Raw genomic sequence first — 72,089 nt, forward strand, 5'->3', positions numbered from 1 at the left:
AAGAGCCTCTTCTGTTCTTTTTTTCTTCCCTCTGGTTCCTCTTTCTACAGAGATGACTCATGAAAAGAAGATGGGGCAAGATGTAGGGTGGAGGGAAAATGGAGACAGCGGCTGAGAGCAAGTCGAAAGCAGTATAGAATAGGACCAGGAGAACAGCATCGTGATTCCAGAACTCATGTGACCAGGAACCACTGGAAGAAGATGTTCAGATAATCCTTCCTTTCCCCAGACACTCGAAAATGCAACAGGGTTTTCTCCCAACCAACACCACCCCATCCCAAAGAAGGAAATCCAGTATTGATGTTTGGTAAGTGTGTTCCAGAGGTCAAGTTAGCTCAGTTCAGTCACTCAGTCTTGTCTGACTCTTTGCGACTCCATGAACTGCAGCATGTCAGGCCTCCCTGTCCATCACCGACTCCCAGAGTCCACCCAAATTCATGTGCATTGAGTCGGTGATGCCATCCAACCATCTCATCCTCTGTCATCCCCTTCTCCTCCAGCCTTCAATCTTTCCCAGCACCAGGGTCTTTTCAAATGAGTCAGCTCTTCGCATCAGGTGGCCAAAGTATTGGAGTTTCAGCCTCAGCATCAGTCCTTCCAATGAACACCCTTCATTGGAAGGACTGATGTTGGAGGTCAAGTTAAGGTGCAGTCTGGGGTCCTGTTTGTCCAGGCCTCTGACCCTTGGTACAGCTCCCACCAGGAAAAGGAAGGGAAGGTCACTCAGTCCTTGGACATTTGGGCTTAGATGAGCTCCCAAAGCTGCAATATTTCTCATAAAAGCTTTCAGAAAGTTGCAGGCCTCTCTGTATTGTTTTCCCTCCTTTTCTTTGTGGTGTCTGATTTTCCCTTTTCTTCTTTTTCTAATTTGAAAGAATGAGTGTGAAAACATAAGGGCAAATCCTTTTCAGGGTCAACTCAGCAATAGAGCAGGCCAAAGTCACTTCTCATGATGGAATTTAAGGAAATGAGAGACCCTGATGGACAAAGGGCTTTGAAGGTTTTTCAAATACACACCATATAACTATTAATAGCTCTTCACTGAATTAGTAGAGAATTCATCCTCACGTGTATATACCAATTGTATCTCTATTCACAACAGAGAGCTGGTACCTTGGCGTCTTAGACGATGAAACAAATAATCTACCCTCCTAGACACTGGTGAAATATGCACAGGATGGGGAAAAGGGAACATGATTTCCACGCTAAATCTTTTAAGAAGAGGAAGCCCAAGGCAGAGGCAAGTTTCTCATTTGGGCGAGGAGAGTGCATCCCAGGCTTTCTCAGGATACTGTGTACAGTTGCTCACTCTGTGCACTGAACAAAAGGACTGGCCAAGGCCAAGCAGGGCCAGAAGTTGGCACCCCTTGCTTGCCAAAATGAGAGCCAGGGGCCCATGTCTATCCAGAGGTGATGCCTTTTACTAATTCACGCAAAGGTGGTGTATTTTGATGTGGCCTTGTTTGACTAGCTGGGAAGAAAATATCCATGCTTCTGATTCACTGTTCACATGCAGTTGTGACAATCAGGTGTGGCCCAGAAGAAAAGAGAATCACTTCAATACAGCTCTTTTCTTAATTGGTGGATTAAATAAAATGCTGTATCATTGATTTCTGAGCACTAAACTATCCAGAGATGTTGCTGGTGTCTATTTGATAGAAGTGCCAAAAAACATTTAATTTTTTCATATAAAACACACCTAGAAAATTGAGCAAATTTCATCAAAATGTTTTAAGTGCCAGAAATGATTCCAATCTAATCAGACATTAAGGCCTTGCATCGTCTGTACTGCACATGCGACAGACCTCCATTAACGACACAGTTGGAACCTGGTTTCTAATTCTTTTGCACAAAATCACCAATTTAGGTTCCGCTGAGAAACCTTTAGAAAGGGTCTCTTTGTAAATAAAGCAACAAATCTCTTAGAGTAAAGTTGGCCCGGAGGGGCGGCTCCTTCAAGGTCTGAGAGGGATCTTGGCTGATCAAACGCCAAGGCGGGCCTGTCCCACCAAGCTGTTGTAACAGAATCTGTTGGTGTCTGAATGACAGCAGTGTGCAATCAAAGAGGAGACACAGATACACATCAGACGGCAGGAACCCAGAAATAAGCCGTGGAATGGGAGTATTTTGGAACCTAAATGGACCTTGGCACAAACCACTTTGAAACTGCCATTTTGCCGAGCCTGATCATTTTTGCTTGCTGCTTGTTGGAAAAACAAAAGGACGGAGGAACCGAAGAGGAGAAAGGTCAGTCCGTGGGGGGTGCACCCTAGGCTCCAGGCACAAAGAGCTCTGCATACATCGTGGGATCTGACCCTCAGGCTCACCATATGATGTAGGGTGGATTATACCTGTTACTGATGGGAACACTGTGTCTCCAGAAGTAAAATAACCTGGTCAAGGCCACACAGCTAATAAGCGACAGAGCCAGAACGGAAACCTACAGCCAGGTCTGTGAAGCCGAGAACCTCCCACTGCCTGTGTTTCCAGGCAGAAATCCGGGGTCCGCGTCTCCTTCCGTCGCGGCCCGGATGCCCTCCTTATCTGATGGTTTCTGAGGACGAGAGCGGAGCTGTCCTCGTGAGTGCCCTCCACCTGTCCACCTCCTCTCCCAAGGGGAGAATCCACCTTATCCAAAGCACACACTCCCATGAAAAGCTGGGCTGGGTTTAACTAGATGGTGAAGCAGCAGCTCATATTTCTAAGCAACTTTTGTGAAGCCGGGGAGCCGGAATACTGGGATAGGAAGTTCAGGCGCCTTGCTAGCCTCCCAAGGTGGGTGCTCTCCATCCACATTAGATGAGGGGCCAGGCTACGTGGAGGGCTTCCCTGGGGGCTCGGCGGCAAAGAATCTGCCCACCAATGCAGGCGATGCGGGTTCAGCTCCTGGGCTGGGAGGACCCCCTGGAGGAGGAAAGTGCTACCCACTCCAGGCTCCTCGCCTGGAGACTCCCATGGACAGGGGAACCTGGTGGGCTACAGTCCACGGGGTCACAGATGAACACGCCTTAGCGCCTGAGTAGGTAGAGCAGTGCAGGCGAGGTGGGGCCCGTGTAACACCTGCCGTCCCCAGACAGCATTCACCAGGGATGAAAGCCAGGCTCCCCCCCGAGCAAGGGAGCAGGTTTACAAGAAAGCGAGCGCTGTTCTCCGAGGGGAGTGAACCCGAAAGATCAGTTAGAGTTCCCAGAACTCACCCCCAGAGTCTGCCCCTGAAGGCAGCGAACGCAGGACTGTGAGAAACAGTGTCAACGGACTCAAAACAAAACAAGGCTCACCTGATTACGGGTTTCATTATGAACCTCGGGTTTTTTAGGGCTCGTGACATCACGTCGCTTTGAAACACGGGGAAGGGAGGAGGGGCTGGCGTCTTGATTTGATGCAATCGGGATCTTGGTGTGTTAGCAGACCTCCCACTGACATCACACAAGACCTCCCGAGGCCCTTTTACTCCAGGAGCCATCTCTGGCCCTCTCCCCCGCTCAGAGTGGTTCGCTACCACGCTGGATTTGTGTCATTTTCAAAGGCAGCCTTAGATCCTGCCTGAGAGCACACTCATCGTCAGAGAATGTCGGCCGGAAGCTGCCGGCAGTCCGAAAGTCAGCTCGGAGGTCGGTCCCAGCCTCCACCTACCATAGGCCCTTTGTGTTTGGGATCTGTAGGAGCCTTTCTGCTCAAAGTACGGCCCACGGATGAGGAGAACAGGCCTCAGCGGGGAGCTTGCAAAAACTGCAGAATCCTGGGACCTCCCTAGCAGTTCAGTAGTTAAGATTTGTTGCTTCCACTGCAGGGAGCATGGGTTTGATCCCTGGTGTGGGAACTAAGATCCCACATGCTGTGCATAGGGGAGCCAAAAATAAATAAGTAAATAAAAAAAATAGCAATTAAAAAAAAAAAAAAACCTATAGAATCACCAGTCCTCTCCTAGCCCTAGTGGATCAAATACTGCATTTTTTTTTTTTTAAAGCAAGATCTCCAGATGATTTGTACCCACATTAAAATGTGAAAGTGCCAAAACCAAAACAGAACAGCGGTTTTCCAGTGGTGTCTCCAGTTCAGTTCAGTTCAGTCGCTCAGTCGTGTCTGACTCTTTGCGACCCCATGGACTGCAGCCCACCGGGTCTCCCTGTCCATCACCAACTCCCAGAGTTTACCCAAACTCATGTCCATTGAGTCAGTGATGCCATCCAACCAGCTCATCCTCTGTCTTCCTCTTCTCCTCCCTCCTTCAGTCTTTTCTAGCATCAGGGGTTTTTCAGTGAGTCAGCTCTTTGCATCAGGTGGCCAAAGGATTGGTGTCTCCAGGACCAGTAACATTAGAATCACCAGCAATTTATCATAAATGCAGAGTCTCAGTTCTACCACATCCGAATTTCCATCTTAGTGAAACCTCAGGAAAAGTGGGAAGGCACTGCTCAGGGCCGGGCAGGCCTGGGTTTCCTTCTTGGCATCACCACTTACAAGGTGTTTGATTTTAGACCAAGTACATAACTCTTGAAGTTTCAGTTTCTTCAACACTAAAATTAGGCTAAAAGGTCCTTCCCTCAGGAAATCCAAAGGGATTAAATGAGGTCATTGTCAGAAGAGCTCTTTGCACAAGGCTGATGAATATTAAACACTTACTAAATACTTGTTTTTAGCTTTCGTTGTTCATTCCTCTACCTCTTGTCTGTCATTCTCTACCCTAGAGATATTTCCATGAGGACTTTCTGGGTCCTTCCAGCTTTAACACGCTCCAATTTAACAATTAGTTCATTTTTCTTAAAGTTGCTGAGTAGCCACTAAACCTAGCTCCGTAACTGTAATAGGAACAAGAGTGGATTAAGAATTGGTTCCTCATCAGGGTCCAACTTTTTTTCTTACTGGGTTGAATTTTGTCTCCAGTGTGAAACTGAAGCAGCAGGAGAGCAGAGACCAGAGCACATCCCCTCAGCGTTTTCCACGGGAAAAGTTCAGAGATGAACACAAAGCAAGACAGTCGTCATGGCCCCTGTCCTTGGGGAGTTTGCTTATTGAACCAAGGAGGGCAACAAATAGAGTTATCATTGCAATGGCCGTTGTAATAAGTATCGTGAAGTGTTGTGAATAGGACTGTAAGAGCAGGAATAGAAAGATAATCAAATCCTGGAGATGGTGAAAGTGCAGTTAGGGGTGCAAAAATTGCAGAGATGGCCTCTTGGAAAGAATGACATGCAAGCAAAGACTTGGAAGGAAGAACAGAAGTTGATCAAGGGAAAAAGGACCCAGGCACAAGCATTGGTAAATGCAACAGACCTGCTGCAGAAAGGGCGTGGGGATGAGACCCAGTCAGGCAGCGGGCGGGATCCTGTGGATGCTGGGAGGGCGGGGGTGTGTGGAGCCAGATCTGGGATCCCCAGCCATTGATTGTCGTATAATTTAGGGGGGACAAGACAAGATGCCATTGAATAAGCCCACAGACGGAGGTGACTAGTGCACATCTCACTACGAACCATTCACGCGTGAGCTCCGGGCACTGAGGAGGGCTCCTGTGATGTTTGCGGTTAAGCACACGTGCATCAGTGGATGAGACATGCACAGCAGAGGGACTGAGGATATAGTCGATGTGAAGGTTACAGCCCGGGAAAAGGACCTTGCCAAAGAATGCAGAGTATCGCTCCTCCAGATGCCCCTTCTCTCTCCTGCATTTAAAATTTTTCTGGAACTGCTGATTTTTTCTATCTATATATACATTTGCTGTAATATCTTTTGTCTTTACTGCCCATGTCTCTAGTACCATTTATAGCAAAACATTGAGCTGTCAGTTCTTGCTATATTCACTTCCTGTTTTCTCATTTTCCTCTCTTAAAAAAGTCAGAAATACTATTAATACAATAAAGAATATATATAATGTATACATAGATCGTACAGCTTAATGATTAAAGTGGATACCCCATGAGTGTTCCACTCAACTCAACTATTATTAGAATTGTTAGAACTTTATCAATTCCATTGAAGAGATTTGTGTTATTGTTTTTCATTCCACCCACCACCTCCATGAACTGAGGCAATAATAACTGAATTGTTTTGTTTATCATTTACTTTCCTTTGCACATGGTTTTGTCACAGAAGCTTATATCCCCAAACAGCATATATTTAATTTTACCTGACTTTTTATCCCTTATAAAAATGGAAAATCAACAAGTGCAAAATCAATTTCAAATGGAATTGCCAATGGCAAAATATCCAAACTTTTAGAAGAAAATACTGAGCAATATCTTTATGATTTCCAGTTAGGGAGAGATGTTTTAAATAAGACATAAAAGCATGCGTGATTAAAAGGGAAGAAGACTCCTTCCCTGTATATGTAAAACCACCTTTCTTTCACTCCTTTCCAGATGTCACACTGCCAAGCATTTGAAGCATCAGTGATTCTTCCTTTTGAGTTAAACATAACCCTAACACTATGGAATTCCTTTAAAACACAAGTATGCTTCAGAGATTGGTAATATATTAAGCCTCTGCTGTATGTAGGGACTCAGACTCTAAGACAAAAATTAGCATGCAGAAATTATATTAAGGAGGGTTCTTAATATCCACAACTGCAGGGGAAAGAGGAAGAAGCAGGGTTAGCACGGGGAGAAGGTGAGCTGTGGTGCAGTCTCAGGGGAGAACTCAGCCAGGGTCACAGGTTTTCAAAGCTGGGATGGGCTTCTAAGTTATTCTAAGCTGCAGCACAGAGGCTTTTATCACATCATCCACCAGTATTGAATGTAGTTGACCTGGGGCAAGATGGCTGTCTTCAGCCAAGGCCGTTTCTTTAGGAGACTGACATATAGGCGATCTTTGCCGGCAGGCCTTCCAATATCTGGGGATATACGCTCTCATCCCTGAAGGGAATTCTGGGTGGCATATCACAATATCCTCCAAAGTCCCCCACACCTTAGACAGACTGAGGATATCTGATGTCTTCTTGAGCCTGGGGAGACCTAATGACCAAAGAACATTAGGCTTGGGTATGCTAATAAAAGAGTATGAGAAGCAAATCTGCCCTGGAAGCAACTTGATATGGAGACAGTTGGGAATAGAGCCTTTGCTGGGTCATGGTTATTAAGTTAAGATTATGCAATGCACCAAATTTCTTTACAGCTTCAAAATACTTTCCAGAACCCACCGTGATCCTCGATTCTTATGAGGACTGAATCACCCAAGTAGCAGACTGAAGTGTGTTCTTAGAAAACCAGCCCCACAGGAGAAACCATCTTCCCACCCACCAGAAAAAGTTCACTTTGCAAACTTACCCAGAATTTTATAATCAGAAAATCTAGAAAGAAACTGTCTTTATTACAACGTGAACAAAAGTGTTGAATCATTTTGAAAAGCAGAATTTTATACTTCATATTACCAGGTGGGAGAGAGGCACTGAGCCAGGGAGGGTAACTTGACCTTTCTAAGACTCTGATTCCTTAATCTCTTAATTAGAGCCATGCCTCAAATGGAAACCCTGAACGCCAGGTAAGAGGCAGCAAAAGCAGCTCAATAAGGTAGAGGCAGGCTTACAGTGGCCATAATGGAACCCAGAGCCATCTGAACAAACAACACTGCAATTACCAACACTCCCAGAACTCTGCTTTGCAATTTTTCAGAGGTGAGAAGATTTTCAGAATTTTTTTAAAATGACCAAAAAGAGAGAAATAAAGCCATTAAGAAATAGCCAGTCCTCCCTTTATGCTGACTTGGTATTGCTTCACTCAGGCTGAGCAAGTAAAAACAATTGCAACGGAATGTGAACATGAAGAGGATGAAATGACTCAATGAAATGAATCTTAATTATTCTTAAGAATGACAGTGTTCAATAAGCAGCATTTCTGCACGATATTTATAGGTTTCTCACTTACAAAGGGGGATAGGGGAGCTCTTTCAAATGTTTTTGGGAAACTCATATTGTATCTCTCTCCCACATAGTCATAGTAGCTTATTGAGAGATCTGAGAAGTTCTGCAGCCAAGAAACCTTCTTGAGCTGGTTGAAGCACGCAGCCCTCAAGAGTGAACCCTGAAATACACATTCCTTGGAATACCCATTAACATACTGCCAAACTAGTATATGAAGAGCACAGTTAGGAAAATCTTGGTCTGACTCTACCTGTTCTGTTCACAGACAAGCAGTTTGAGGATAAGAAAGGAAAGAGGACCTTCCCAAGGACGTCACCTTTTTTAGAGGAAGACTCAGAGCAAGATCCCTACCTCCACAGGCTTCCAACCCGTATTCTCTTTCCAATTCAACTCAGAGAAGAGAGTCAAATTTGCTATTTAATAAATGATTTATGGGTTGAGAGTTGATCTAAGAGATGGCTATGGGATCCACCTTAAGTAGAAAGCTTTTTCCATTTTTTCCTTATTTTCAGGGTTATTATAAGATTTCTTATTTATAGAGTTGCACGGGATTTTTTTTTTTTTTTTAAATTCATAGAGTACTTCCAACCCTGCTCTGACACAGGGAGATGGAGCCAAAGAGGACCTAAATACATTCAGCTCAATGTGAAAGATTATCTACCTAGGCAGTTGAAGTCTGTGTGGGCTGCTTGAGGGATGTTGAGATTTCCTCTAGGAAGCTAGCTGATTAACTTGGAGGCGGGACACAGGAGCAGAGGAAGGAAGAATTTTGGGGGGGAAGAGAGTAGGACTCCAGCAACGTGGCTACAGAGCAGGCTCCAGGGGGAGAAGCCATGTTAGAGAGTTCTGTGTGATGGCCTCTTCTGAAGGAACTCTGGCTTCCTGATGTGAAAGAGCCTCCTGTTCCATGCTGGACTGCCCTTCTGTGTCACCCTCACCGCTCTGCACCCCACCTTCCCTCCCAAGGCCCTTTCATGAAGGGCAGAAAGAAATACCAGCCTTGGAGCAGCCTGCCTTGGTGAGTGAAGCAGGAGCTGGGTCTGCCTTTGGAAAGGCAGAGCACAACAGAAAAGGTTGGAACACTCAGGAAGGTGGTGCTGGGAAGCCAGAGAAGCTGAAAGGGAGCCCAGAGTCAGAATTGTGAGAGGGCAGAAAGCAAATCCCTCGGTAAGCATCTGCCCCTACACAGAAGTCTTCAAGTATATTAGAGAAGGGACTGAACTTCTCTATCCAATGCATGGTAGAGACTCAAATTAATTTATTTGGCTACTTAGATAAAAAGTGAACCAAAAAGCCAAACGGGGCATTTAAGGTACACAATGAGATGGCACAAGGAATACTGTGTGAAGGAAATCACTCAATATATCTCACTTTTCCAGCTGAATTGATCACAACTGGCTTTCCATCACCACCTACTCACAGGGCTCCAACCTTCCTTATTGTGCTGTGTGGGGCCCTTTGTGGACCCAGTCCCCTTCACCCACCAGAGTAATGGACTGCAAGATCAGTGCATACCACAAAATGGACCTGTCCTTCCTGCTGTCTGATGAGATACCCTTAGGACTGAAGAGCAAGACCAGTGGGAAATGGCCCAGAGAAGACTAAGAAAGTGAGCACATTCCATTTCAAGATTAAAATGCTAAGGAGAAGTCAAAATTAAAAGTTTTAAAACATTAAGCAGTCTAAAATAATCACATATATGTATAGAGATTACATACAAAAGAAAAAGAAAAAGGGAATCCAAACACAACATTAAAGGTAGTTATCAACTCATAAGAGAACAAAAGAAGACAAAAGGGAAAAATGATCTACAAAAACAACCCCAAAACAATTAACAAAATGGCAATGAGAATATTTATATCCATAATTACCTTAAATGTAAATGGACTAAATACTCTGACCAAAAGACAAAGAGCAGCTGAATGGATACAGAAATAAGACCTATCTATACTCTTTTCCCTGGACTACTGGATCTCCTCTTGAGATCAAAACCAGTCAATTCTAAAGGAAGTCAATCCTGAGTATTCATTGGAAGGGCTGATGCTGAAGCTGAAGTTCCAATACTTTGGCCACCTGATGCTAAGAGCTGACTCATTGGAAAAGACCCTGATGCTGGGAAAGGCTAGAGGCAGGAGGAGAAGGCAACAGCAAAGGATGAGATGGCTGGATGGCATCACCGACTCAATGGACATGAGTTTGAGCAAACTCTGGGAGATGGTGAAGGACAGGGAAGCCTGGCATGTTGCAGTCCATGGAGTCACAAAGCATCGGACACAACAAGGCAACTGAACAACAATACACTGTCTACAAGAGATCTGTAGATGCTGTCTATAGATACACTACTACTGCCTAATTCAGATCTAGAGACACCTACAGACTGAAAGTGAGGAAATGGAAAAAGTTATTTCATGCAAATGAAAATCAAAATAAAGCCAGTGTGACAACATTTGTGTCGGACAGACTGTAAGATAAAGGCTATCACAAGAAACAAAGGATACTCTAAAATGATCAAGGGATCAATTCAAGAAGAATATACAACATTTGTAAATATATATACACCCAATAGAAGCATCTATACATATATAAAGCAAATATTAACAGACAAAAAGAGATAAATTGACAACAACACAATAATAGCTGGGGATTTTAATACCCACTTACATCAGTGGACAGCCATCCTAATGGAAAAATCAATAAAGAAACACTAGGGGGGTCAGTGGTAAAGAATCCACCTGCAAATGCAGGAGACATAGGAGACACAGGTTCTATACCTGGGTTGGAAAGATCCCCTGGAGTAGGAAATGGCAACCCACTTCATTATTCTTGTCTGGAAAATTCCATGGATAGAGGAGTCTGGAGGACTACAGTCCATGGAACGGCAAACAGTCAAGACATGACTGAGTGACTAACACTTCACTTTACTTCACTTCAAGGAGGTAAAAGAGCAGTACTGGGAAAACTGCAAGATACCGATGAACTAAACTGAAGATGACACAAACGGATGGAAATAGACACCATATTCGTGAATCAAAAGAATCAATATTGTTAAAATGACAACACTACACCAAGGCAATCAACATATTCAATGCAATCCATATCAAATGCCAATGGCATTTTTCACAGGACTACAACAAATATTTTAAAATTTGTATGGAAACATACAAGACCCTGAATACTCAAAACAGTCTTAAGAAAGAAGAATGGAACTGGGCATACTTCTTGACTTCAGACTATACTACAAAACTACAGTAATCAAAACAGTATGGTACCAGCACAAAACAGACACATAGATCAATGAAACAGAATAGAGAGCCCCCAAGTAAACCCAGGGCTTCCCTGGTGGCTCAGCTGGTAAGAATCCTCCTTCAGTGGAGGAGACCTGGGTTCAGTTCCTGAGTTTGGAAGATCCCCTGGAGAAGGGAAAGGCTACCCACTCCAATATTCTGGCCTGGAGAATGCCATGGACTGTATAGTCCATGGGGTCACAAAGAGTTGGACACGACTGAGCAACTTTCACTTTCTTCACTTTCAAATAAACCCACAGAGCATGGTCAACTAAACTACAGTAAAGAAGGCAAGACTATACAATAGAAAAAAGGCATCTTCACTAACTGATGCTGGAAAAACTGAACACCTGCATGTAAAAAGAATCAAATTTGGATATTCTCTGCTACTATACCCAAAATGGATTAAAGATGTAAATGTAAGACTGAAAGCCATAATACTCCTAGAGAAAAGCACAAGCAGAATACTCTTTGACATTAATTGTAGCAGTATTTTTTGGATTCACCACCTAGAGTCATACAAATAAAAGCAAAAATAAACCAATAGGATCTAATTGAACCTGAAGCTTTTGCATAGCAAAGGGAACCACTGACAAAGCAAAAACACAGCCTACTAAATGGGAGAAAATATTTGCAAATTATATGACAAATAAGGGGTAATGTCAAAACTATATAAATGTCTCATATAACTGAACATCAAAACAACCAATCTAATTAATAAGTGAGCAGAAGAACTGAACAGAGATATTTCCATAGAAGACATGAAGATGGCCAGTAGGCATGTGAGAAGGTGCTCAACATCATTAATCATCTGGGAAATGTAAATCAAAACTACAGTGTTGATTTACAGTCACACCTGTTAGAATGACAATCATCAAAAAGAATACAAATACAAATAACAAGTGTTGGCAAGAATATAGATAGAATGGAACCCTTGTACACTGTGGTGTAGCCATGAGGAAAAGAGTATGGGGACCTCTTAAAAACTATATACAACTACTATATGACCCAGCAATTACACTTGAAGTTATATGTCCAAAAAAACACAAAAATACTAGTTTGAAAAGTTATGTGCACCCAATGTCCATAGCATTATTACTTACAATTGCTAAGATAGTAAAGACAATCTGTGTCCACCAATAAATGAATGAATAAAGAGTATGTCACACACACACACACACACACACACACACACACACACACAGGAATACTATTCAGCCATTAAAAAGACTTAAATTTTGCCATTTTCAGCAACATGGACAGACTTGGTATTATGCTAAATGAAATGAGTCAGACAGAGGCAGACAAATACTGTATAATATCAGGTATATGTAGAATTTAAAAAATACAACTAGTGAATATAATAAAAATAATAACAAACCAGAGTCACAGATACAGAAAACAAGCTAGTGGTTACCCTTGGGGAGAGGGAATGAAGATGGGTGATTTATGAGTAGGTGTTTAAGAGGTACAAACAGTTACGTATAACATAAGCTACAGGGATCTATTGTACAACACAAGGAATATAGTCAGTATTTTACAATAACTATAAATGAAATAGAACCTTTACAAATTGTGAATCACTGCATTGTACACCTGTAAGTTACATAATATTGTACATCAATCATACTTTAATTTTAGAAGCAAAAAATACACTAAAATTCTGAGGAGTCCATGTAACAACCTTCTAAATTGGCCTGACACCTCACAATGTGTAGCATGTTTGTTCTGGTTTAAATGTTAATTCCAAGTAGCTCTAGAATTGCTTAAATCCCTCCCTTTCTTTCTTCTGAATTTTGTTTTCAAACAAACCTAGTTAACTCAGGGTGGCAGTTTTAACTGGTTGCCTCCTGGTCATGGCTCACACAACTAGGAGCATTTAACTCCATTTCTGTTGATAGTGTGGGCTTAGTTCTCCTGTAGTGGGCAGAGCCAAGTTCCTCTTCCCCAGTGATACTCAACTTCCTTGAATACAACTTTGCTACAGCCCAATACTCATATTCATCCTTTTCTGAGCATTTTTTTTTTTTTCTGAATTATCACTCTTACTTTGTCAAATGGTTACACGAGTTAGTTATTTGGAACCCAACATGGGTGAGTAGATGATGTTTCCAAGGCATGGGCTGTGTCCTCCTCAGACTGCAAACGTTCCTTCCAGGAGTAACTGTGGTTTTTCCAGCCTGGCCCTTTCTAAGCAGTGAGGCTTAGAGCTCTTCTAAACACTGTTTGCCCAAGAAAACTGCTCATCAGTCCAAATGATAACTTCAAAGTCAGATCCCAGTGCCCCACGCATCCCAACAAGACAGCCAATCTGTGGTGGTTTCTGTGCTGCATTCCCTTCAGAAGCAAAGCTGTCACAGAGTTTATTCAGGAAACCAGATGCTTGGATCTGTACATCGTGGCCCAAGGGTCACTCACTGCCTCCCACCAGCAAGGCCAGGAGGACTTCATCCAAAAAATTACACTGCAGTACTCATTCAGTCATCCTTTATGGAAGAATCTCTGTCTCTTGTAGAAATAGTTCTACCACATCTCATATCACATACATTTTAAATGAGACATGTTAAAGCAGCTAATCAAAATTTGTTTAAATATGTGGACAAACATGCTCAAAATCCTGAAACTGAGAAGATGAAATAATTTAATGTTTTTAATTATTGCAAGATAGTGTGTGTAAATCTATTATTATTAAGGAAAGGAGTTGATTCAAGGAGCAGTTTTTAGACTGCATGGCTAAAGGGTGTGTCTGTGAAGAAGTTTTGCAATTTAGTCAAATTGGATGACATAACACATTATTTCTTCTTCCTAGTTAGAAAAGTAAGGACAAGGTATTAGGCTATATGTATGAAAGATAACCCAGGATTAAACATTGAGAACAATGAGGAAGAAATATGGATCCATCAGAAGCCATTTTACAACTTCTTGCAGTGGCAAAAAGAGAATGTTTCTCTCAGAAAGTGGTAAAAAAAAAAAAAAGTTGTGTTGGGTATAATGGAGGTTGTAAAGACTAAAAGTTGTCTACATTTTGAAGAAGTTTTTTTTTCTTGTTTTAACTAGCATTTTATAATTAAAGAAAACATTTCTAGACCAATAAATCATAAATCCACTGGATCAGGATTTGGAAAACTTTTCCCCAAAGAATCAGATAGTAAATGGTTTAGACTTTTGGGCTGTATAGTCTCTGCTCAACTCTCTCATTGCAGCAGGTAAAAACCACAGACACTATGCCTAACAAAGACAGGGGGCTGTGTTCCAATAAAATTTTATTAATAACAGCAAACAAAGAGATGGATTTGTCCAACAAATAGTAATCAGCTGAGCCCTGCCCCAGACTACAGATTTTATGAAGGCAAGGACCTGTATTCCCAAGGCCTAGTACGCTGTAGGCAGTCAATAAATATCTGTGAATGACATTCTGAAAAATTGGAATTATGGTCCTTGTTCTACCATTGTGTGACTTTGACCAAGTCATTTCATCTTCTAGAACCTTAGTATTTGAAAATATAAAACGGAAAAAATAATGTTGATCCTACCTGTTTATAGCAACAAAAATCACCAACATTTAGTGAACTCTTAAAAAGTACCATTTGAAGTTGTATTTTACATGTTTTTCTTCATTTAATCTCCCCAACAACTCTACATCATCTCCATTTTGACAGATAAAGAAACCATGGACACAGAGAGTTTAAATCATTCAAGGTCACGTAGTAAATGAAGAAACAGTTAGAACTCTATATGGAACAACTGATTGGTTCAAGATAGAGAAAGAAGTACAATGGGACTGTCTTCTGTCACCCCATTTGTTTAATCTATACCCTGAGTACATCATGAGAAATGGATGAGTTACAAGCTGAAATCAAGATAGGTGGGAGAAGCATCAACAACCACAGATATGTGGATGATACCACTCTAGCTGCAGAAAGAGAAGAGGAACTAAAGAGCCTCTTGATGAGGGTGAAGGAGGAGAGTGAAAGAGCTGGCTTAAAACTAAATATTAAATAAACTAAGATCATGGCATCTGGCCCCATTACTTCATGGCAAATAGGGGGGGAAAGGTAGAAGTAGTGACATTTCCTCTTCTTGGGCTCAAAAATCACTGCAGATGGTGACTGCAGCCATGAAATCAGAAGACATTTACTTTTTGGCAGAAAAATTATGACAAACCTAGACAGTGAGTTGAAAATCAGAGACACTATTCTGCCAACAAAGGTCCCTGTAGTCAAGGTTATGTTCTTCCAAGTGGTCACATATGGTTGTGAGAGCTGGGCCTAAAGAAAGCAGAGTGCCAAAGAATTGATGCTTTGAAACTATGGTGCTCGAGAAGACTCCTGAGAGTCCCCTAGACAGCAAGGAGATCAAACCAGTCAATCCTAAGGGAAATCAACCCTGAATACTCATTGGAAGGACTGATGCTAAAGTTGAAATTCTAATATTTTAGTCACCTGATGCGAACAGCTGACTCATTGGGAAAGTCCCTGATGCTGGGAAAGATTGAGGGCAGAAGGAGAAGAGGGCATCAGAGGATGAGATGCTGGATGGCATCACTGATGCAATGGACACAAACTTGGGCAGACATTGGGAGGTGGTGAGGGACAGGGAGGCCTGGTGTGCTGTGGTCCATGGGGTCACAGAGTCAGACACGATTGGACAACTGAACAACAGCAACAGTAAATGATAGAACAGAGTCTCAGTCTCCAGAACCTGCCTAGCTCATCACTTCCCATTGATTTATTTTCCCTAAGCTTAGGGATGAAAATGAGCTATTACAAAGAATTGGTTTTTGTTTTCTATTTCTATTTTGTCAATCATGGAGCTGGCTTGATCTACAGAACCAACAAACTTTTATACTTGGCTGTTTAATCCTCTCAAACTCATATGATTGTTCAGCTGCCATAACCAAGGGAGAGAAGGGAAGAGGGAATAAATCACAGAAGATCTTTTTTGGTGGCAAGCAAATGCTGCTGAACTAATGCAAAAGGCTGGCGGCTGGGGAGAGAATTATTAGAAAAATACTGGCTAGCTCATGAAATGGAGGGAGAGCTGAACAAGGCCTTGGGTGGAAAAGAACCATGCAACAAGAACCTGGGGATGATGAAAATGAAACAATAGCTCCAGACCCTCTCCTGTCCCTGTGTATCTCAGCTCATGTTTCAGATTCCTAGAAAATAGATTCTCCCTGTTCAACTACATCAAGCATTTCCTCCTTGTATTAATTGACTCTGGCCAAGGAACAAACAGGCAAGTTTGGCCTTGGGGTAGAAAATGAACCTGGGCAAAGGCTAATAGAGCTTTGTCAAGAGAACATGCTGGTCATAGCAAACACCCTTTTCCAACAATACAAGAGACAACTCTACACATGGACATCACCAGATGGTCAATATCAAAATCAGATTGATTATGTTCTTTGCACTGCAGACAGAGAAGCTCTACACTGTCATCAAAAACAATATCTACAGCTGACTGCGGCTTGGATCATGAGTTCCTTATTGCAAAATTCAAGCTTAAATTGAAAAAAGTAGGGAAAACCACTAGGTCATTCAAATATGATCTAAATCAACTCCTTTATGATTATACAGTGGAGGTGATGATAGACTCAAGGAATTAGATCTGGTAGGCAGAGTGCCAGAAGAACTATGGATGGAGGTTCATAACATTGTACATGAAGCAGTGATGAAAACCATCCCAAGGAAAAAGAAATGCAAAGTGGTTGTATGAGGAGCTTCTATAACTAGCACAGGAAATAAAAGAAGTGAAAGGCAAACGGAGAAAGGAAAAGATATAGTCAACTGAATGCAGAGTCCAGAGAAAGCAAGGAGAGATTTTTTTAAAAGCCTTCTTAAATGAACAATGCAAAGAAGTAGAGGAAAACAATAGAATGGGAAAGACTAGAGATTTCTTTAAAAAAAAAAACAACAAAAAAACTGGAGATCTTGAGGAACATTTCATGCAGGATGGGCACAATAAAGGACCGAAATGGTATGGACCTAACAGAAGTAGAAGAGATTAAGAAGAGGTGGCAAGAATACACAGAAGAACTGTACTAAAAAGGTCTTAATGACCTGGATAACCCTGATGGTGTGGTCACTCATCTAGAGCCAGACGTTCTGCAGTGTGAAGTCAAGTGGGCCTTAGGAAGCATCGCTACGAACAAAGCTAGTGGAGGTGATGGAATTCTACCTCAGCTATTTCAGATCCTAAAAGATGATGCTGTTAAAGTGCTACACTCAATATGTCAGCAAATTTGGAAAACTCAGCAGTGGCTACATGACTGGAAAAGATCCGTTTTCATTTCAATCCCAAAGAAAGGCAATGCCAAAGAATATTCAAACTGCCACACAATTGCCCTCATTTCACATGGCAGCAAGATTATGCTCAAAATCCTTCAAGTTAGAATTCAGCAGTACATGAAACGAGAACTTCCAGATGTTCAAGCTGGATTTAGAAAAAGCAGAGGAACCAGAGATCAAACTGCCAACATTTGTTGGATCTTGGAGAAAGCAAGGGAGTTCCAGAAAAACATCTATGTCGGTTTCATTCACTTTGCTAAAGCCTTTGACTGTGTGGATCCCAACAAATTGTGGAAAATTCTTAAAGAGGCCGGAGTACCAGACCACCTTTTCTGTCTCCTGAGAAACCCCTATGTGGGTCACAAAGCAACAGAATCAGATATGGAATAACAGACTGGTTCAAAACTGGGCAAGGAATGCCACAAAGTTGTATCACTGTGCTTATTTAACTTATATGCAGACTACCTCACATGAAATTCCAGGCTGGATGGATCACAAGTTGGAATCAAGATTGCCAGGAGAAATATCAACAACCTCAAATGTGCAGAAGATATCACTCTAATGGCAGAAAAGTGAGGCGATACTAATGAGCCTCTTGATGAGGGTGAAAGAGGAGAGTAAAAAGGCTGGTTTAAAACTCAACATTCAGAAAACCAAGATCATGGCATCTGGTCCCATCACTTCATGGCAAATAGAAGGGGGGGAAGTGAAAGCAGTGGCAGGTTTTATTTAGTTGGGCTCCAAAATCACTGTGGATGGTGACTGTAGTGGTGAAATTAAAATGTTTTCTCCTTGGAAGGAAAGCTATGACAAACCTAGACAGCGTATTAAAAAGCAGAGACATTACTCTGCTGACAAAGGTCTGTCTAGTCAAATTTATGACTTTTCCATTAGTCATGTATGGATGTGAGAGGTGAACCATAAAGAAGGCTAAGCATCAAAGAATTGATGCTTTTGAACTGTGGTGTTGGAGAAGACTCTTGAGAGTCCCTTGAATTATAAGAAGATTAAACCAGTCCATCCTAAAGGAAATTAACCCTGAATATTCATTAAAAGGACTATCGCTGAAGCTGAAACTTCAATGCTTTGACCTGATGCAAAGAGCCAACTCATTGGAAAAGACCCTGATTCTGGGAAAGATTGAGGGCAAAAAGGAGAAGCAAGTGGCAGGGGATGAGATGGCTAGATAGCATCACCAACTCAATGGACATGAAGTTGAGCAAACTCCAGGAGACAGTGGAGGATGCAGGAGCCTGGCAATCTATGGGGTCACAATGAGTCACACACGAGTTAGCAACTGAACAACAACATAAAAACTGGCAACCCTCTACCATGGGGCCAGGCCTTCTCAGATGGCCTACACTCTGTCTGTGGAGTGTGTTTCTTTCTAAATAAATCCGCTTCTTATCTGTTACTTCGTCTCTCATGAATTCTTTCTGCCATCAAGACATCAAGAGTGTGAGCTTCATTAAGTCTTGATACAAGGTGTGATCTCAGTTAAAAGACTGTAGGGTTAAGTCCCAGTCTATATTGCATGATTTCAGATCTGCTGCTTCTACATATCTCCTCCATGCACTGCCTTTTGCCACCATCACTAATCTTTTGCTCACATGTCCTGTTTACTGATACCAGTAATCTTTGACCATCCCTGCTCACCTCTCACATTATCACACACGCATTTGTTGATAGCAAAGCTATCATGCTTGATTCTTTGTAAATTGGCCACAGCAATAAAATCGATTTCTGACTCCAATTTTTTTTTCTATAAATCTCTGTATTTTACAATTTCTCTGGCTAGAAATATAGTTTTAGTGTCATGACTATATATTTGAAATCAAAATGGGATCATTATTCTTATTTGTTTTTGTGTTGCAAATGAATTCTTAACTTATTTCCGCTATAATCATTAGGTCTCGAGCGCACATTTCCAGTCCACACAGTAACAGAATGTCTGTTAGATGACTGCCCTTTTTGGGTAAAGGGTGATTTTGTCTCCACCACACTGGGAGTCTGAGTCTTTGGGGAAGTGTTTAGATGTGAACTAGGGGAAGGTTGGAAAATGTGTCTTATTATAACTGCCACTTTGCCTGAATTGGTAGCTGCATCTCTGCCCCTCTGTACTTCACTCCTCAGCCCAGAGCAACCTGTTCCTTTCCACAAGCCAGCAGCTTCCACATTCCAGCAGGAAACGGCCTGGAATCCAGATAGAGCCTAGAGCTTTGCACCACAGAATATCTGGAAGGAGTTTAAAGAGTCTGGGGACATTTCAATCCTTGGTGTTCTGTACAGTTCAGCTGTTGGTATTTTTTTCCTTCAGATCTTTCAATTATTATGCCAAAAGTGAAAATATTTCTAATAATGATCACTTCAGTGTATGATCTTAAACTAGGCACTGACAAACATTATCTCATTTGATTCTTACTAAAAGTCCTAGGCTTGGGTCATAGGTGAGGAAACCAAAGCTTATAGAGGTTAGGCAACTTGCTGTATCATACAGCTAATAAGAAGGAGACATGAGATTTGAATGCAAATGGTTGGACCCCAATGCCTGGGTTCCTGGGTTCCAAATCTTTTGCAGATTCTTCATTCTTATTTTGTGACTTGCTTTAACCATTACCATTATAAAATACCATTTCAAAAAATGACTTATAATAATTTTGTCCCTTTTCCACCATGAGATTCTTATGCTTGATTCTTATGCTTGATCCAGCCAAAATTTCATCATGGAAGTCAATGAATAAGTAGGATTAATTCTTTTATTTAATTCTCATTTATTGCTTTCTTATTATGTGCCAGGTCCTATGCTAGACTCTAAAACAAAGATAGGAATGAACCATCTCTTTCTTCATTTTGGAGGGTAAGGCACTAGAAAAGAGAGAGGAGAAGAGAGAGGGAAAAAATTAAAGAGAATAAGAATTGGTAAAAAGAAAAAATTGTTAGTTCTACTATTCAACAGATTTTAACGAAAGCTTACTCTACAGACAACTTTTCAAGGTTGATTTTAGTCTTTAAGTGTTGTCCTGTGAGTATATAAATACCTTATATTCCTACTGTACTAGCCTTTCTGCCACTGGTTTCTGCAAAGAAATGTAGGATTCTTTTCAACAAAATGTCTTTATTCATTCATCACTATTAACCAATTAAAAAGCATCCCATTGTTATAAAATTTTACAAATTTTGATGGACAAAGTAATGGAATTAACTTACAAATAAAGCAAGTGTACAGACTCTTAAATGCTAAAGAAAATGGGTTTTGAAAGAAATAATAAAATGAATGAAAAAGAAAATGCATTTTGCCTTCAAGATTGGGGTTAGTGTGGGAAATTACAGTAGTATTAATATAAGAAGAAATACCACTACTTTATACTTAGAAGACTAGATTTGCTTAACTGTAACAGAGAGTCAAATTTCATTACAACCAATATCACAGCAAAATTTTCAGAGCAACACCAAGAATTTGGATGTTTTTCTTTTTTCAAAAATAGGGATATAGTTAAATTCCATGAACAGAATCTTGGGTAGGAGTTAGCCCTCTGAATTAACATGAGTAACAGAACAGCAAAGTATTTAATATCCTCTTAATACTGAAGGAAATTTTTTAATTGTCCTTTTTTCTCTTATATTTATAATTGATCAAAATAATGAGGTAAAATGACCAAGTCTAAAATGGACTAGAATTTTTATGCTCTCTCGCAGAGTCCATTTTAGTTGAAATTATTTTTAGCTTCTAGATGGGGTCTTTTCTCCCTTGTTTGTTTGATTTTTGTTTTGTTTTCTTTAAATTTATGTTCCCTTTGTATATCCCATTTATGCCAGGTTTGGGAGGGGAAAGCATGGATAATTCGGCAAGATGGTAGATTGCTGTGTTTGGTAGATCAGAATGAGTTCCCAATAAAGCATCCAAAAATGTTAGGCGCCTCTCAGTTAAACCTTCAAACCCTTAGAGGTGTTCCTCATCACTAAAACAGCAGACCATAAAGTCTGCTTTATGCAAGCAGATTTATGTCTTTATTTGTACTCAAACACAACCATAAAGGTTTATCTTCTGATCAGAGGGAAAAAATAAACAAAGCAACAAAGGTCTTCACAAAAGAGAGTGTATGAGCCAAATTAACAAGGCCTTTGTTCTTTCCAGGTTAAGGAGAAATAGAAAGAAAGAAGTAGATTTAGGACGCAAGGAGGCTCCACGCTTTTCTAATGTGACTTTGATTCCTGACAAGCAAACTTCAGTGTGTGTTTAAAATCTTGAGGATTTATATTATTAACCAAACAAGAGTTTTTACAATCAGGGAACATTTGTTTGGTTTCCCCCTCGCCTCCTTCCTCCCCACCCATCCCCCCAAGCAGCACACACAATTTTTGTAGAATATTTTGTTGGCTATAATTAAACTATGTGTGTTAATTAGGATTAGATTTTAAATGCACTGCTTGGGAAGTTGAAAAATACAGGATCTGAATGAGCCCAAATTGAGATGACACTTGAATTTTCGCAGATGTTTCCATAATCCTAATTTCAAATTGATTGTACTTCCTGAACAGTGAGAAGCCATTTTCAGTTATTTATTCAGACGTGTGCACTACTTCTCCCCTCTGCCAGTGGGTAGAAAATATCTAGCACTTTCATTAACTCCTTCAAATAAACTGATTTCTGAGGCGCATTTTAATGGGAGGGATGCTACACCAGACCCTCATGCTCCTGGGGTCACCCCAGAGCCCACATACTGAGACCAACTAGAAATCTGGAGCCCAGCAAGTTCTCTCTTGCCTGTCCCCTCACGATGGATTCAGCTGGCTTTTGACTGTCATGGCCCAGTAGGCCAGGGAAAAGCAAAGTGAGAAAAAAAAGAACCCCCCCCCCCCCCCCAAATTGGCTACCAGCAGCTCATAATATGTGACACTTGATTCAGCCGCAGAGATGTGCAGCCTACGATGCTGCATAAGCCCATGGTTTGGACTCAGCGGCAGGGCCACCTGTAAAACACATTCCCAAATAAATGGCCTGTAAAAAAGATAAGCCCCCGCCAAATCTAAGTCTGTCAGTACCAAGTGGCATTTCAGCAAAAGCTGAAAACCCACCATCAGACTTGCAATATGAAGAAAATGCTGTCTTCTCTTTGTCCAAGTGGGTTTGTGGTAGAATCTCTCTACATTTTATTTTATGTTCAACCCAGAATCCAGGACAGCTTCAGAGATCCCGTCTTGGAAGCAACCCCGTTCTCCTGACAAGCCTCCTATTTGATTGTAATTCCTCACAGATTTCCTGTTAAGGGGCCTCTGCTGAATTAGAGGCATCGCGCCTTCTCCCACCTGTAACGACTTCCCACTCAACTGTAAGACAATGGCCATGATTGATCTAATGAGGGGCTGGGAAAGCCAGCTGATTACTATAAATAGTTGAAAGCAAAAACTTGTGCTTGGCTTCCCAACGCATTCCTCATCAACTCTGGTACCCTAACCTAAATAGGTAAGCGGCCTCCTGGCAAATTAGGTGAGACACTTAAGCTTTATCTTGGTGGGAGTTCGTCCAGAGGGCACAGCAGAATTCAAACAGAGAGAGATGACAGACAGGATGTTCACGTTTTAAAGCAACAATCACATGTCATCCTCTACGTCTCATGATGGCAGAATTGACTTTTTTAAACAGAAAACAGTTTGAATGAATGCAAGTGTGCATGAGACCAGAAAACTGTTTTTGTTTTTTTTTTCTAAATGGCTGTTGTGTTTTTATATATTTGAAGTCCAGTGGAAAGCCTTTGTGCATTTGTTAAGGAAAATAGCATGCTGCAAATGTACATAAAAGTAATTCACATAACGGCCCTGAAAATCATATAGTTTTTTCCCTCCTTCCATCTTTCAGGACTGTTTCTTAATCAAGGTGTTAGAATCACCTGATTTCCAGCCCATTCCCCCAGATCAAATACATGGAGGTGGAGGGCTTGGAATCAGAAATCACTCTTTTTTTTTTTTTTTTTTAACTCTCCACGTGATTATAACGGGCATCCAAGTTTGAGAACAGTTTCTGTGCTAGAGGGTCTCCAATAATAGCACAGAGAAATTTTTTCTTCTGGGCAATAGACAGAAGACAAAAAGAGTCAAGCGAAACTGTCACTACCTCCGTGTGTCTTGTCCGGGAATCATCTAGGGCTAACAGTTCATTGTTTGCATGCCTGGCCTCGCTCCTGATCGCTGGAGACCCCCTTCCTCTGGGGGGGGTCACTCTCACGCCTTGGATATGGCTGCAGAGAGTTTAATTAACTGGTCTCAGGACCACTAGCCAGTGAGTAGCACAACCAGATTTCAAATTAAGCCAATGTTAGCCCCAGAGTTTATTCCTAAAGCAGAGGTGGAATACTGGGGGCCTGTGAGCCATATCAGGGCTCCCCGCGTGGCTCAAAGGTAAAGAAGCCATCTGCATTGCAGGAGCCACAGGAGATGAGGGTTTAATCCCTGGGTCAGAAAGATCCCCCTGGAGGAAGGCATGGCAACCCACTCCAGTATTCTTGCCTGGGGAGTCCTACGTGTCCCTCAAGCCTGGCAGGTGCAGTCCAGAAGATTGCAAAGAGTCGGACATGCCTGGAGCGACTTAGCTAGCACGCACTCACATGAGCCATGCTCATCCAAGACATTTTATTTGGGTCACACAGAAGTCTAAAAATGTTTAAGTGTGCCTGTATGGTGGGTGTGAGATCTCCTGCGTGTCTTAATCCCATCCACTCCCAGCTACATTCACCCTGAGCACATTTTAATCACTTAGCAGCTTGGCCTGTTGTCATTTGAATTCACATTCCTGGGCTGAGGCAGGAGAGACCTTTAAAATTATGGTGAAGTCACAAAACCATGAATGTTGCCACATACTCCCCCTGAACGCATTGATTGGTAAAGGCTAGAGTCATCCATTCTACTTAAAACTGATGTTCTTTACCAAAGCATTCAGTTCTTCACTTGTTCATTCACTTACTGCAGTCCCACTAGGAAGAAGACATTTCCTAAGGAGGAGTAACCCAAAAGGACAGGAATTAACACGTAGGTTCTACTAAAGGCCTGGCATTCAGCTGGGCGTTTTGCAGACTTTTTTTCAGCTAACTTTTCAGCAACGCATCTAGTACTACTAGTATGAGTATTTTACTGATACAGCGAACTGACAGTGTGAGAAGCTGGGACAACCTTCATTTAACAAAGATGAGTGAGCAACCGCCCACACCACTACTGTAGATGATGGCGACTCAACTTTGAACACCACCATGCAGTTACCAATTCGGCAATTTGGAGCCTTTTTGTATCAGCTTGCAACAGCTGATTATTAGAATTTCAGGAATTTTGCAAGTCAGTTGTTAAACTACAGGTAACTTAAAATTTGTCTCATCAGGCATATTTGCACCATGGAAAGCAAGCAAAACCAGAAATCAGGACGTTTTTTTGAGAGAGAGAGAATTTACAATTTATGAACTCTGAGAATCTGAATCCAGAATGTAGGCCTGAATGCCTTTGCAACCAGGGCCATTTCTACTCTGTAGTTGAACAAGGAAGTCTCCATGTTCAGGAAGCCAGCAACAGGAAGGGGGGCATGTCAACCTCAGGAGCCAGACTCTGGTGCAGACACCTGGATTTGAATTCTAGCTGTTGTTGACGAGCTATGTGACCTTGGGGGAGCAAAGTTCATACCACTAGGCCTCAGTTTCCTTCCCTATTAAACAGGATAATAGCAGTCATCTCACAGGGTTGTATGAAGATTAGTCTTTAATATATACACTATATACACTGTAGTGTATAAATTAGTGTATATTTATACTTCATGTGTGTATGTGTGTGAGTATATATATATATATATATAATTTATGGGGCTTCTGTGATGGCTCAGATGGTAAAGAACCCACCTGCCAGTGCAGGAGACACAGGAGATACGGGTTTGACCCCTGGGTTGGGAAGATCCCCTGGCAAAGGGGACAGTTACCCACTCCAGTATTTTTGCCTGGAGAACTCCATGGGGTCACAAAGAGTCAGAAAGATAGCATGTATTTATAATATACATATGTTTATAAATACAGCATATATTTATATAATATTTATAAATATAGTATAAATTTATACCTTATATATTCCTTTATATAAAACATTGCCTATCACTTGGTAAGAATTGTATAAAGGTTCATTATTACTATAAAAACAATAAACACAGAAAATGAACATTTGTATTTGTACAAGTGTTCGTACCTGAAAGAGAAAAACAATATTTTGAGTGTGTATGAGAGAGAATTCTTCCTCTCATTCCCATCCATTTTGTTGAATTATATTAAAAGCTTTTGCAATTTTTCAAAACTTCCAGGAACCAACTGATTTGACTATAACTTTTCCATTGAAGTGGTAGAAGAGAAATTTGCTTTATCCAGCCTTATTCAAATTTAATTTATATTGTGTCCAATTTCCATTGCCACATCCAAGCATAGGCACACCAAGACTCCCACCAGCTGGAGGAACACAAGCCTGTGCCTTCTCTGTATCTACTGTCCTGACCATGCAAATTAGTCCATTTTTCATTATTTTTTGAAAGCAGATATGTTGAGTATTTAAAAGTGTTAAAAACTTATAATCTCATTAAAGACACTAATCACTGATAGCTTATGGTGAACGATGTCAGATTCATGATCTCCAAAGATTTAGCTTCGGGACCATGGACAAGAGCTAGTAGCAGGGTTTTAAAAAAGTGAGAAAGGACAGAGAAAGATTCTGACACAGACATCAGAAGGGGGATGGAGAGTGCCCCCCTGCTAGTCTTAGCAAAGTGAAGTTGCTCAGTCGTGTCTGACTCTTTGTAACCCGTTGCCATTTCCTTCTCCAGGAGATCTTCCCAAGCCAGGGATTGAACCCAGGTCTCCCGCATTGCAGGCAGACACTTTACCCTCTGAGCCACCAGGGAAGTCCCAGTCTTAGCAAGGCCTTATACAAACTTTTATCAGACCCACTCCCACAACATACATCTTAAGGTAACGGGATTAGTCAGAAGGTTCTTGTTAAGGAGAAACATATCCTTGAGCAAGAGTCATAGTTATATTGACTAAGACAAAGCAATGTAGACAAAAATGTTTTTCCTTTCCACCTTGGGGACCCTGGACTCCTTTCTCCTCCTTGGGCACCCTGGACTTCTTATCAACCTTCCTAGAAATTGACTCTCTCATGGGTGTCTGTGTCTCATTTATTTTTGTTATGGGATTTTTATAGGTTGATTTTATCAACCCACTGAAATATATAAATATTGCCATTCAAAACCTTTCATTTCATGGGATGGTTCTTATATAAAGAGAGTTTAGAAGGGGAGAGAGGATCCAAGGATAGGAGAGAGAGTCATCTCTCAAGATGTGAGTCCCTGAACACAACTGATATTGGGCATGTTTGTTTCAATAAAAATTCAACAAAAAATAAGCTTAATTTTAAAAATTAAATAGAGTTATGATAGATTAATAATAAGGAGGACTGGAGCAATCTTTCTAGCAGTGACCATGCAATTTGTCAAATGAAGATTGAAAGTCTTGTGGTTGTTTATAAAGTAACTCAATCTTACATTCACAAAGATCAGCAAAAATGGCAACTTTGACTGTCCCAGAATTTAAGTCCATAAAGGGCGAGTGTGTCACATTTAGTGTTGTTTATTTCCTTAGATGTCAGATTAAGCAGTCATTAGTTCAATCCATTTGCTTAATATTATTACTTCATATAAAATGCTCCATAGCCTCTGTATACATCAACGTGTATAATTTACACCAAAATCATTACTTGCCAATATTTGGGGACCTTGGTAGGAAATCAAGATGCCATCCAGTCTAGCCAACTAGAATGAAATTTCTTTTTTTTTCCATCCCGGGGAACTGCTTTCCCTCAGCCTTTGTCAAACATTTTGTCAAAATTTTAGGCTAAACAGATGTGCTGTATATACTAAAGATGTAGAATAAATTATTCCAAATGCTGTAATATCCCAACGTCCAATTCTGAAACTTTCTGCCCAGAATCTTAATGATATGATTCAACTCAGGTTCCAAAAGAAGGAGGAAAAAGTTAGTGAAAAAGGTACTAAAAAGATTTAAGCTAAAAGTTGGATAAAGCTACAGAGAATGAAATAAGTTTTTTTCATTGATGAGAAAATTAACAGTAACTTCTAAAGAAGCAGGCTGGGGTTTTCGCCCTCTTCTTTCTCATGATCTCTTCTCTGACTTTTGAAGCTTTGAGCCATTTGGGGGGAATTTTTGAAGACTGAAATTTTAAGAGTTTGTTTTTGTTGTTTTTGATCTTAGGAGTGACACAGTTTTGTGTGGTTCCCATCTCCACCAGTACAATACTGAACTCGTGGTTGTGTACCGCAGTAATTTTCTTTCTCTCACAATGGCCAAATGTTTCTGGGTCCAAATGTTCTCACAGGACAGTAGAAAACCAATGTTTATGGTCATCTCTTAAAGAATTGAGATGTTCATACAAAAACCTTACATAAATTGAAGGGATGGATACATTTACAGGCATAAATGCAAGCCATGTCCCAACTCAAGGTAAGTAACAGCCACTGGGGGTTCTGGTAGGAAATTACAGGGTAAGAAAGGAAAGTGGAAGCTAAGGAGTTCCCCAAACCGGGCAGACACCAAAGACAAATGGCAACTGGCTCATGACTGTTGCCAGGCTCTAGAGAAATCCTGAAATAAGCAGCTCTTGCACACAAGTAACCTGCACAGGTCAAGAAGCTCATGGGATCTCAAATTCTCATCAAGCCAATGGGTGTCTCTTCCACAAACATGATCTCACCTCCGTCAGGAAGTAACAGAGGTGCATATCTTAGGGGTTTGAAACACAGACGTGTACAAGGTATTAAACATAGACCAAAGGACTGATGTTGAAGCTGAAGCTCCAATACTTTGGCCACCTGATGTGAAGATATGACTCATTAGAAAAGACCCTGATACTGGGAAAGATTGAAGGCGGGAGGAGAAGGGGACGACAGAGGATGAGATGGTTGGATGGCATCACCGACTCAATGGACACAGGTTTGGGTGAACTCCGAGAGTTGGTGATGGACAGGGAGGCCTGGCGTGCTGCGGTCCATGGGGTTGCAAAGAGTCAGATACGACTGAGCAACTGAACTGAACTGAAAGGAACAGTTAACTTAAACAGAAGGTCAAAATCAGCAACAAGTTCTGCAATCCAGGGCTGATGTCAGATACAAACTTCAAGGACAAATTTTTTCAACTCCTTAACCACTGGGCCACCAGGGAAGTCTAAATTTACACTTATCAACCAACTCATGCAGCAAATTCTGCAAGTCTCCTCCTAGTCCATTTAGACATATTTGCAGTGGACGGTGGAGCTGCCTGACGAGTCACCCTCCTGCATGCTGATCCACGCAGGCTGACGGTGAGCAGGGAGACCAGGATGGAGCCCCGACCTGTGCCGAGTACATGCGTCCAGGAGGAGCTCTGATCTTGAGCTCGATCCTGGTCCTGCGGGCCACCAGAGTTCACGACCTCTCTCCACATCCTGCCGGCGACATGGGGTATGTGCCGGTCCCCCAGGCAGCGCCCTGTGGGCAAACAGTCCTTCTGGATGTGGATGTCACCCTCTGGGATGGAGTTGAAGGTGGGCGTGTGGCTGCCACAGAACTTCATACCCAGGAGGAGGGCTGGAAAACTGCCTCTGGACCCCAGAACCGTGAGCTGAGGATGCTGGTCACACAACGGTCTGCCAGCTCGCAGCTCTTCTCCAGGGAGGAAGAGGACACAGCAGTGGCCACCTCCTGCTCCAGTTCCAGGGGGCCTGGCAGAGTTGCTCCTTGATTCACACAGGATTCCCCACTGGGCAGTGATGGTGAAGCTGGGGCCTCACTAGGGGAACATCTTCACGAGGTGGTCGGTCAGGTCCCAGCCAGTGAGGTCCAGATGGATGATGGGTGGCAGGCAGGGGGGGCACAGTGTGGGTGAGCCCCTCCTCAGAGTCCAGAACAGTACCCGTGGCATGGCCAGAGGCTGCAGAGATGCATGGGGCTTCAGTCACACACGCACCAGAGGCTCCAGTTCAGTTCAGTTCAGTCGCTCAGTCGTGTCCAACTCTTTGTGACCCCATGAATCGCAGAACGCCAGGCCTCCCTGTCCATCACCAACTCCTGGAGTTTACTCAAACTCATGTCCATTGAATCAGTGATGCCATCCAGCCATCTCATCCTCTGTCATCCCCTTCTCCTCCTGCCCTCAATCTTTCCCAGCGTCAGGGTCTTTTCCAATGAGGCAGCTCTTCACATCAGTTGGCCAAAGTATTGGAGTTTCCGTTTCAGCATCAGTCCTTCCAATGAACACCCAGGACTGATCTCCCTTAGGAAGGACTGGTTGGATCTCCTATGAGTCCAAGGGACTCTCAAGAGTCTTCTCCAACACCACAGCTCAAAAGCATCACGAATGTGATCTGATCATCTTCTCAGGGCCAGGGTGGGAGCTCCAGGGTCCTGGGAAGCCGCAGTGGGTGCCTCTGGGGGCCTACCTCAGTCACTGTCGACATTATGATGGGTGCCTCTTCGTCACACCATGCTGTCCACGTTGGTGATGCCCTGATCCCAGCGTACTCCAGGGCCAGGGTGCTGAGCTTCGCTCAGGGCTCTTTGCCCACGTGACCGTTCCAAGCCGGCCGTGACACCCTGCTGTTGGGAGGGACCAACTATGGATGGGAACAGGCTGATGACGCCAGGGAAGCCTCATCCAGGGAAGCCTCATCCCCAGTGCAGCCAGCTTGGCATGTGCCAGAGCGATCACTGATGAAGAGGACAGAGATTTCTTCCTCCCCAGTGATGGGCAGAGGTGTCAGCAGCTGGTCGTGGCCGAGGGACCAACGCAGCCTGCCTCCTGTGACCAGTCTTCAACTCAGTTTAACTGAACAAACACTCCTGGGATGCCTAGGCTCTGTGGGATGTTTACAAGCCTGGGTTATGCCTTCCAGAAGATTAAATTCTGACAGAGACAGGCACAGGCATCATAAATTTAGGGATCATTTCCATATATGAGTTAAATATTAATAGAAGGACACTGAGAATAACCGAATTCACATCTCTGAAGAACAGATCCTACTATAGCTTATGTTCATTTCCGGTAATGAAGAATTCTAGAAAACTGGGAAAATTCAGCAAAGTCGTCCAACCACAAGATATCTTCCCTTGCCTCCCCCACCCTCTGCAGAGACAGTGCCCTCACCAGGGTTTTGATGTAAATGTTGTCTGCTAACCTGAAAGGGAAATGAACAAGGACTGCTGAGCTTGAGAACTGTGTTAAAAGCAGAACTGATAAGATTTGACAGCTGATTGAATGTGGTAAGAAGGGAGTCATAAAAAAAAAAAAAAAAAAAACATAATTTTCAAAACTAAGCAACTTAGTGTGAAGTGATGGAAGGAACCAGATAAGGAGCGGGAGGCTTCCAGGAAAGGAGGGGTGTCAGTTTCACTACTTGAACTAGAGGTGACTGCAGCTCAGTCACGTGGAAATCCTAACAGGGGATTGGCTCTGTGGAGTGAACACGGCCAGGAATGTTTTTAAGGTTTCCATATCGAAGTTGACCTTGAAATTTATTTTTAAAGATCACGTGAAACAATACATCGCAGACTCTGAATTGCACTGAGATTTAAATAAGCTGATACTATAGTTTGATCCTGATTTTTGGCTCAGATTTATACATTTCATGCTTAGTAAAGTGCCCCCTGGTAAAGGGTTTCCCTGATAAAAACTTTCCTGGTGGCTCAGACGGTAAAGAATCCATCTGGGTTCTATCCCTCGATTGGGAAGATCCCCTGGAGGAGGGTATGGCAGCCCACTCCATATTCTTGCCTGGAGAATCCCCATGGACAGAGGAGCCTGGAGGGCTACAGTCCATGGGGACGCAAAGAGTCATACACATAAAGTGCACCAACAATTATCTTTGGTATAAGATCATAAAGAGACGAGCAGAGACTTCCCTGGTGGTCCAGTGGTTAAAGGATCCACCTTGCAATGCAAGGGATGAAGGTTTGATCCCTGGTCAGGAAACAAAGATCCCACATGCTCTGGGTCAACCAAGCTGGCACGTGGCAACAACCGACCCCCCAGATGACAACTAAGACCCAAGGCAGCCAAATAAACCCACATTTTTAAAAAGAGAGATATGACATGAATATTATTCATTCATAAATAAAACATTTCACAAATGTTTACCCATAATTTCCAATCTCAAACACCTATGAAAATATCAATCTATTAAAACTTCAAGATCATGAGCTTTGTTCTGTTCTACAAATGAGACAAGATCACCAAGAACTGAAAGATCTTACCAGTGAAAATATGTCACCTTGCCAGCACTGTCATTTAGCAGTCTAGAGCCTTAAACACCCTTCCCCACCCCATAAATATTGCTTCCTTGGTCACTGTGGCTACCAGTCTAAATAGGAATGATGGATTCATATATATTCTCACTTTTTGTTTTTTGCAGGCCCTAAAGGATTTTCTTTCTGCAGATTCAGTCTACTAGGATTCTATGTAAATAAGCAAGTAGTAGGAAATGGCAACCCACTCCAGTACTCTTACCTGGAAAATGCCATGGACGGAGGAGCCTGGTGGGTTACAGTCCATGGGGCTGCTAACAGTTGGACACGACTGAGTGACTTCACTTTCATGCATTGGAGAAGGAAATGGCAACCCACTCCAGTGTTCTTGCCTGGAGAATCCCAGGGACAGGGGAGACTGGTGGGCTGCCGTCTTTGGGGTTGCACAGAGTCAGACACAACTGAAGCGACTTAGCAGCAGCAGCAGCAGCAGCAGCAGATACCATTGGTTATCTACCCAGGTTTCATTTCCCCATGTTCCTTGCTATCAGCTTCCTATTTTTTTCCTGGTAGACCAGGACTTCAGTTCTGGTAGATTCCTTCTGATCGGCCTAAACCAGTGGTGATAATTCACTTCATTTTGCTAGCCATTGGTGTAGGTGCAGGCATGTGGCACAGTTTTGGCCAAAGAGATGTCAGAGGGATTCTGTCTCTGGGCTCTGAAGCAGTTGCCTCCTTAATGAAAGAGCATTGAGAGTAAAAAGAACATTTGCCTACCACCTTTCCCAGTGCCCCAGGGACATGATTATTTTGAGCATCAACAGTCAATTTCAACCATATGAAAAAAAAAATCAGAAATATACTGAGGTTTGCTGAAGATAGCTGTACAATAAAAATCAGAAAATCGTGGATCTTTTATGACACAGCTAGAGTGAGATACCAACCCTGGAATTTCTACCTTCAAGCTTTCTGTTCAGTTCAGTTCAGTTCAGTCACTCAGTCATGTCCAACTCTTTGTGACCCCATGGACTGCACCACACCAGGCCTCCCTGTCCATCACCAACTCCCGGAGGTTACTCAAACTCATGTCCATTGAGTCGGTGATGCCATCCAATCATCTCATCCTCTGTCGTCCCCTTCTCCTCCTGCCCTCAATCTTTCCCAGCATCAGGGTCTTTCCCAATAAGTCAGTTCATTGCATCAGGTGGCCAAAATATTGAAGCTTCAGCTTCAGCATCAGTCCCTCCAATGAACACCCAGGACTGATCTGCTTTAGGATGGACTGGTTGGATCTCCTTTCAGTGCAAGGGACTCTCAAGAGTCTTCTCCAACACCACAGTTCAAAAGTGTAAATTATTGGTGCTCAGCTTTCTTTATAGTCCAACTCTCACATCCATACATGACCACTGGAAAAACCATAGATTTGATGAGATGGAACTTTGTTGGCAAAGTAATGTCTTTGCTCTTTAATATGCTATCTAGGTTGGCCATAGCTTTTCTTCCAAGGAGCAAGCGTCTTTTAATTTCATGGCTGCAGTCACCATCTGCAGTGATTTTGGAGCCCAAGGAAATAAAGTCATTCACTGTTTCCATTGTTTCCCCATCTATTTGCCATGAAGTGATGGAACCAGATGCCATGGTTTTAGTTTTTTGAATGTTGAGCTTTAAGCCAGCCTTTTCACTCTTTCTGTTACACTTAACCATTAATTGGCTTTGTATTTGAAGCTATTGTCAGCTATAACTTGCAGTGGAGAGTAATCCTGTAACTGTTTGTAAAGCACCTGCATAGAGGAGGCACTCAATAGGTCTTAACTTAAATTACATTAGTAAGCAATTCAAAGCTCGCTAGACTCAGAGGCACATTGTAGAGTCTGGATTGAGTCTAACTGAGGAGCGTGTCTGGAATAGGGACCCAGGTCCCACGGTCCTGCATCCTTCATGTAACACCGGCTTTCTCATGATCCATATCAGGGTGTCAGCTTTTGTGTTTAGATTTGCTCTTCAAGTGGTCAGATGTAGGCCTTGAAACAGGCCAGGGTGCTGAGTTCCAGCAAGCTCCTGCCCCTACCCTTCCACGGGGCTGGACAGTGCTCATCCAGGCCGACTTTGACTCCTCTGCACACTGTTGTCATCATTTCACCACGACATCTTCTCTTCCTGCTTCTTTCTACATTCTTCAGAGCAACCATGTTGGAGTGGAATAAACAGGAGCCTGGCAGGGTAGAAGAGAAATGGAAAGGGAAAGAGGCCTGAATAATCCATCAGCTGGCTAATCCATCTCTGAATAATTCATAAACTGACTAATCTGACCCTACCATCCTGCTTGTACATCTAAGCAAACAGAAAGAAGCCTTCAGGCAGCGAGCATTCTCACTTCTTCCAATGAGCTTCAATACTTCAGGGCAAAGCCAAGAATTGTCATGCCACCTCCACATCCACAGGGTTGGAAGGGACCGTCATTCCATTATATATTCTTCTCCATGGTTTCACTGGCATGCCAGTGAAATACTACAGACAGAGGAAACAAAACATCAGAGGATTCAAAGGAAACGAGGTCATCAGAATCAAGTCCCCAGCGTTCCCAGGAAGAAGGTCTTCATGGTTAAGAAAAAATACATGAAAACAACACATTTATTAAAAAGCCTGATACTAGATCTTCCTTCTTTTTTAAGAGCAAAAGTATGTATTTCTCAATCCTCTGTGGACTCATGGAATAAAGATCTCAGGTCATATAAAGGAAAACAGGACAGTACTTCTTCTTTAACCTGACATGGAAGGATGGGTAAACACCAATATTATCTGTTATTGATGTGCTGTCTGTCTTTGATATTGGAAGTCTATACTTTAGAGAGAAAATGGTTTGATCCATAGAATGTCCTCAGGCAGCTGAGATGGGGCAGCTATATAAGTGAATTTTTTTTTTTAATTTGTTGAGATTGGGAATCAACAGTTTGAAGAGGAAAATCTCTGTCACTCTGTGCCAGGTTTATAAAAAAACTCAACGCTGAGATGTTTTTCCCTTGAGAATGAAATGGTTTAACATTTATCCTTTCCGTTTGCCACACCTTCAATCTTTTGCTAAGTGTCACCTCTCTGCTGGGCTCAGGGACCCATAGATCAAGCAGAGCCTCTGTCCACAAGAGTTTACAGCTTTGGGGACAAAATTACTCACCTAGAAGTCCTGAATTATTTATATCTCAGCATCACCACTTGCCTTAATAAAAAGCACATAGAATTCCATAGAACACGGTGGCCAAAGAAATCTTAGAGCTGTCCATGAAGGAGAGAAGTGGGGTAATGAGAAGTCCTAGTGGCCATCATCTGCCTTAACCTTCTCTGAGTAATTAAGGACCTGGCTGTTCCAAACTTACCCCTCCAAACTGGAGGCCATCATCTAGTAGAAGTGCTCGATAATATGTATTAAATGGATAAATGAGCCCTCACTGCATACAAATGTGTATAACTCCATCTCTGAGAGGTGAGAGTTCAGTTGGTGAAGTCTCCCAATCTCTAACTCATGACTTTGCCGGATGTAATTGCATACAAGTCAAATAAACCTTTTATCATGGATCTAGACCTTTCTTTGTCATTCACCCTTGAGGCACTTGTCATCATTCTTTGACCTGCTTCATAAATTTTAATAGAGATTTTAAGTAAATATTTTATTAATATGTAACACACAAGCAGAAGAGTGCACAGATTGTAAGGGTGCAACGCTAAGGATTTTTACCACTTAATCACACCTGGTTAACCAGCATCTGGGTTAAGAAACAAGTATTACTAACACCCAGATTCCTTCCCCTTGCCTCTGCCTTAACCTGCACCCCACCCCTACCCCCGCCAACACATCTTACACACAGACAAGGTAACTGCTATTCTGATTTATATCATTATAGTTTTCTGTTTGTTTTAAATTTTGTGCAACTAAATTATAACTGAGTATCTTTTTGAAACTGGGCTACCCTAGTAGCTCAGACAGTAAAGCTCAGGCCTGTAGCACAGGAGACTGGGTTCAATCCCTAGATCAGGGAGATCCCCTGGAGAAGGAAATGGCAACCCACTTCAGTATCCTTGCCTGGAAAATTCCATGGGCAGAGGAGCCTGGCAGGCTGCAGTCCATGGGATGGCAAAGAGTCAGACATGACTGAGGGACTAACATGCACATCTTTTTGAAACTAGCTCCCCCCCACACACACAATATTCGATTTGTGAGTCTCTTCCCCAGAGTAGTGTGTATTTATTACTGCCTAGAATTCCCCTAGGTATATACACATGCATTCACATGCCCACATAACCAGTGCATTCATGTTTCTACTATTGAGACAGTTAAGTTGCTCTCATTATGAGCTCTTAAGAATGTAGCTGCAAAAGACTTCTAGCTCATATTTATTGGTACATATTTGTTCCTGTTTAAAATGAGAGTTTTAACATAAGTGTATTTTCACTTTAGTCAGTCATGTCCCACTCTTTGTGACCCCATGGACTGCAGCACGCCAGGCTTCCCTGTCCATCACCAACTGCCAGAGTTTACTCAAACTCATGTCCATTGAGTCAGTGAGGCCATCCAATCATCTCATCCTCTGTCATCCCCTTCTCATCCCACCTTCAATCTTTCTCAGCATCAGGGTCTTTTCCAATGAGTCAGTTCATTGCATCAGGTGGTCAAAGTATTGGAGTTTCAGTTTCAGCATCAGTCCTTCCAATGAGTATTCAGGACTGATTTCCTTTAGGATTGACTGTTTGATCTCCTTGCTGTCCAAGGAAATCTCAAGAGTCTTCTCAAAAACCACAGTTCAAAAGCATCAATTCTTTTGTGCTCAGCTTTCTTTATAGACCAACTCTCACATCCATCATGACTACTGAAAAAACCATAGATTTGACCAGACAGACCTTTATTGGCAAAGTAATGTCTCTACTTTTTAGTATGCTGTCTAGGTTGGTCATAGCTTTTCTTCCAAGGCTCAAGTGTCTTTCAATTTCATGGCTGCAGTCACCATCTGCAGTGATTTTGGAGCCTAAGACAATAAAGTCTGTCACTGTTTTCATTGTTTCCCCATCTATTTGCCATGAAGTGATGGGACCAGATTCCATGATCTTTGTTTTTTGAATGTTGACTTCTAAGCCAGCTTTTCCACTCTCCTCTTTCACTTTCATCAAGAGGCTCTTTAGTTCTTCACTTTCTGCCATAAGGGTGGTGTCATCTGCGTATCTGAGGTTATTGATAGTTCTCCCGGCAATCTTGACTCCATCTTGTGCTTCCTCCAGCCCAGAGTTTCTCATGATGTACTCTGCATATAAGTTAAATAAGCAGGATGACAATATACAAACTTGATGTACTCCTTTCCCGATTTGGAACCAGTCTGTTGTTCCATGTCCAGTTCTAACTGTTGCATCCTGATCTGTATACAGATTTCTCAGGAGGCAGGTCAAGTGGTCTGGTATTCCCATCTCTTTCAGAATTTTCCACAGTTGTTGTGATTTACACAGTCAAAGGCTTTGGCATAGTCAATAAAGCAGAAGTAGATGCTTTTCTGGAACTCTCTTGCTTTTTCGATGATCCAACGGATGTTGGCAATTTGATCTCTGGTTCCTCTGCCTTTTCTAAATTCAGCTTGAAGATCTGGAAGTTCACGGTTCACATATTGTTGAAGACTGACTTGGAGAATTTTGAGTATTACTTTACTAGCGTGTGAGATGAGTGCAATTGTGTGGTAGTTTGAGCACTCTTTGGCATTGTCATTCTTTGGGATTGGAATTGAAAACTGACCTTTTCCAGTCCTGTGACCACTGCTGAGTTTTCCAAATTTGCTGGCATATTGAGTGCAGCACTTTCACATCATCGTCTTTTAGGATTTGAAATAGCTCAACTGGAATTCCATCACCTCCATGAGCTTTGTTCATAGTGATGCTTCCTAAGGCCCACTTGACTTTGCATTCCAGGATGTCTGGCTCTAGGTGAGTGATCACACAGTCGTGGTTATCTGGGTCATGAAGATCTTTTTTGCATAGTTTTTCTGTGCATTTTTGCCACCTCTTCTTAATATCTTCTTCTTCTGTTAGGTCCATACCATTTCTGTCCTTTATTGAGCCCATCTTTGCATGAAATGTTCCCTTGGTATCTCTAATTTTCTTGAAGAGATCTCTAGTCTTTCCCATTCTATTGTTTTCCTCTGTTTCTTTGCATTGATCGCTGAGGAAGGCTTTCTTATCTCTCCTTGCTATTTTTTGGAACTCTGCATTCAGATGGGAATATCTTTCCTTTTCTCCTCTTGTTTTAGCTTCTCTTCTTTTCTCAGCTATTGGTAAGGCATCCTGAGTCACTTTGCCTTTTTTGCATTTCTTTTTCTTGTAGAAGGATTGACCACTGCCTCCTGTACAATGTCATGAACCTCTGTCCATAGTTCATCAGGCACTCTTTCTATCAGATCTAATCCCTGAAATCTATTTCTCACTTCCACCATATAATCATATGGGATTTGATTTAGGTCATACCTGAATGGTCTAGTGGTTTTCCCCACTTTCTTCAATTTAAGTCTGAATTTGGCAATAAGGAGTTCATGATCTGAGCCACAGTCAGCTCCCAGTCTTGGTTTTGCTGACTGTATAGAGCTTCTCCATCTTTGGCTGCAAAGAATATAATCATTGTGATTTTGGTATTGACCATCTGGTGGTGTCCATGTATATTTTAAACTTTATTAACAGCTTCCTGTCTTCCAAAGCAGTTTCACTAACTTACATTCTGTGAACAATGAATGTGCGTGCCAGCTTTTGCTCACCATTCAGTACTGTCTGCTTTTGTTTTGTTGTTTTTAGCCATTCTGGTGGATACTTGGTATGTCACCATGCTTTTAATTTGCTTTTCCTGATGATAAACTGTATTGAACATCTTTTCATATTCATGGCATGCCATTTAGATTGACAATTTCCTTTATAATGTGTCTTGAAATCTTTTGCTATTTTTAAAATTGGGTTATTGCTCTTTTCTGTTAATGTATGAATTTTATTTATGTTTTTGGGATGTGAGTCCTTTGTCATACTTTTGCACTACAACTTTGCATTGCCTTTGACTTTCTTAGTGATGCCCTCTAATGACCATAAATTCTTCATTTTAATTTTACTCAGTCTTCTCCTTTTACATGAGTCCTCTTGTGTCCTGTTTAAGACAACTTTGCCTATCCCAGGCTTATGACGATCTTGTCTCGTGTTATCTTCTAGAATTGTGCTATCCATTAGGGTTTCCACTAGCCAGATGTGAGTATTTAGATTTAGATGTATGGAAACTAAACAAAATTCAAAGCTAATTTCCTCCAATGCTGTATTTCAAGTGGTCAATGGCAGTATGTGGCTCGTGCACAATGACTTTTCAATCTTCACAGAAAGTTCTATTGGACAGTACTGATCTATAAGTTCTGTTGTCTTAACGTTCGCCTCCATCTGGAACTAATTCCTTTTTGTATAATGGGAGGTTGGTCCATTAAATCTTTTATTGGGTCCACTGATAGGATATTTGGAAATCAGGATTATTCACATGAAATTCTACTTGGGGAAAAAATATACTTTCATTGTGTTACACCACTGAGATTTTGGTGTTTGTTTTAGCAGCTAGTGTTGCTTACCTTAATAAACAGAATCTACAGTGTCATGTCTAATAAATAAGAATTCTAATAATAAAATCTACAGGTCTCCACCTTCCACCCTTTCCTAACCTTCAGTTTCAGTGTGTGATTTCTTCTGGTTTCGAACTTCTAATTCATGCCCTACTTTTTCTTCCTTTTCACCAACTAAATTTTGATTCCTTTGAACTCCATGTGTAGACCTTCCTCCCTTCATTGGACCTTTGAAACAAGGGGTGCATATATTCACACAGAAACACAAACACTAATGAAGAATAAGGTATTCTTTCTTGAGTACCTCCTATGTTTAAACTGCTCTTCACCAACGTCTAACTCTTACTCACCAGGTTTCAAAAGAATACTATCCTACACCTCCTTAACATGATTGGTTCCACAGAATATGACCTGAGCATTATAGACACATTAATGCTTCCCATAGAATTAATAGATTGAAGAACAATTCCAAGACCTGGCTCTCGTAGGTACCTCTTTAATCAGAAGCTTGCATGAACTGAAGACTTGAAAGTGAAAGTGTTAGTCTCTCCATCATGTCCAATTCTTTGAGACCCCATGGACTGTAACCCACCAGGCTCCTCTGTCCATGGGATTTTCCAGGCAAGAATACTGGAGTGGGTAGGTCATTCCCTTCTCCAGGGGATCTTCCTGAGTCAGGGATCGAACGCAGGTCTCCAGCATTGCAGGCAGATTCTTTGCCATCTGAGCCACAGGCAGTATTTAAAACATAAATCTGTATGAAAAGAGAAGTCCCATTTGCCTAGAAGAGGAAGGATCAGAGGCATGAGGAGGGCAGAGGCTGCCCACTTGGGCCAGTGCTGGAGCAGAGTTCTAGGGGGTGAGACACTGGCAGATGGATCAGAAAAGCAAGGCAAAGGAGAAGGGTGGTCAGTCAAATGTGGAAAACTAAACTTATCTTCCAGCATCCTAGGTCGAGTTCTCCAGCAGTAACCCCTGAAGTATGGATCTGTGTGCAAGAGATCTATTAAAGAAATGGCCCTAGGAAGTGGAAAAAATAGTTGAAGGAAGGAGAAGCCACCAACTACCAGAACAGTTTCCAGAAAAGTCCCAGCCTCGGTCTGATCCCATGGAGGACGCCTGGAGTGTGAGTTACCCGATTCGCGGCAAGCGGGCTGGGCTTCTGCGCGCCTGCCCGAGTGTCAGTCAGGGGCTGAAAGCTGCAGGTGGTGATGGAGAGAGGCGGCAGGAGGCTGGCGTAGAACAGAACTCCCAGGCATCACCAGCAGCCTGGCCACGTGGCCGAAAAGGCTTCAGTAGACTGCAGTCAACCTCCAAGGTGAGTTACCCACAGGTACAGGTCATTAAAAACAAAGACACAGAAAAGCAGAGAAACGGGCACCCAGAAACCATAAAACGACCCATGGGGCCCAAGAGGAGCACCTCTAGTGTCTGCATGTTAGCTTTAAGGCACAAGGACAAGCATGATGGTGCGGAGCAAAGCCAGAGGTCAGTAATTCAGAAATAGTCCGTGAGGGAGTCAGTTCAGCTCACTTCAGTCACTGAGTCATGTCTGACTCTGCGACCCCATGGACTGCAGCACGCCAGGCCTCCCTGTCCATCACCAACTCCCGGAGTTTACTCAAACTCGTGTCCATTGAGTCAGTGATGCCATCCAACCATCTCACCCTCTGTCGTCCCCTTCTCCTCCTGCCCTCAATCTTTTCCAGTTTCAGGGTCTTTTCTAATGAGTCAGCTCTTCACAGCAGGTGGCCAAAGTATTGGAGTTTCAGCTTGAGCATCAGTCCTTCCAATGAACACCCAGGACTGATCTCCTTTAGGACGGACTGATTGGATCCCCTATGAGTCCAAGGGACTCTCAAGAGTCTTCTCCAACACCACAGTTCAAAAGCATCAATTCTTCAGTGCTCAGCTTTCTTTATGGTCCAACTCTCGGTCTTTATACTGGGTGATGCTGCTGAGTGTGACTGAGTTGGTCTGTCTGCAGGTACAGAGTCAGAATAGACTATTGGATGATTTGCTCTGATGGACTATGTTACTTAGATTTCCCGAGTAATTCTTCTGCATGAAATATTTACAATTTTTCCTTCCTCCTTATAACCACACCCTCCTTCCCTTTTTCCTTCCTTGCTTCCTTCCTTCCCTCTCAAATATCTTTGCCTGTCACCACAGATCAGATACGGCCTGAAGAATGGAATGAGTGAGGCTGACGTCATCTCTGCCCTCATGGAGCTTACTGTTTAGTACAAAGAAACAGAAATTTAGAGAGGTAAAAGAGCTTGCCTTAAGCCACACAGCTAGAGAGAGGCAGAGCAGCAGCTCAACCCAGGTGACGAGATCCCACCCCAGGTACTTTTAATCCAATTGTCTCTCTGGGAGATGTAAACAGTCAAGTCACCCAAAGCAACATAGAAGCAATGGCTACCTTTCTCTTCCTCCCTTAAAAGCTTTCTTGGGATGGTGGGAGAGAAAAGTCAAATGAATTTAATTATCTTATTAGCAATTTTGAGAGAGGTGTTACTTTTTCATTAAAAAAAACATTCTAAAACCTGAGCAAAAATTTAAAACCAACTTTTGTGTCAAAAGCACCAGGCTAAAAGGGACCATCCTCTCCCTTTTATAAACAACTTTCAGAGGCTGTGAGAAGACTTGGTAATAGGTGTATAATTTTACTGATCCTTCAGAAGCATCTGAAATGTGGAAAAACCAGAGAGCTGGCTTAGAATAGAACCCCTGCCTTGGCTTCAGCTGTATAAATGTGGTCATTTCAAGACAGATTCCCAAAGTTAATTATGTTTTCCTGTAAAATCTAGCATTAATTGTAAGTGTGGAGTATTAAAATGGAATGTATAATATGCTACTCAGATGGTTTGTTGTTTTTTATCCCAAATAAGTATACCGCACATGGTGTCCCTGTAATGGTATTAATTATTTATCACTCTATGTGGAGAAAATATCAATTATAATAAAATGTAAAAGGGTTATTAGCATTTCTGAACAATAAATAAAGTGGAAGTTTTGAGATCAATATGATGAATATATTAAGTTAAAATTCTCTTTCAACCTAACAGTTGATAGGATTTTATGGACCAATCTCTCTAAAGTGTTATAAAGATTTAAAAAAGAAATATACCAAATAAAAATAAAATCTATTAAAGAAGGTAATTTTAAATATTTAATGATATAATTAAGTCTTATTAATATAGCATTCTTTATTTTTCGGCTTAAAAATTCACAGGATTGTCATCTCTTTCATCTTAATCAGACACTGTGCTTGTTGTAATTATTTGTTATGTATTTTCATTAACGTTTGATGAATATTAATGGTTTGAAATAAAAATTTTTTTTTTCTTTAGCTGTGATGACTAATGGGGGCTACTTCACAGCTAGAAGCTAGAGCCTATAGGGAAATGGGGGAGTTGTTCCCCCAACTCTCCTAGGCCGAGGGCAGAGTGCCATCAGAAAGGCCTAAAAGTTTCAACTCCTGCTTCTCAATATCCAGGACCATGGTTTTGCATTGCCTGGGAAAGCCAGTCTTAGCCTCATCTTAGAAGCACAGAGTTCAGAGTGACACTGAACTAGATTCAAATTCAGCTTCTGGTACTTCTCTTTTATTTTGCTGCAAGTTGCTAAACCCCTGGAGCCTCAGTTTCCTGATCTATAAAATGAGAATCATAACACCTTTTTTTTTTTTTTTTTTTTTACAGAGTAGCTGTGAGAATAAGAAAGAGTAAATATATAGCACCTGACTCAGAGGAGATGCTGAATAAGGAAAAAATAATTATCTGATGCTTGAGTGCTTGAAATGATGGAAAAGATGTTAGCGTGGGTTCTGACTCAGCTTGGCGGGAGAAAGAACAAAGTAATTTTGTATGTCCAATAACACAGTTCTTTTCAAAGAACATGTGTTAAAAATGAGTGAGAACTTGTATTCTACAAAACATACCATAGGAAAATTAAAAGACAAGCCACAGACTGGAAGAAAATATTTGCACATCATATTTCTGATAAAGGACTGTTTTCAGAATATATCAAGAACTTCCACAACTCAATAAGGAGACAAAATTTCAGTTAAATAGTAGGCAAATGTTTGAATAGTCATTTCAACTAAGAAGACACACAAATGGCCAAAATGCATGTGAAAACATACACAGCAGCATTAGTAATTATGAGAATGCTAATTAAGACCACTTTGTCGTGTCTGGCTCTTTGCAACCCCATGGACTGTAACCTTCTGGCTACAGGCTCCTCTGTCCATGGGATTCTCCAGCAAGAACGCTGGAGTGGGTTGCCACGTCCTCCTCCAGGTGATCTTCCCAACCCAGGGATCGAACCCTGCTCTCCCACATTGTAGGCAGATTCTTTACCAGCTGAGCCACCCGGGAAGTCCAATTAAAACCACAGTGAGTTTTTCTTATACCCATACTATACCTTAAGATAGCTGTAATCCAAAAGAAAGAAATCCATGTGTCAGTGAGGATGTGGAGAAATTGGAAACCTCATGTATTTCTGGAGGGGATGTAAAATGGTTCAGCCACTTTGGAAAACAGTTTGGCAATTTGTTGGAACTTACCGTATGACCCAGCAATTCCACTCCTAGGAATCTACCCGAGAGAATTCTGTCTACCAGTCCTCTAATCGCAGTATCTGTCATCCTACCTTTAGTGTTTTTTTCATATCTATTCACTCCTAATTCCCTAGAGCCTCAGAGAAGAAGGTTTATGAAATGGTTGAATTTACATGTTAATCATAAATAAGATCAGTGAAAAGCAAAGACAGTTTTACTCATCATTGAATTATTTCCAATTTATTCTCCCTTTACATATCAATTCTTTTTAAGGATTAAATTACTGAATTTTCCCCTTTATGGGCACAGTGAATGTTCTGTACCCAAGAAAGTACCCAGGAAACTTACTCAACAACATGTATCAATCATGACACCATAATATATAGAGATAAATGAGGTCGTGACCTTGACACTAGTCTGAAGGGATGAACTGTCTCTCTAGCTAACTGCATGTTGAACTTTTGGCAAACTCCATATTTCAATGATAGTGATCTTAGTGCTTTGAACTTCATAAATGCCTTAACTTTCATAATTTTTTTCTAACAAAAACTGTATAGCGTTCCTTAACTGCCTTGAGTTTTAGATTACTCATTAAGAAAAAAGCACATGCCAGAAAGTTCAGTGTTGAGCCTCGGGTGTTCAGGACATGTCATTAGAGATTGTGTAGGTTTCATTAAATGAATTGATATGCGTAAGAAAAATGTGTGTGCAGTGTATACAAGGGGGCAGGGAGTGGAAGGAGGTAGTGTTGTCTTACCATTGACACCCTTGTACGACATGAACCACAGCTTTCCAAGAACCTTCACACTGAATCAAATTTACAGCACAGCCCCCCAACAGAAGTTTGGTTCAAGGGACTTATGAGAGAAGGAGGGGATGAGTGAGTAGCTAAAACTTTCTGATGCCAGTAAAGATGGTGTGCCAAGGGAGTGCAGAGGTGACAAATGCCGTCCAGACTAAAAAGAAAGACACGTTAAGGCTGCCTGCCCCATCTGTGAAATGCTGCAATGGTATGATTCTCCAGGTGTGACCATAATTCTACTAGTAGCCTCTGTATCACAAAATCTTCCTACCCCCTCTAAAGCTGCAGAAGCCCTCCTTGGAGGAAAGCGTCAGGATGGAGCGGGGAGAGAGAGAACAGCAACAGACCGTGAGTGGAGCTTACTGGACTGCATTCGACCAGCACTGTTTACACAAAACACAGGGGCATCGGATCACGTTTTAAAGACGTGGTTTTGTCTCCTTTTTAATTATGAAGGATAAAATAAAATGGAGTGACTGAGCAGAATAAATAGATAATGAAGTATCAAGGGTTTTTATATAGAAGCTCCTTATTAAAATGACTGTCTCCTTCAACTGCTTAATCTAATTTCTGCAAGGCAGGTTTTCACTTGTTCTGCTCATATAAATGCGCAGGTATTAGAGGTATTATTAAGACCCTGTGTAGTTCACACCCTGAGCTCGAAAAGCTGCTGTAACCCTTTAAATGCTCACTGTACCAACTCTCCACTACTGGTCTTCTGCTTTTTCTCTTTCTGCTCACTTTCACCCATGGAAACTTATAACATCTGCCTGACTTCTGGACTGTATTTTAACACTATATATGAGGCTTACTTGTCATCTCTTCTATGTGATACATAATTCCAATCTGTAACATATCTTTATTTTAGCACCCTCTCTAACCAACGTGCCTCTTGAGAAACCTGTATGCAAGTCAGGAAGCAACAGTTAGAACTGGACATGGAACAACAGACTGGTTCCAAATTGGGAAAGGAATACGTCAAGGCTGTATATTGTCACCCTGCTTATTTAACTTATATGCAGTGTACTTCATGGGAAATGCTGGGCTGGAGGAAGCACAAGCTGGAATCAAGATTGCTGGGAGAAATATCGATAATCTCAGATATTCAGATGACACCACCCTTATGCCAGAAAGAGAAGAGGAACTAAAAAGCCTCTTGATGAAAGTGAAAGAGAGTGAAAAAGTTGGCTTAAAGCTCAACAGTCAGAAAACTAAGATCATGGCGTCTGGTCCCATCACTTCACAGGAGATAGATGGGGAAACAGTGGAAACAGTGTCAGACTTTATTTTTTTGGGCTCCAAAATCACAGCAGATGGTGATTGCAGCCATGAAATTAAAAGACACTTACTCCTTGGAAGGAAAGTTATGGCCAACCTAGATAGCATATTGAAAAGCAGAGACATTACTTTGCCAACAAACGTCCGTCTAGTCAAGGCTATGGTTTTTCCAGTGGTCATATATGGATGTGAGAGTTGGACTATAAAGAAAGCTGAGCACAAAAGAATTGATGCTTTTGAACTGTGCTGTTGGAGAAGACTCTTGAGAGTCCCTTGGACTGCAAGGAGATCTAACCAGTCTATCCTAAAGGAGATCAGTCCTGTGTGTTCATTGAAAGGACTGATGCTGAAGCTGAAACCCCAATACTTTGGCCACCTGATGCAAAGAGCTGACTCATTGGAAAAGACCCTAATGCTGGGATGTATTGAGGACAGGAGGAGAAGGGGACGACAGAGGATGAGATGGCTGGATGGCATCACCGACTCAACGGACATGAGTTTGAATAAACTTTGGGAGTTGGTGATGGACAGGGAGGCCTGGAGTGCTGCAGTCCATGGGGTCACAAAGAGTGGGACACGACTGAGCAACTGAACTGAATTGAACTAACCAACGTATTGGTCTAGGTTTTAGCAAATACAAGAAGATTAATTCTCAGTTTCTGTCTTCAGGATACTTAGAGCAATGAGTCTATGATTTAAAAAACTCATCCCACCCAATTTCTTGGTAGATCAAGTGACCATATAATTTATTGTCCAAATCAGGACTTTTTAAAATGTGAAAGCATATACTATTAGTTATGCAAGGAAAATAGGTTTACACTAGGAATGTCTTACACAATCAGTCACCCTATTTATGGGTATACAGACCAGAAAAGCTGAAGAGATTTAGAGGACCCAGACATTCCCACTGTCTGGTTGGAATCCCTTTTCCAGTCTTGATGTCTTTCTTAAAGATAACTGCTGAGAACTGCTGAACTGAGATGGAGTCCTCAGTTCAACAAACCTGGATTGCAAGTGAGGTTACATACTTCGTCTTTGTATGGGCATCACGTGAGGTCAGGTACACAGGTTTAATCTGAAACTCACACAAACTGCTTTTGCCATTCCCCGTATTTTGTTTCTCCCCCGCCACACGTTGTCCTTCTTCCAGTTATGCCTTTCCTGGACATTTTTACCAAGGCCCCCATCAGATGCTCCTCTTGCACAAAGCGTCTTCTTGTTGGCTGGAACAGCTTTCCCCCTGCAGTGCTGAATCTGCCTTCCTCCTAGTGGTCTTCCCCATTCCATCCTTGAATACAGTTATGTACTCATGGGTTTATCACTCCTCTTCAACTGCAGTTTCCACCTCATGGCAGCCAGGCTTCAAATGGCACCTGTGTTCCCACCTTCTGTAGAGTCCTCTCCTCACCAGACACACACTACACACGGCTGATGTGTAACCAGTGAGATAGCGCAGAAATAGCTGGCTGTGACTGCCTAGACTTGGTCACAAAAGGCACAGAGGTTTCCTTCCTGCACTCTGTTGATCCCTGGCTCTGGGAAAAGCCAGGTGCCATGTCGTGAGGACAGTCAAGCATCCCTCTGAAGAGGTCCTTGTGGGGTAGAGATGAGGCTTCCTGCCAATAGCTAACTGTAAGATGTCAGGGGTATTGTGAGCCCCCATGGAGGCAGATCTAGCTTCACTTATGCCTTCAGATGGCTGGGGCCACAGAAGAGAGTCTGACTGCAAACTTGTGAGAGATCTTGACTCAGAAGTACCATCAGCAAAGCCACTCCTGAATATCTGGCTTACAGAACCTGTAAGATAATCACTGTTTATTTAAGCCATTGAGTTTGGGGATAATTTGTTAAGCAGCAATAGATAGCTAATATAATGATGGCTGGAATTGTTCAGATATCTGCCCAGCACTGAGCATGGTCTGAAGCAGAGTGGATCTGCTATAAATGGTAACATTTGTTGGGTTGGACTGAGTTGAGGTGATTTATGCTCTACAGTTGAGCACTCAGTTTAGACATGAAAACGCCTCTTAGGAGAGCAGGTACTTTCCTGACCCGACAGGCCCTGCATGAGCTCTCAGGGACAATCCACTCACGTAGGAGTAGATATTAGTACCTAATAATAGCTAAGCTTCTTTTAAGCAGTTCCTAAATGCAAAGCCTTATGCTTTAAATATATTAATCTCATATCATCTTCACAAAATCCCTGTTAGTTAGCTATTACTGTGCCCACTTGACAGACAAGAAAATTAAGACAAATTAGCTACCTTACCATTAACAAATAGTTGAACAAATAGTGAGATTGTTGAACAAAAAACTTAACATTTAGTGAGATTAACAAACAGTGAGATTGGGAGTTGGAAACTAGAGCAAAGATTCCAAAGATTACAATCTTGCCAAAGATTCCAAAGATTGACATTACGTCATCTTGCTTACCAGAAAAATCAATCAATCAGACCTTGGAGTTGTTCCAGTAACAATCTCAGAGTGATCTTTCTTAACCTCGGGGGCATTTTGACAAACTAAACTCTAGTCTCAAAGTGTAGACTTCAGATCAGCAGCACCCACATCGTCCAGTTTTTAAATAAAAATGCAAGTTCCTAACAGAAAATGAATTATTTTGCTGCACAGCAAAAATGAACACAGCATTGTAAATCAAATATATCTCCATTAAAAAATAGAAATAAAATAAAAGAAATGCAAGTTTCCAAGCTCATCCCAGACCCATTGCCTCAAAAATTTGGAGAGTGGGACCAAGCAAGTCTTAGTAAGCTATCCAGAGAATTCTGAAACAGGCTCAACCTTGAAAATCACTGCTCTTGATGCCCTGCATGTCAAGGGCTACTTGGCCAGTGATAGAAAAGGAAAACATGCAACACGAGCCTTGTATTTTTATCCTGACTTTGACTCTTCCTCAACTAGATACCAACTACCTGAGTCAATCATTTAACCCTTAATAAGCTGAGTAACTGAGCTGCTCAACTTGTGAGTAACTCCCACAAAAAAATCGGCAGGATGCCACTGAGAAAGATATGCAAATAGCGGGGTTGAGCATGCTTTGATGACACTTTCAATATTCCTTGTTGAAGCAGCAAAGCCTTTAAGCAGGTAAGGGACTGTCCCCAGTCTGGGGAATTTCCCAGTAAGAGATAGGACCCCTCTACCTTGGAAAACCCAAGTCTTAGTGAGGCTGAAAAAGTTCCTGGAGAGATTATTCACAAAGATTGGGTCCCAAGGAGGCTCCTCATACAAACACAGACATGCATGCAAACACACATGCACATGTTCCTACTTAGAGCAGAAATTCTACTATACTGTTCTTTTATTTATATGAAATAAATAACAAATATGTCCAACCTAATGGATCACCACATGAAATTCTTGGTCTGAATTTTGAGTGTTACATGGGAAATGATTATTTACTTTTAATACTTAATAAAATCCTGCTCATATTTAGATAAGTTTGTTTGTATCTCTTTCCACAATTTCACATAGCTGCAGCTTGATGTTTTTCTTCTCCAGTTACTATGAATAACACACTCTCCTGCCTCATTCTTAATTTTTTTAACAAAAAAGAAAAAAATTAAAAATGAAGTCAAAGTGAAAAACACTTCAATATGCAATTGAAAGATTAGAAACGCAACAACACAAATTCTAGGAAATGCAAGGTTTCACCTACACTGCACACACATTATTCTTTTGTTACTATTTAAGTACTTAAAAGTACTGTATAAGCCAAAAATAGCTCAAACATTATGACAATATTTCAGTAACAAGTACCACATCAGGGATCCACTGAGAAACTTCCACAAAAGGCACAGAGTCATTTGCTTTGCTTTTATTTATGCTAAGCAAAATCAGAGAAGATTAAACTCTAGTCACCCTGGAAATTTAGCGACAATTCATTGAGAAATAACATCTCTCCTAGTTAGGCAAACAGGGTTGCTTTTGAGTCTGCCTCTTAAGAATCATTGCTTTAGTAGCTCTCAAGAATATACTCTAATCCAATGCTTCCGAACATTTGAAGTAAATAGGAATGGCCTGGGGTCTTGTGAATATGCAGATCCTAATTCTGTACCTCTGGCACAGGGCCTGAGCTTCTGTGTTGCTAGCCATCTCCCAGGTGATGCTGACGCTCCTGGTCCCTGGACCCCACTTTGAGTAGCAAAACTCTGTTCTAGCAATTATCCCCAAGAGAGATAGTCTCTTCTCCAGGACAAACCTGACAACGAGAAGGACCTCTCCTAAAATTACTCCTTGATTCTAAAAGACAAGGTAAACTGAAAAATTACTGAAGCACATCAGTGGGCTCAGGAAAGCTGCAGGAATGTTGTTGTTGTTGTGGTTCAGTTGTTAGGCTGTGTCCTACTCTTGGCAACCTTGTGGATTGCAGCAGAAGGCTTCCCTGTCCTTCACTGTCTCCCAGAGTTTGCTCAAACTCATGCCCATTGAGTTGGTGATGCCATCCAAACTCTGTTGTCCCCTTCTCCTGCCCTCAGTCTTTCCCAGCATCAGGGTTTTTTTTTTTTTTTCCAGTGAGTCAGTTCTTCACATCTGGTGGCCAAAGTATTGAAGCTTCAGCTTTAGCATCAGTCCTTCCAATGAATATTCAGGGTTGATTTCCTTTAGGATTGACTGGTTTGATCTCCTTGCTGTTGCATTTCTGTACACTAACAACAAACATTCAGAAACAGAAATTAAGGAAGCAATTGCATTTACCATTGCACCAAAAGGAATAAAGTACCTAGGAATAAGCCTATCTAAGGAGGTAAAAGATCTTTACTCTGAAAACTGTAAGAATCTGACCAAAGAAATAGAAAACAGCACAAACAGATGGAAATATACACCATGTTCGTGGATTGGAAGAATTAATATTGTTAAAATATCTGCACTACCCAAGGCAATCTATAGATTCAATGCAATCCTTATGAAAATATTAATAGCCTTTTTCACATAAGTAGAAAAAATAATTTAAAAATCTGTATGGAAACACAAAATACCCCAAGCAGGCTACACAGTCTTTAGAAAGAAGAACAAAGCTGGAGGACTCATTCCCCCTGGTTCAGACTATACTAAAATGCTACAGTAATCAAAACAGTATGGTACTGGTACAAAAACAGACATATAGATCAAAAGAACAGAATAGAAGGCCCAGAAGTAAACCCATGCACTTATAGTCAATTAATCTATGACAAAGGAGACAAGAATATACAGTGGAGAAAGGACAGTCTCTTAAGTGGTGCTGGGGAAACTGGACAGCTATTTGTAAAAAAAAAAGGAAATTAGAACATTCTCTAATACCATGTGCAAAAGTAAACTCAAAATGGGTTAAAGCTCTAAATAGGAGTAGAAACCATACAACTCCTAGAGGAAAACACAGGCAAGATACTCTTTGACATAAATTGTAGCAGTGTTTTTTTGAGTTTGTCTCCTCAAGTAATGGAAATAATAGCAAAACAAATGGGACCTAATTAAACTTAAAAGCATTTGCACAGCAAACCATCAGCAAAACAAAAAGACAGCCTACTGAATAGGAGAAAATATTCGCAAGTGATGTGACCAATAAGGGGCTAATAAACAGTTCATATAACTCAATGTCAAAAAAGCAAACAACCTGATTTAAAAATGGGCAGAAGACCTGCACAGATATTTTTCCAAAGAAGAAATGCTGATGACCAACAGGCACAGGAAAGATGCTCAACATCACTAATCATCAGGGAAATGCAAATCAAAACTACCATGAGTTATCACCTCACACCTGTCAGAACGGCCATTATCAAAAAGAATAGAAATAACAGATGTTGGTGAGAATGTGGAGAAAAGGGAACCCACATGCACTGTTGGAGGTAATATAACTGGTGCAGATGCTGTGGAAAACAGTATGGAGGTTCCTCAAAAATCAAAAATAGAACTACAATATGACCCAGCAATTCCACCCCTGGCTGTATATCCCCCCCCAAAAAAAGAAAAATATTAATTTGAAAAGATTCAGGCACCCCGATGTTCATAGCAGCATTATTTACAATTCCTAAGATAGGGACTTAGAACGCACACATGCATACAAGATAGGGAAGCCACATACATGTCCATCATTAGATGAATGGGCAAAGAAGATGTAGTAATATGCACACAATGGGATACTACTCAGACATAAAGAAGAATGAAATTTTGCTGCAACATGGATGGCCTTGGAGGGTATTGTGTTGAGTGAAACATGTCAAAGAAAGACCAACACTCTATGACCACTGGGGTGCATGAATCTTTTCAAATGGGTAGGAAAGGATGAAAGACGTTCTTGCCATAAACCCCACCTCAGTACAGTGCCAGCTGTCATTGCTGAGTAACATCGCAGCACCATACAGACCGGGGAATCCTCAAGCCCCAGTGTCTCCTTGAGTAGTGAGGCTCCCAACCTAATGCCCCATCCTCTATGGTTGCCACTCAAGGGACAGCCCCCAAGTCATGTAGCTCAGAAAGCCAGCAGGGCTCGCATTCATGAGTCTCACAGGGATGCAGCAAATAGAGAAGCGGCTCTTAACAGACACATGAGCACACTTGTAGCGATTCTCTCGGGGCTCAGTGCAGAAGCAGCAGCTGCAAACACGCGTCTCAGACTGTCCCTGGAAGTGGTTTTACTACATGCTTCTACCTGCAGCTTCTAAGTAGCCTGCTCTAACTCCAAGGCCCTCTTTGAGATGGCTGGGTCTTGGCACATATTGAACTGCTAGGAGCCACTGAAAACAAAGACTGCATCTTAGACAAACTCCAAGGTTTGAGAGACAGCTAAGAACTAGAACAAGGTTGAAGGATTTCTTCTCCTACATGAAATTGAAATCACTTCTTCAAGGCTGGGAATGAAAATCTGTAGAGCAAAATGTTAACAGTTTTAAAGGGAAAAAATGGACAGCAATATAATAATATGGGGGCATTTCAATGTTCTACTTTCAATGATGGATAAATCATCTAAACAAAAATCAATGAGGGAAAAACAGGATTTAAATTACACTGTAGACCAGATGGAACTAACAGACATACAGAATACCCCATCCAACAGCAGCAGAATACATATTTCTCTCTAGGACACATAGAACATTCTCTGGAAGTTCAAATGGTAGGCCTCAAAACAATTCTAAATGCATTAAAAATGATTGAAATTATAACAATTTCAATGGTATGAAAATTGAAATAAAAAGGAAAACTGGGAGATTTATAAATATGTGATAATTAAACAACATGATTCTAAACAACCAATAAGTCAAAGAAAAATTCAAAGGAAAATTTAAAAATATCTTGATATAAATGAAAATGGAAATACAATCTGAGATGCAGCAAAAGCAGTTCTAAGAGGGAATTTTATAGCAATAAATGCCTCATTAAGAAAAAAGAAAGATATGAAATAAACAACCTAGCTATACACCTCAATGAACTAGAAAAAGAAGAACAGACTAAGCCCAAAATTAGTAGAAGGAAGGAAATAAATTAGTGACTAGAAAATTAATAGTAAAGCTCAACAAAACTAAGAGATGTTTTTTAAAAGCTAACAAAATTCACAAATTTTTACTTTAACTATGAAAAAAAGAAAATTCAAATAAATAAAATAAAAAATGAAAGACATTATAACTGATAACACAGAATTTGATGCTAAAAATCATAACAAACTACTAGGAACAACTAAATATCAATACATTTGATAACTTATAAGAAATGGATAAACTGATGGAAACATAAAGCTAACAAGACTGAATTATGAAGAAACAGAAAATCTGAACAAACTAATAACTGGTAAGGAGATTGAATCAGTAATCATAAACTTCTACACAAAAAGAATTTAGAATCAGACGGCTTCACAGTTGAATTCAAACACTTAAAAAAGAACTAATACCTCCCTTATGACAGAAAGGGAAGAAGAACTAAAGAGTCTCTTGATGAAAGTGAAAGAGGAGAGTGAAAAAGTTGGCTTAAAGCTCAACATTCAGAAAACTAAGATCATGGCATACGATCCCATCACTTCATGGCAAATAGATGGGGAAACAGTGGAAACAGTGGCTGACTTTATTTTTCTGGGCTCCAAAATCACTGCAGGTGGTGATTGCAGCCATGAAATTAAAAGATGCTTACTCCTTGGAAGGAAAGTTATGACCAACCTAGATAGCATAGACATTACTTTGCCAACAAAGGTCCATCTAGTCAAAGCTTTGGTTTTTCCAGTAGTCATGTATGGATGTGAGAGTTGGACTATAAAGAAAGCTGAGCACCAAAGAATAAATGCTTTTGAATCGTGGTGTTGGAGAAGACTCTTGAGAGTCCCTTGGACTGCAAGGACATCCAACCAGTCCATCCTAAAAGAAATCAGTCCTGGGTGTTCATTGGAAGGTCTGATGCTGAAGCTGAAACTCCAATACTTTGGCCACCTGATGTGCAGAGCCATCTGACTAAATGGACATTTGTTGGCAAGGTAATGTCTCTGCTTTTTAATATGCTGTCTAGGTTCATCATAACTTTTATTCCTAGGAGCAAGTGTCTTTTAATTTCATGCCTGCAGCCACCATCTGCAGTGATTTTGGAGCCCAAGACAATAAAGTCTATCACTGTTTCTATTGTTTCCCCACCTATTTGCCATGAAGTGACGGGACCAGATGAAATGATCTTAGTTTTGGGAGTGTTGAGTTTTAAGCCACCTTTTTCACTCTCCTCTTTCACTTTCATCGAGAGGCTCTTTAGTTCCTCTTTAGTTTCTGCCATAAGGCTGGTGTCATCTGCATATCTGAGGTTATTGACATTTCTCCTGGCAATCTTGATTCCAGCATGTGGTTCATCCAGCCTGGCATTTCACATGATGTACTCTGCATATAAGTTAAATAAGTAGGGTGAGAATATACAGCCTTGACGTACTCCTTTCCCAATTTGGAGCCAGTCTGTTTTTCCATATCCGGTTCTTACTGTTGCTTCTTGATCTGCATACAGATTTCTCAGAAAGAAGGTAAGGTGGTCTCGTATTCCTTTCTCTTAAAGAATTTTCCACAGTTTGTTGTGATCCACACAGTCAAAGGCTTTGGCATAGTCAATAAAGCAGAAGTAGATGTTCTTCTGGAACTCTCTTTTCTCAATGATACAACGGATGTTCACAATTTGATCTCTGGTTCCTCTGCGTTTTCTAAATCTAGCTTGAACATCTGGAATTTCATAGTTCACATACTATTGAATCCTGGCTTGAAAATTCTGAGCGTTACTTTGCTAGCGTGTGAGATGAGTGCAATTGTACACTCTCTGGCATTGCCTTTTAGGGGATTGGAATGAAAACTGACCTTTTCCAGTCCTGTGGCCACTGCTGAGTTTTCCAAATGTGCTGGCATATTGAATGCAGCACTTTCACAGCATCATCTTTTAGGATTTGAAATAGATCAACTGGAATTCCATCACCTCCACTAGCTTTGTTCGTAGTAATGCTTCCTAAGGCCCACTTGACTTTGCCTTCCAGGATGTCTGGCTCTAGGTGAGTGATCACATCATTATGGTTATCGGGGTCATGAAGATCTTTTTTGTATAGTTCTTCTGTGAATTGTTGCCACCTCTTCTTAATATCTTTTGCTTCTGTTAGGTCCATACCATTTCTACATATGTCAAATTATATCCTTGTATATTTCACATATGTTACAATTTTTATTTGTCAACTATACCTCAGTAAAACTGAAAAAAGGGATTTTTTTCCTAAAAGCATCTAGAGAAGTGTAGAGTTGAGAAACCAAAAGCTGGATTCCCTCATCTGCTGCTAAGTCACTTCAGTTGTGTCCAACTCTGTGACCCCAGGCCTCAGTGTCCATGGGGATTCTCCAGGCAAGAATACTGGAGTGGGTTGCCATTTCTTTTTCCATCCATGATGTGTCTAACACATAACTCCATGAGTCCCAGAGTTGGTAAAAATTTGGCTCTGCTTCTTCCTTCTTTCTCCAATCTTTTATGTCCCTTGCTGACTTTGTATCCCCTATCCTAGCCTGTGAAAAGGATGAAGGAGAAAACAGGCCTGCGAAGGAAGAGAGGAAGCTGTGTGTGACAGCAGGAAGCATGTGGGAGTGCCAAAGCAACGAATCTGGGGGGGGTCCCACCTCGGTACCTGCCCCGGCACGGAATTTTTCTCTTCTCATTCTCATGACATGAATTTTCCAGAAGAGATACTGTAACTTGAAGGATCCCTTCATCTTGATTCTCCACGATAAATCCTAGGTTTGTCAACAAATAAATTTACCTTTGAGGGCACTGACTCCATCCCAGGGAATTTACACTACTTGTACAGAAAAGAAACACACTCCCTTTGTTCTCTATTCCTAATGCCTTGGGTGGTGGTGTAAACCCAAAACAACTCAGGTAACAGAACACTGGGAAGTTGGGGAGTTGTTTTTCCAAGAGTTTTAGGACAAAATACAAACAAGTTTTTTTTTTTTTTTTTTTTTTTAATGTTTTTCCTAAAAACATTTGGAGAGATGGCTGGATTCCCTCATCTGTCTACCCCATAATCCCATCCTTGACTTAGTAGGATACAGTTCAGTCCCCGTTTAGAAAATGCCTTAAAATACACACTGTTGGCTTCTGATGATCCTTAACGTGCCATCATTGTCTATCAGAAGGGTCTACTTACTCTGGAGACTGTTCTATAGGGCACTAATACTTCCCCATCCCATGGCTAATCTTTCCCAACACAGTTACTTACCTGGAAGATGGCACTGGAGGAAAGTGTCCCCAGAATGTGTTCTCCATGTACTCCCAAGGGAGTATAAGATGCATCTCTTGGTCTTAAGCAGAATTAACTCCAAGAAAAATCTCATTTCCCCTGTCAACAAGAAACATTAAGTGGACCAAGTGATATTAGAATGTAAAACTCAGAAGGAGAATTCTCCGCAGGCTGGGTCACTCTGCATAAGATTATTCTTTGGGAAAAAATGCTTGGCCTGGAGCCCCCAGGGGAGCTTGTCAAGGCTCTTCCATGTCACATTCATAAGCGGGAGATTCTATGACCAAACCGAAAACGAGAAGAGATTTATGAAAGAGTGTGCTATCACAGAAGGGTCCCAAAGGTTTGACAGAAGGTTTTTTCCAAGGTGATAGAGGAGAGTAAGTATGCTTTAGAGAGTGGAGCTTTCTATAGGCTGAATTCACGCTAAAGAGTAGGAAGTTTCTTTTCCTAGAACTAAGAGAACCCTATTCCTTTCCCCCAGTGGCTTTCTGTTCAAGCCTAAATTGGCAGGTAAATGCTAATCTAGTGGTCCTGACTTAATGATGTGCTCCGTGATTGTAGGATGTGTTGCAAGTAATTTATTATTAATGACACAGAGTACGGAATTATGAGATTGGTTCATTTAAACACGTATACATTGGAGCAGATTGACAGTCCTTGTAAGAATTAGATCTAGATGCAATTACATCTGAGGCTTGGGATTAAAGACAGCACAGGGCATAGCCCCTGAGCACAACTCGAGACTGGACCACTCACTCTCTAGGTCATATCAGGGAAGGTTAGCAGCTCTGTGCCTACTTCTAAGAGATGCTATGTCCTTTCCTGAAAGTCCCTATCTTTAATTTATCCTTAACATAAACCAATTCTCTCACAACTCGAGAGGTACATTCAGTCACACCTTCAACAGTCCTAGAGGTGTCTATATCAAAAGCCAGTCCAATAATTAATACCAAGAAGGACTGAGTGTGAAGCATAGAAAAATATTAATAATGACTGTACCTGTGATAGATAAACACTGCAGATATCAAAAGCTGACTTTTCATTCACACAGTAGCTCAAGGTTGGAATTCAGCTGGCCTTCCTCTCTGTGTTCATAATTCTAGGTTTCTTCCATCTTCAGCCCCCAGTGTCTTCAATACAAGGTCCCACGGAAGGGGAAAGAGAAAGCAGAAAAAAGCACACGTGTCTTTAACTTCATCAGCCAGAAGTGACACTATCATCTCCATTTTTATTTCATTCATAAGAACAAGTCACACATATACATTTAAATGCAAAGTGGTCTAGGAAATATGGACTCTGTCCAGGAGATGAGTAGAAACAACTCTGCGCTGTTGAGGGAGGGTACACACGTTTGGGAGCCTGTCTCCATCTCTGCCACATCGGAAGAGAAGTCCAGGAGCAGTAACAAAGGGGAGAAAGCCGGACGCTACTTTGCTCAGCTCTTCTGAAGATCAGAGCATCGTGACGAAATTTAAATAAATCAGAGGGACCGCACCAGGATGCTGCATCTGGAGCTGGCTTACCGAGGAAGAAGAAACAGGGAAGAATTCTGGCTCTGGGGGCAGCAGCCGCAGGCAGCTTCCCTGCTGATGGTGTGACATGCCTCACTCAGTTACATGTTGATGATGCTGGGTCACAGGAGTTAACTGGGTTGTGCCTCTGGCTGCACGAATGCCCTTACTATTTGCCTGTTTGGAAAACTTGATTCTCCAATATTCTCCGAAAGTCTATGAGCTACTCAATTTTCCACCAAGAACCTTCTTTTCTGCTTATGTCGATAAGAGTCAGTTTCTGTTGCTTGCAGTTCAAAATCCTAACTGACATAATGTGAATGATGCTACTCTGGGGGGAACACTGTGGGGAGATGGAGCATTAAAATAATGATATTGGTTTTATTAGACATCTCTCAAGATGGCAACAAGTGAAAATCCAATTAAAAGAAGCTCCAAAAACATTTCAAGAAGTTGGCAGCCATCATTGGAGCAAATGCCAAGCGTTCCAAGGTGATTATGTTGAGGGAGGTGGTGTTGCTTGGATAGATATGTAAAAGAGGACACGTGGTGATAATTTTTTAAATCATATGTGGCACATAATGATGGAAAGTCTAGCCTGCACAAAGGAAGCATATTAGATAGATTATTTAAGCGTGCTCAGTAAATGTAAACAGTGTACATACATATGGCTTTACAAGTGTTCAGGTTTATATATTATTCCCTTTTCCTATATAGTAAGTCTCCTGCTTATAGACGAGTTCTGCTCCAAGAGCGAGTTTGTAAGTCCAATTTGTTTGTAAGCCCAACAAAGTTAGCCTAGGTACCCAACTAACACAATCAACTACAGTACTGTACTGCAATAGGTTTATAATACTTTTCATGCTAGCAATACATGAAAAGCATGCACAAAAATAAAGAAAACATTTTAAATCTGACAGTATAGTACCTTGAACAGTAGGATGAGCCACATCATTGCTGCTTTTACGCTTGCTTCGGGACCTCCTGGGCTTGAAATAAAGATACTATACTTTTGTACTGTATGCGGTACCGTAAAGAACACAAAAGCACAACACTTGTAGAAGATGCATGCGTGGGACAATGTGCGCCAGACACCTGAACTGACTTACGTGACTGGACATGTGACACATGCTCACGTCTTTGAAAGTTTGCAACTTGAAGGTTTGTATGTAGGGAGCTTACTGTATTATATATATATTGCCCTTATAGGTAACTAAAGCCACAGGTCTGCAAGAAGTACATATCACTTACAGAATATTCCTCAATGTTTTTCATTTTTTAGCTGTTGCGTAATAAATAATTCATCTGCTGACATTGAGATAAAGTGTCATCTCTTCCACAAAGACTTCTTCTTTCATTCTTTCCTTTCCTATCCGGCTTTTTTTTTTTTTTTTTTACTTAAAACATCACTGACACACTCGATATTTTTCTAAGAGGTAATGGTTTGGAGTTTTACAGCTGTATTTGGAATCCATCTCTACCCAGTCTGTGACCTTGGGCAAGTCACTTATCTATTCTGACTCCTAATTTCCCCTCCAATCAGGAGAAGAGAGAGGACAAGTTCATGGGGAGGGTACATAGTTAGATGCAGGTTATTATCAAGATTCCACTTTGTTTTGTTTGAAGCTTTTGCAAGCACTGTTTACATATTTTAAATAATTAATTAACCCACTGCATAACTAAATCAAACTGAGCCATACAAAGACCAATTATAAGAATGTATAATGAACTAAGGATTTTGATGTATCCAATTCTGTGTACCTGAGCCCTCCCTGTATAACAAACCAATGCAAAATGTTGTCAGGTAACCAAGTTTAGTAAGTGACCAGTCTTCTTGGGAATACTGAAGAATCCTTGACTCAGAAAGTGCATTCACAAAGCAGAGATCCCATGTCTACTCTTATAGTAAATGTATGTTGAGAGAATCCATTTTCTATCCCAGATCTAAAGAGATTCAATGTGCCTGCTCAGTTCAGAAATGCATCGCCTACTGTAAAACAAACATTCAGAAGTTTAAATTTACTATCTGGAACAAAAATAGAATGGGTGGTGTTAATTGAAGTATCTGAGTTGTCATTTTATGAATATTTTAGTTCTGTTATAAATTACTCACTTCTTCAGATGTCAGCTTTCTTCCCCCAACCCTCCCAGGCCCCAGAACATCTCTAAGTCTAGTAAATAATTAAAGGGTTATCAGAAAAAGTCAAAAGGAATTTGACATCAGGATATTTCACGATGGATAGTGTTAAAGGTCCCCACAAATAATGTCTCTTGATTAACTAGTACCAGAGGAATCACTGCCAGTGCCTGTCAGTGAAGACAGGGTCCCTAGTCCCTCCTCGCGGGCAACGCTGTGGTGTGGTCAGAGCCGCTGTCTCACAGCTCACATGTGACAAAGGGGTCTCAGCAAGGCTCTGTTCGGAAGGCCGCCCACATAGATGACGTGGGCCTCTGGCTTCTGTCCTCCCAAGTCTTCACGTCTTGGTCCCAATGCCATGCCACTCATGGAAAAGTGCAGCTATTAATCCTGCTAACCTCAGTTTGCCGCTCCAGTCCTGCCCTCGGGGCAGCTGAGCCAAAGCAGGCAAGTAAAATGTAAAGAGTACTCCAGATATCAATAAAGGTGACAAAAGACAAAAAAAGATAAGGACGGGAAAAACGCAGCCAGATGGGAAAGAACCCTGTGAGAAAAACCAGCCGATGATGGCCAACAGAATTCAACAGGAAGCTCTTCCATGTTCATAACTGTGAACATTCATTAATGGATGTTCATAAAATAAATTTGAAAAATAAAATTTCAAGAAATCATTCAAATAAGTAAAGTAAAAATGTGCTATTAGTGAATAAATCTGCATTTATAAAAGTGAGTGGTTGGAAAGAATCTGTGTCAACTCTGATATACACCTGTTATACAATGGACAGCTTGGATTGTTTTGCTAAAGATATTTCTTAATAAGATGACCCAATGGTATGATTCTGGTGCTGTTGGAGAGTAGCTCGAGCAACAGGTGCACATTTATCAGTATAAGTCCATGGTTTATCAAATCATTTAATACCAACATGTGTTTCGTGTAATGTTACAAATATAGTGCAAACAGTAGTGCGGATGAGAACTTTTTTAATCTATCAATAACCAGGATAAAAAGATAAACCACACAGCAGCTACTGTCCTGACCCATAGGAACCCCTAAGAATACACTGAATTAAGAGTCAGAACTATTTATTGAACATCCAGCTGCTATTTTGTGCAACCAATCACGGTTTTGAATTAAGAAGTCTTTTTGCTCCACTTCAAAGATATAAGCTCCATAAAGAATCAAAAATCTTAATTCATGGACAAATCGATTTGAACCAAAATTTAGAGCATCTTATACCCAGCCATTTTTAAGATTTCATCTTTTATTGCAAGTAGATAAAAGTTGTACATTGTTCAGGATTTGGATGTTATGACTTCTAATGGCAATTTCAACTTTCTCTTTTTTTTATCCTACATTTAAAGTTTTACTTTTCACTTTTCTTCTACAGCTCATATAAGTTTTATTTCCAGCTGTATTGAGATTTAATTGACATATAACATATATGTGTAAGGTGTACAGTGTGGTGATTTTGATCCACCTGTATATCGCAAAATGATTACTACAATAAGGTTAGTTAACAGCCCCATTCATTCTCTCACATAATTACCAATTTGTGTGTGTGTGGTAATCATAATTCAAAAAGACACATTCACCCCAATGTTCATTGCAGCACTGTGTAAAATAGCCAGGACACGAAAGCAACCTAAATGTCCACCCACAGAGGAAAGGATAAAGAAGATGGGATACATGTATACAGGGGAATATTACTCAACCATGAAAAGGAACAAAACTGGGTCCTTTGTAGAGACAAGGATGGACTTGGAGTCTATTATACACGTGAGTCAGAAAGAGAAAAACAAATATCATATATTAATGCATTTAAGGGGAATGTGAAAAAAATTGATATAGATGATCTCATTTACAAAACAGAGACACAGATGAAGAGAACAAACATATGGATAAGGGGAAAAGCGGGTAGGGTGAAACTGGGGGCTGGAATCGGTGCATGCGCACTGGTGACACGATGTATAAAGTAGATAATCGATGAAAACCTGTAGAAGAGCACAGCGAATACTACTCAGCGCTCCGCGGTGACCCAAACGGGGAGGAGATCCAGAGCAGAGGGGAAGGACGCATACGTACAGCTGATCCACTTTGCCCTGCAGCAGAAACCAACAGCGCATCCTAAGGCAGCTATACTCCAACAACAAGTTTTACAAAATCCACTCTTAACTTTCAAGTATACAGTTTGCTCTTGCTGTTTAGTCACTAAGCAGTGTCCAACTCTTTGGCGACCCTGCGGACTGTAGCCCGCCGGGCTCCCCCGTCCATGGGATTTCCCAGGCAGGAAGAGTGGAGTGGGTTGCCACTTCCTTCTCCAGGAGATCTTCCCGACACAGGGATCAAACCTGCGTCTCCTGCATTGGCAGGTGGATTCTTTACCCCTGAGCCAGCAGGGAAGCCCCAGGTACACAACACAGCGTTGCTAATTAGAGTCGCCAAGCTGTCCGTGAGATCCCCAGTGCCTAGTCATCTCGTAGCTAGGAGCGTGCGCGCTTTGACTGACATCTCCCTGTTCCCCCAAACCCTCTGTCCCCGGCAACCACCGCTCCACTCCCTGTTTCACAAAGTCTGCCCTTTAAGACTCCACATGTAGGTGAGGGCATGCAGGGTTTCTTTCCCTCTGTCTGGCTTATTTCACTGAGTATAATATCAAGTTCCATCCACGTTGTTGTAAAAGGCAGGATTCCCTTCTTTGTGGTGAGCAGTGTTTCATTATTTACATCTACCACAGCCTCTTCATCCACTCATCTGTGGATGGCATTTCAGTCCTTTCCACCTTCCTGGGATTCGGTAACCGAGAAAGAACTGACTCGGTCTGACAAGGAGTTTGAGTAACAAGGGGCCTCCGAGTCGGCACTGACGCCTCAACGCAAATAGATCAGCAGCAGCTGCATCGTCCCCCATGGACCCAGTCAGGGCTGCTCCTGGTCTCTGACGCCCCAGAAGTCTAGTTCCGTTCCAACACTGCATCAAGCACAGAGAAACGACCATTAATGCTCTTTTTCCCCATGCTTGGTCCAATCAGACAGTATTGCTCCAGACAATAAATAAATGCTCATAGACTAAGAAACAGATAGGAAGGTTATTATTGCCCTGCGGCCTAAAAATTGGTTTGGTTCACATATGTTTCCAATAGAATCTTTAATTAAGATGCTTGTCCTATCAATGTGCTTTAGCAATTACCTATACTGATGATGGGCTGTTGTTTTCCTGGCAAGGTAATAGAGAATCTCACTGGGGTGTCTTAACAAGTCACTTCTAGAATACTTTTTGCCTTTTGAATTTTTTTCTGTGACAAATTTACCTAAATGGCTTGCTACTTATCAATTCCTTTCTTAAATAAGAATGAATTGGAGAGAACACTTGAAAAATATTTGAGGATAAATGTAATTGGGCTAAAGACTTCTATTTTTTAAGAACTCAGAGAAGTCATTCAGTAATTCAGCAGAAAAATACTAAGGGCCTCATAAGCATCAGTCATAGGACTCGGATGTTATGAATCATGAGTAAGATGATTTGTCTGCTTAAGGGGAACTTCGAAGTCAAAGTGACAGATATGGGCCCACTTGCACGGAACCCGGTCTAAGACTAAAAAATAATAATGGCATTAAAAGCTCATTTTCAGTGGATGCACTAGGCAGCTGAGGGTCTGGCTGAGTCACCCTGGTAAGAGAGAAGTGGCCGGGCACGTCCAGCTGAGGTCCACCAGGCAGGTTTGACCCTGAAGTGCGGGAACTGTTGCTGGCCCTCAGGAGGACCCACTGCAACAAGGATGCCCACACACGACCAGGTCAGCAAGGGGGGCCCACTGTGCTCTGACTGTGCCAAGACAGAGGACCCCAAGGCCCACCAGAGGCAGCCTTCAGAAGTAGATACCCCCAGAATGGACCCGGCCACACGTCAGAGGCCATCATCCCAGAGCAAGCACTGATGACCAAACAAAGGCCCAGGAATCTATCTCCTCCAGCTCGAGAAGGGAACCCCTCTCCCACGGCTGGCTGTTTCTGTTGAGGGTTTGGGGTCTGAGGCCTGGAGAAGAGTTTGAAAACAGCATCATCGCCATTGGACCACGTTGCTTAGTAATGATGTCCAAATTTAGGAATTCATTAAAAATAACCCCCCCAAAACTGAAATTTGGTAGGTGGGGGCTCATGAGAAAAGTCTACTAAGTAATAGGGAAATGAAAAGGGCTGCATTTCTTTGCACTCAAGATGAAAGTCAGTCTGGAGTGTTTTGTGGCCCAACTCCCTTTGCCATTTGAAGCCCAGCAGTTGTAAAAGCAAATTTCTATCGCCTTGAAAATGGATGGGTCCAGGGAAGCAGTGTGCCCCAGACCCAGTGCTTTGGGGTCAGTCAAATAGGGGAGCCTCTGCCTGCTTCACTTCCAAACCTCTTTTACAATTTATTTACATTAGCTTTCATTTGTATAATTTGCACACCTTTTGAAGGTCACTGCCTAGTGAAGAATTGACTAAGCTTGGTTTAAAATATTGTCTCCTGCCCCACACACACCCGCACCCGTGGGACTGTAGAATCTTTCCTTCTGACATTTGAAAGCATTAAAACAGCTCCAAGACTGAAGGAAACATTTTGCCTGTAATCTCTGAAAAGTTTAGTTGCCAAGGAGACAGAGACCTCAGCGACCAGGTAAGAAGGCTTCTGCAGTACACTCACTGGTTATTCATAAATGGGCAGGGATGCAAGGGGTGATTGGAAGGGCGAAGCAGGGTTTCCCAGCATCTTATACCTCGAGGCTCTTTTTTTATGTAATCAAAGGAAACCTAAGCTTCAAAAATGGTCCTCTTTTTTGAAAGGATTGCAATTGAGGTTCCGTACCACCTTGACTCGCTGTTATTTCGAGTTGAAATGCAAACATTGTCCTCAGAACAGCTACTTACGAGAGAAAAAGGAATCTGAGAGGGGTCCCTTTCATATGAGGACGCAATAAGTGACAGCTACCCGACAAGACTCTCTACTCTCGAGGAAGGATGTCAGGACCATCTTTCTGTAGTGGAGCTCAGAACAAAGTGAGGAGCTGGGCAGATGTGAAGAGGGTGCAATTCCGAGAAAGAAAGAAAAGGAGGTTGGGGAGTGGATGGAACAAAAATTCAAGGCGGTTCAAATTTTTTCAAGTACCTCCATCCAATCTTGCTTGTCCATGCTCAGCGGCTTCTGCTTACTCATGTTCCTTTCACTCTTCAAAGAGTTGGTTAGAGGAGGTGAAGGTGCATGAAATCAACCCGCCGTCCCCCCCACACCCCCGCAAAACACCCCCCACTATTCCCAGCTGACTTCTTTTTGGTCAGAGAGGAAAAGAGGGTAGCAAAGGAGCTGAGAAAAGATTCCCTGTGAATCAGCTTCTCAATTAGCTCAAAGTTTATGCATACTTTAAGATGGGGTGAACAAGACTGGGTCATTTATCTAATGAATTTTAAAATAGGGCAATGAAGCAGATAGAATGTTGTATATTCTAGCAGGCTGTTTTCTAAAGCCACCATTAACAGGGCCTTACCATTTTACTCTGGGCAACTGAAATTAGCACATCAAGTTTGAGGGCGGAAAAGATTCCTCATCTTACCCGGCCTGCCTGAAATGCTCTCTCCTGACATAGTGAATATTTTAAACTCAAGAAAACCAAAATGCTCAACTCCCAGGGAAGGAGAATTCTACCTCCCAGCCATAAGTGCATCTAACTGAAAGCTGGAAATGGTTGTCTTTGTAATATATAGCCTTTGTTCATTTCTTTCCTTTTGACTCCAGCTTTCTTAGATGATCAGCAAAGCATCATTCTAGTAAACTGGCTAATGAGGAGATCTGAGGTCATGCAACTACACTTAGAAGAAGAAAATAAACTGCAATTTGAACAAAACTTACTGAATACCAATTTTAGTCCCTTTTTGGATAAAAACCCAGCCACAATTCACAGGCATGCCACCGATTTTAAATCAAATTCTTAAGCAGTGGAACCTGTGGTTGATATAATATATATTTTCCTGCCTATCATAATTATTTATTTGATTAGAATTACAAAAGACATGGGTTTGGGGGCTCTAAGGCTACAGTTTGTTTTCCTGAAAATTTGTGCTCACGAGTACAGTAAACACAAGGGAATCCTTGTGGTTTTTTTCCTAGCAAAAATTAAGAAGTGGCAGTAGGAACTAAGATTAAATACATAGTAGATACTTAATAAATAATTAATTAAATAATTGATAAATATATATATGTATAAAACAATACAGTTTTTCCACAACATGATCTCAGCTATTATTTTGCAAGGTTGTTTTGAAATTTTTTTAATGTATTGATTTTTTTAAAAGAATTTTATCCTGTATCATTAGCCTGAAAACTTACCAATATTTTTTGTGTGTGTGAGATAAATAAGTTCCTAATGACATTTTCAGAAAGATTGAGGCTGTGAAAACAGCCATGCGTATGTCTATAGGTAAAGGGCCACATGAAGAAGGTAGAATGACCCATAAAAGGCTACAGGATGACTAAATGACAGGATTTTATACTTTGTATTAAGAATTAATATGGAGTAATCATTTTCGACTAGAATAATTCCGGAAGGATGCCATTTAAGCAAAAGTTTGGGGTTAAGTGGGTACCTGAAACAGTTTCAATATTCTGACTTCTGACCTTTTGATCCTCTTGAAGACTGGTCATTAGTATCTAGATTTTTTTGACCAAGATGCTGGTCCAATAATAGTGCCCCTATAACAAGTCAGGATTCTTTTTTACATAACTTTCTGTTTCCCTCATATAGATCAGAATTTTTCAATTAAACTCCTATTTAATTTTTCTCTTCCCTTTAGAATACTAAACAGGGTATTGTTTTCTGATTCTTCTTAATTGTTCTCTTTTTTCTGATCCAAATCAATTGAAACAGCATAACAGCCTCAAAATTAATTACGTGATTTCCCCTCTGCTTGGATAGATACATACACATCTCAGAATATGATGACTGCATTCATATTACTAATTACTCATGAAACCGTTTGATGGCTGTGTGTCTGCACTGGCCCAAGTGAAAGAGCCTACTTTTGTTGGTGGTTGTTTTGTTTAAAGGGGGGAAAAAAGCACAATAAAAAGGCATCGATAATTTGGGTTTTCTGTGACTGAACAGACTCTACTCAGCCCTTTGCCTTACTAGCTCAAATTTGTGTTTGAAAAAAAAAAAACTAAATAAAGCTCTACTTTGTGTAAAGAGAAGCCAAACGTTTGACTCTAGAGAGCAATTGTTATCTGTAAGGGAGAGCTGAACAGTTTCCATCCAATCAGGAAGGAAGGTAAGACCTACCTTTCAATAGACCTGACATCTATAATAAGCAGAATCTAGACTCACTAGAAATTACTCCAAAAGCCTCTCTTCCTTGTTTCACTTTTCCCCCCATATGAAGCAAAAAATCCACGAAACATGAACTTTCTAAAAATTAATTTATTTATTTTAATTGGAGGCTAATTACTTTACAATATTGTAGTGGTTTTTGCCATACATTGACATAAATCCACCATGGGTGCACATGTGTTCCCCATCCCGAACCCCCCTCCCACCTCCCTCCCCATCCCATCCCTCTGGGTCATCCCAGTGCACCAGCCCTGAGCACCCTGCCTCATGCATCGAACCTGGACTGGTGATTCGTTTCACATATGATAATAAACATGTTTTAACATTATTCTCTCAAATCATCCCACCCTCACCTTCTACCACAGAGTCCAAAAGTCTGTTCTGTACATCCGTGTCTCTTTTGCTGTCTCGCATATAGGGTCATCGTTACCATCTTTCTAAAGTCCATATATATGTGTTAATATACTGTATTGGTGTTTCTCTTTCTGACTTACTTCACTTTGTAAAAATAGGCTCCAGGTTCATCCACCTCATTAGAACTGACTCAAATGTGTTATTTTTAATAGCTGAGTAATATTCCATTGTGCATATGTACCACAACTTCCTTATCCATTCGTCTGCTGATGGGCATCTAGGTTGCTTCCATGTCCTGGCTATTATAAACAGTGCTGCAATGAATATTAGGGTACACGTGTCTCTTTCAGATCTGGTTTCCTCGGTGTGTATGCCCAGGAGTGGGATTGCTGGGTCATATGGCAGTTCTATTTCCAGTTTTTTAAGAAATCTCCACACTGTTCTCCATAGCGGCTGTACTAGTTTGCATTCTCACCAACAGTGTAAGAGGGTTCCCTTTTCTCCATACCCTCTCCAGCATTTATTGCTTGTAGACTTTTGGATAGCAGCCATCCTGACTGGCATGTAATGGTACCTCATTGTGGTTTTGATTTGCATTTCTCTGATAATGAGTGATGTTGAGCATCTTTTCATGTGTTTGTTAGCCATCTGTATGTCTTCTTTGGAGAAATGTCTGTTTAGTTCTTTGGCCCATTTTTTGATTGGGTCATTTATTTTTCTGGAATTGAGCTGCAGGAGCTGCTTGTATATTTTTGAGATTAATTCTTTATCAGTTGCTTCATGTGCTATTATTTCCTCCCATTCTGAAGGCTGTCTTCCATGAAAAGTGAACTTTAAAGAGAAAACATTTTAGAACATTTGGGTCAATTTGCCATTTTTTGAGTGATTATCAAAAAAGAATGTGGTTATCATATAAATAAAGGAGGAAGTATATTTTGAGAAGTATTTTAGCGATAACAAGGCATTCTGTTTCATTGGCCCTAAACTATCACAGGGATGCCTCTGAAGGCTGGGCAGGTGAACCCTACACAAGTCCAGTGGGAACCATCCACAGAGGTCTACACACAAGTCACCCTGTGGCATTGTAGAACATGGCAACCACATATTCGTCCAAATGAAGCTTAGGTTTTTTGAAAAAATTATTTTTCATGAAGGCTTTATTATTTTAAGATGAATCAAAAATCAACCCCCCCAAAGGGGAAAAACTTCTTTGTAGACCCCATACTATCTAGTTCTAGGTATTCTATAAAGATTTGTTGAAAGAATAAATGATTGAACAAAAAGCTACCATATCTTTGATTTTACTTTTTTTAGCCCTTTTTCCTACTCCTGCAATCATTTTCTGACAAAGCACCTGAACATAAAATGCAGTGAGAGAAGGTAATAAAATTAGAAGGCATTTTTGAAAGATGCAAAGTGGTCGGACTCTTCTTCACTTTGAAATCTGAATCCTCTCTCAACTGAACATCTTTTGGGGGGGAGAGTGGAGGGGAAGAAGAGTCCTTGGCACATAAAGCACATGGTATTGATCAGCTGTGGGCCAATTACAAATTTAATTGAGTTCCAAAGAACTCCAAAGTGAACTGGAAAGGCTATTTTAGTCTTCAAATAAATCCCTACCCAACTATCACCTTGAGCTCCAACCAGAAGCTCTGTAATCTTCCTTGGGTGCTATCAGCTCATCAATGCTAATTTTCAAATACCTGGGACATCATTTTTAAATTCCTATAAAGATGAGATTTTGAAGTGTAAATATGCTTTGGAAAAGCATATGGATTTATAGTTATACTTCCAATAGCTGATATTAGATTGTTCCCTAAGAATCTTGCATAAAAGATGAAAGGGAGAGAAAATAAAGCAATAGGTGTCTGGTTTGGAGAAGGGAATGGCAACCCATTCCAGTAGTCTTGCCTGGAGAATCCCATGGAGGGAGGAGCCTGGTAGGCTACAGTCCATGGGGTTGCAAAGGGTCAGACATGACTGAGTGACTTCACTCATTCATGAGGGGATGGATGAAAAGAAGGAAAGAAAAGATTCAGAAAAAAAATTAGTCCAGACAGTATTTCACCTGCAGTAAGTCTTCGTATCACAGAATGAATTCAAACCTGAAATAAGGCCATGCACACACCAAGAAAAAATAAATAAAATAAGCAAGTTTAATTAGAAATGAACCATTGGTATTCTACTTCTGCCAAGTATTTGGGTGGTTTCCCATAGTACTCAGCTGTATCATTGCTATGAAATTGCTAAGTGTAGAAGAAAACCACCATTATCCATCCCACAATAATGTACTTCTTTACAAGTCTCCCCAGAATGGGTTCAAGTGTCCTTTGGGTATAAAGACCTTCTAATTCTTCATCAGACCTATAATTCTTCAGCCTCCAAAATCAAAATTTGTGCCCACTCCTGAAACTTACTGCTCAGTCAAGGAAAAGAATTAATTAAAACAAGCCCAATAGATTGTCAATGAACAATATGGTTCATAAATCTGGGATAGAAAATCTATTTTAACTACTGACAATTGAGTTACAAAATTTGATTTTTGTTGTCACCCTCTTAAATTTCTGTTTCGGACAATGATTGAGGAAAGTCAACAAAGCAAAGAGTAACTGAGAGTTTTCACCTACCCAAAAAGACTTTCCGGTTTTACATCCATGTATTGTAAATGACTATGTTATAGTTCATGCTACAAATAACAGGGGCTCAATATCTGCCAGAACCACTGATTATTCCACTGAGCTGTGCAGTCTTAAGAACTCATGACTGATAGATACCCTCCTAAGACAGTCTCCTGATTTCGTCTCTTCCAAGTGTGGTCTCGGAGCCAGCAGCCTCTGCACCACCTGGAAGCTTGATACCAGTGCAGATACCCTGGGCCACACCCCTCTGTCTGTCAATCTAAATTTGCAGCAGCACACCTGGAGATCAAAGTTTTGCCCAAAAGGGGGTAGAAAGGAGCAGCTGTCAGGGGAAAGAACTTGCAAAGTCCATGGAAATTGTTCAACTCTGAAGCCCTTCAGGGCCTCTCGCTTTACTAAGGCTGAGTTCTGAGGTAGGATCTTGTCTTCTTCTGCTTGGTTTGGTTGCTTGTTCTGTTTTTTAACTTTTTGTTTTGTATTGGGGTAATAGGAAAGTTATGACCAACCTAGACAGCATATTAAAAAGCAGAGACATTACTTTGCCAACAAAGGTCCGTCTAGTCAAGGCTATGGTTTTTCCAGTGGTCATGTATGGATGTGAAATTTGGACTATAAAGAAAGCTGAATGCAGAAGAAATGATGGTTTTGAACTGTGGAGTTGGAGAAGACTCTTGAGAGTCCCTTGGACTGCAAGGAGATCCAACCAGTCCATCCTAAAGGAGATCAGTCCTGGGTGTTCATTGGAAGGACCGATGCTGAAGCTGAAACTCCAATACTTTGGCCACCTCATGCGAAGAGTTGACTCATTGGAAAAGACCCTGATGCTGGGATAGATTGAAGGCAGGAGGAGAAGGGGACGACAGAGGATGAGATGGCTGGATGGCATCACCGACTCAATGGACATGGGTTTGGGTGGACTCCGGGAGTTGGTGATGGACAGGGAGGCCTTGTGTGCTGCAGTTCATGGGGTCACAAAGAGTTGGACACGACTGAGCGAATGAACTGAACTGATAGAGCTTCTCCATCTTTGGCTGCAAAGAGTATAACCAATCTGATTTCGGTGTTTACCATCTGGTGATGTCCACGTGTAGAGTCTTCTCTACCGTGTTTACATGATTCCTTATCTGAAACACTCCCCACTTCTAGCGCTAATCATGTGTATTAAAATAAAATAGCAAATACACTGAGAGGAGTACACACTACAAAACGACACTTGTAATATCAAGCACTTTCCAAAGTGTATAATATTTGCATTGGGTCATCACATACATTCCCTACTGTGGAAGAGAGCTTTTGTTCTCTGCCTTCGCTTAACACGTTTCATCTCTCACAAGTGAAAATATCCTTATCTCTACTAAGCCATTTTTACGTAATCTTCTCCTTGCATC

This window comes from Dama dama, chromosome 19 (genome assembly GCF_033118175.1).
Source record: "Dama dama isolate Ldn47 chromosome 19, ASM3311817v1, whole genome shotgun sequence".
Lineage (NCBI taxonomy): Eukaryota > Metazoa > Chordata > Mammalia > Artiodactyla > Cervidae > Dama > Dama dama.